At 41.9% G+C, this 72,089-nt stretch overlaps 1 protein-coding gene and 1 pseudogene across 1 annotated transcript; both read right to left on the reverse strand.

Moving 5' to 3' along the window:
- Positions 1-9,344: 9,344 nt before the first annotated feature.
- LOC106828382 (small ribosomal subunit protein uS17m pseudogene) lies at positions 9,345-9,735 on the reverse strand (annotated as a pseudogene).
- A 12,973-nt stretch (positions 9,736-22,708) lies between these two features.
- PROKR1 (prokineticin receptor 1) lies at positions 22,709-36,087 on the reverse strand. Its single transcript, XM_014836746.3, has 3 exons — positions 35,950-36,087; positions 33,348-33,977; positions 22,709-26,031 (listed from the first exon to the last, which is right to left on the reverse strand). Exons 2-3 carry the CDS (start codon positions 33,830-33,832, stop codon positions 25,335-25,337), a joined length of 1,182 nt encoding a protein of 393 aa, XP_014692232.2. The 5' UTR covers positions 33,833-33,977; positions 35,950-36,087; the 3' UTR covers positions 22,709-25,334.
- Positions 36,088-72,089: the final 36,002 nt, after the last annotated feature.

Raw genomic sequence — 72,089 nt, forward strand, 5'->3', positions numbered from 1 at the left:
ATTTCCTTAATGACTTCTTGGTTCCATTTTAAAGCCCTTGGACATGAGGGACCCCGTTTTTTCACATTGCACAGGTCCCAGAAACCTTGAGTGGCTTGAGTCATTGATATCAATGACCTGGAGAAGGTCTGGTCTCCCCAGTCGTTTGCTCTTTGCCCCTCAAATTTCAGTAGCGTATTTATGCAACTGTCCAGAAATATCATTCCTACCTGGACAAGAATTTTCCAAACCAGGTGCCTGTGAGAAACACAGGTGAGACCCTCCTGCCCTGGCTGTTGGCAGGGAGTCAGGCTCATTAATTTCCTCCAGCTGGTTAAAATCTCTCACAGGCTCCCAGGCCAGGCGCCGAGAGAACATTGCCCTGAGCAGCACACTATCTAAAGAGCTTGGTTCTCAGCTGAGCACTGAATCAATTGGAGGCCTTCCCCAAATCCAGCGACGCTGCAGAATTGGCTTCTTTCCCCAGATGCTCTACCCATGGGGCTCTCAGTGCAGTGAACAAACCTTTTCCTACGCAGAGCCCAGGCCAGGTGTGTTGGAATCAACACAGGCCCCTAATTGCACCTCCATCTGATGGGGAGAAGTGTATCTTCCTGACCTTTGGCTCATAATCGCTGTGTTTTGGGATGCATGACCAACCGGCCTTTTCATCTTAGATGCACTGACATCAATTCCAGACAGGTTCTACTCCTATAACACTCCTACAAATGATCAAATATCTATTTGGAATTAATATGCAATATTCAAATTTTAAAGCAAAAGTACAAATCAAAACACTAACTCATTAGATTGGTTAATAGTTATAAGGCCTTATGACACATTGAACCAAAAGACATGCTGTATTGTTCTTCATAATAACATTTCGGTGATACCACAAGCTGACAAACATTGAATATAGACTGTGTCTCAGGCACATGTCACGTTATTCCATTTAATCTATGGTCTGCTCCTGCCAATCACCTCCTTCTCCTCCCACTCTGACTCTCAATACTGAGGATGGGTCCAGGCCCCCAGGGAACGGACATAGCCCAGAAGGCACAAAGTAACCACAGGCTTTGTTCCACTCCAGTTTGAAATACAGCTCTTCATTACGAGAATTAATGCAAATGGACACAGTTTAAATGAAGCCTTGCTACATTACTCAATGGGAAGGAAATGCAAGAAGATTTCAAAAGGAACCTTGCTGGGAGACACAGGAGAGCCATGGGTGGTAATGGTCATCTCATTTCCTGCTAGAAGTTTCTCATCACAGCACACCACTTCTCTGTTTTTCTGCTTTATCAATCAGTAAAATGAGAGCCTCATGCCAGTAAGGCCTATAGGCCAGAAATCACGATTAAATACAATACTCAAAATCAGCTTCAACAAAACTAAGTTCTCACTAAGAGGAGAGTGAAGAAGGTTGCCTTACTGCTCTGGTTTCAGTTCCTCTTCTGTGAAATGAGTTGCTGAACTTCATTTTCTCGAGACCCCTTGGTATCCAGTCCCCTTCCCGCCTGCCTGACCTAAACCTGCACAGGAGACTGTGATTAGTGGCAGGAGGAAAGATGATGCCTGCTTTGGCTCCCGAGCAATAAGTCTTCTGGAAACATTTGTAATAAACCTACTCTCCCCACAGCTGATACTGTGTCCCCCGACGCCCCTGAAAACAAGCTGTCCCCAGGATTGCTCTTCTTACCTGCTTGCAGGAGAGGAAAGAACAATGAACCACGAGTTGCAAGACCTGATTTTTATCCCAAGTCTCAACTATCTGTGTGATCTTTGCCTAAGTTGTTGACCTCCCTGGCATGTTTCCTCACTTGAAAATTGAGGGGATTGGTCCAGGTGATCTCTGAGGTCCCTTCCAACTCTGAAACTTGAAGTAATACGAGTCACGTGGAATAAATGAATTTTCATCATCTAAAGTTCTCAGGATTTGAACTCAACAGTGACCCAGGGTGCAAACCAAATGGCCCCTTGGAAGGAAATGGCTTCCTAGAATTGTTGTTGATAAACACTTAATGTTCATACCAGACTTACATTTCATGCCAGAATTACCTAGTCCCTTATTTAGAATGTGATGCCAATTTCAGCTACAGTTACAATGTTGATTTGAGTATAAAATTTCACTTAAAGCACATTTCTTCGATTTACTGATTTCTGCTCTGCCTGGTAGCTAGGAGACAATGGGTATGTGGTTTTCCTTCCAACAGCCCGGGGTTTTATTAAATTAATAAGCAGAAAATAATAGGTCAATGAATATTTTTGAATAAATGAATAATATGAACAGGTAACATTTTCTAATCAATTTACTTCCTGCCATTTGTGTGGGTTCCACACAGAAGTAACCAAACTCATAGTTATTGTGCCTCATTACAGTGTGGAAACTAGGTTCTGGAGATTCAGCAATGAAGAGATCACAGTCTAGTTTGAAAAGGGAGAACACAGAGTAAGTAATGAAAAGCAACACAGTCATAGGCAGCTTTACTTTAAATTGCTGCCATAAATTTGGTTATGTTTTAACGGAAATTTCACACTTTCCTAGCAAATACACAGTGACTAAGACATTCTTTCCTGTGTGTGTGACGGCGTAGGGCCCGGGCACCCCTGCACGGCTGTGTGCCTATGGGCGCTCGGTGGCCCAGAGTGGAACATTGGATGTATGTATGGGAACTTTTTCTATGAGAAACTATGGAGAAGAACCACAGAAGTCAGCATCTTGCGAGAGGGGTTGCATCATTTTGCATTCCCACTAGCAATGTATGAGGGCTACAGCCTCTCCACATTCTTGCTAATGTAGAGTATTGCCAATATTTTTCAGCCGTTCCAGTTGGTGGGAATTGGCATCTTCTGATTTTATTTTGCATTTTCCTAATGTCTGATGATGTTGAAAACCTTTTCGTGTGCTTACTGGCCACTCATATATTTTCTTTTGTGAAGTATCTCTTCAAGTCATTTACCATTCTTTATTGGGTCTTTCGTCATTTTATTGTTAATTTTTAGGAGTTCGTTACATATTTTGCATGCAAATCCTTGTCAGATATATATATTACAAGTATTTTCTCCCATTCCATGGCTTGCCTATTTATTTCCTTAATAGTCTTTCAAATGTGCAGAAATATTTTATTTTGATGAATTCAGTTCGTCAAGTTTTTATTTTATATTATGCTTTTTTTTTAAAGATTTTTTTTATCTTTTTCCTTTTTCTCCCCAAAGCCCCCCAGTACATAGTTGTATATTCTTCGTTGTGGGTCCTTCTAGTTGTGGCATGTGGGAAGCTGCCTCAGCGTGGTTTGATGAGCAGTGCCATGTCCGCGCCCAGGATTCGAACCAACGAAACACTGGGCCGCCTGCAGCGGAGCACGCGAACTTAACCACTCGGCCACGGGGCCAGCCCCTTATATTATGCTTTTAGTGTTCTAATAAATCTGTTGCTGCCCCAAGATTTTGAGGATATTCTCCTTTGTTTTCTTCTAGAGGCCCTATGGCTCTTGCTTATGTATTTTTAAAATTTTTATTGCAGTAATACTGGATTATAACATTATATAGCTTTCAGATGTACATCGTAATATATTTCGAATTGCTTATATTTTTAAGTCTTTGATCCATCTGAAATTAATTTTGGTGTACAGAGAGACACAAGAATTGATGTTCATTTTTTGCCATTCAGGTATACAGCTGTTCCAATCACCATTTGCTCAAAATTTTTTTTTTTCCATACTGAATTGTCTTGATGCTTTCGTCAAAAATCAGTTGACATATAATATGTTACATGTTGTGTATGGGTCTGTTTCTGTACCTATTCTTCTGTTCCCTTGATCAATTTGTCTATTCTTATTGTCAATACCACACCATCTTGATTACTATAGCTTTATAGTATGTTTTGAAATCAAGTAGTATATGTCCTCCAACTTTATTCTTCTTTTTTAAGATTTCCAAATCCTTTGCATTTCATATAAACCTTGGTATCAGTTGTCAATTTGCACAGAAAAGAGCCTACTGGGATTTTAATTTGGATTTCATTGAATCTATAGAAAAATTTGGGAAGAATACATATCTTAACAAAATTTAGTCTTCCAAACCGCGAACAATAGGAGGATGATTGGATGGTCTTCACTCTCTCTCAACAGAGTTTTGTAGTTTCAGATATGGCGGTCTTTCACCTCTTTCCTTCCCGGGTGTCTGATGGGTTTCGAAGCTAGTGTAAATAGTATTGTTTGAAAATTTTATTTTCCTATTGCTTGTTGCTGTTATGTAGGAATGTAATTGATTTTTGTATATCAGCTCATCTTGCAACCTTGCTAAAATGACTCATTAGTTTTAATATATTGTGGATTGCTTGAGGTTTTCTAGAAACAAAATCATGTCATCACAAAAAGAGGATAGTTTATTTCTTTTCCAATTTTTATACCACTTTTTACAGTTGCTCCTGTCTTATTAAATTAGTAGGACTTCCAGTATAATATTGAATAGAAGTGATAAGAGCAGATAGCCACCTTGTGATTCAGATTTTAAGAGAAAAACATTTAATATTTTATTATTAATTATAATTAGCTGTAGGTTTTTCATAGATATCCTTTATCAGGTTGCAGATGCTCCCTTCTATCACTAGTTTGTTCAATATTTTTTTATCAAGTATTGATGTTGGATTTTGTTCAATGTTTTACCTGAATTTTTTGAGACGATTATGTGACTTTGATTATTTATTCTGTTAATGTGGTGAATTACATTGATTGATTTTCAAGTCTGTTGCCAACTTTGCACTCCTGGGAGAAACTTCAGTATTATGATGTATTCTATCTATTAATACATATAAATTGCATTTCTTATATTTTCTTATATTCAATTTTCTTAGATTTTATTAAGGAATTTTTCATCTAAATTAATGGAGATTTTGGTTTGTACTTCTCTTTTATTGTAATATTTCTGTCAGGTTTCAGTTCAGTGTTACGCTAGCCTTATAAAACTATTTGGGATACGTTCCCTCCTCTGTTTTCTGAGTTTGTGTGAGATTGGTACTATTTCTACCTTAAATGTCGGAGAGAATGCACCACCGCAGCCGTCTGGGCCCAGAGGTTTTGTTGCTGCTGCTGCTACCGTGATTGTTGTGCTGGGGAGATGGAGGGGTGGGTATTGCAAACTCAATTTTTAAAATAGATATAAAGTTCAGATTTTCCATTTCTTTTGTGTCAACTTTGCTAAGTTGTCTTTCTAGATATTTGTCCACTTTATCTGAATTTCAAATTTTAATACTATAAAATTTTTTATAATATTCTCCCTTGTTATCTTTTCAATAGCTGTAGAATCTTTACTGATGTCCCATATTTCAACTCTGATGTTAGTAATTAGCATTTTTCTTTTTTTGATTGGTTTTGCCAGGGACATATCAATTTTATTAATCTTTCCAAGGAAAAACAATTATCAATTTTTCTCAAATTTTTATCTATTTTCTATTTTTAAATTTCTGTTCTTATCTTTATTATTTCCCTTTTTCTACCTCTTTTGGATTTAATTTACTTTTTTATTTCTTATAACTTAATATGGAAGCTGAGGTCCTTAACTTTAAACCTTTTTATTTTCAAATATAAGCATTTAAAGCTATGAATTTCCCCCTAAGAACTCTTTAGCTGCATTCCATAAATACTGACAGGCTATGCTTCATTATCATTCAGTTCAAAATATTTTTGAATTTCTCTTATAGTTTATTCTTTGAATCACTGGGTTATTTAGAAATGTGCTGCTTAATTTCCAAATTTGGGGGAATGTTTTTAGCTGTATTATTGATATTGATTTATAATTTAATAACATTTTCAGAGAACATACTCTGTATAATGTCAGTACTTTGAAATGTATTGGGACTCATTTAATGGCCAAGCATCTATCTAGTCTATCTTGGTGAATTACCTAAATGTGTATCTTGCAGTTGGTAGGCATATAAGTTTTTAAAATATATTGCCATTATGTTGTTCCTAATCATCTCTTATGATTTTTAAAATATCTACTCTATTTATAGTTATACCATGTTTTCTTAATACTATTTATTTCTGCCTTCTCTTCTTGTTTCCTTTATCAATTTTGCCAGAGATTGGTCTCTCTTACTAGTCTTTTTAAAGAGCAGACTTTATTGGTTTCATTGATCATCTATATTTTATTGCTGTTGTTTTCCATATTATTAATTTCTGATTATCTTAATTTTGATTTGCTAGGTTATTCCTTGCCTTCTCCCATAATAACCTAAGTCCTATGTGGGAAGGGAGGGGAGCTTATCTCTTTAAATAAACATTTGAATAAATGAATTCACGAATGAATGAATGAATGTGTACAGCTTCCAACGTAACTGCACACCTGGCGTATGTTGGCCCCTAGACCCACCTGTTTCATCCCTGCTTCCTCCCTTTCAGTAGCATTTAATGGATCCTCTTCCTCCGCTCAGTCTCCCTTTGCTAGATTGTTCCAGAACTTAATCATTGGCGCTCTGCTCTTCCTACACCTACTTTCGAGGCAACCTCATGCAAGCCAACCACATTAAATATTGTCTAGACGTTGATGACTCAAACATTTCTATCTCCACTCCTAAACTTTCTTGTGATCTCCAGAGTTGTGTATCCAAATGAGTTCTCAACTTCTTCATCCTAACTTCACTTAAACTTAACATTTCCAAATACTCAATTTACCACTTTCCCAAAACGTGATCCTCCCCAGATGTGATTCTATCGCATGAAGTGTCATCGTTCGCTCAGTTTTTCAGGAAAAGTCCTGGAGGCATCCTTGACAACTATCTCCTCCTATACCACATCCAATACTGATAAAGTCCTGTCAGCTTTTTATTCAAACTATGAGTCCATCCACCTCTCCCCATCTCTACCATTACCTCCCTTGCCTATGACACATCTATATCTCACCTGGACTATCACTTCCCATCTGGTCGCCCCCTTCCACCCCTGTCCACCATGGTCTATGCTACACACAGCACTGGGAGTCATCATTTTAAAAAGCAATTCATGTTAGTTACTCCCTTGCCTCACATACACTTAGAATAAAATCCAAAGTCCTTCCAAGGCATGTAAGGTTCTGTGTAATTTGGTTTCCAGCTACCCAGTTCCTGTCAACCATGTTCTCCATTCTATTCACCCTGCACCATTCACCTGGGCCTTCTTGCTGTTCCTTAAACACTCCAGTCTTTTTCCCATTTCAGAGCTTTTGCACTTGCTGCTTCTTCAACCTGGAATGTTCTGTCCCAGATGTTCCCACAGCTTGTTCCTTTCACTTTATTGGGGTAGCTGGTCATGTGCCACCTCCTCAAAGAAAACATCCTTGACCACCAATCTAAAACAGCCATCCCTCCCTGCTCAGTCAGCCTTTCTTACTTTTTTCATGTTCTGCATCACATAGTCATTTGTTTCCTCGTTTATTCCCTGTCAATCCCCATCAGAATACGAGCTCCATGAAGTTGAAGCTTTGTCCGATTGTTCACCTCTGGATCCTTAATGTCTAGAGTACTGCCTGCCACATAGTAGGTCTGGAATGAATATTTGTTGAATGAATTAATGACTTTTAACCTCCACTGCAACTCTCTCTAAAGGAGAATAAAATTTTTCTAAAAGTTTACTACCAGTTAGTTATGCAAGCTTAAGCAAATTCCTAGGACAAAATTTTCTTTTCTATAAAACATAAAGTTCAGATTAACTGCTAAGATCTCCTCCAGCTCAAATGTGGTTTGACTATAAGCCTTGAAAATTCTGTAAAGATGCTCTTCAGTTGAGGTGTTTTTGAATGGGAGCATCCATAGCAAGTGGGCAGCAAGGGTGGAACCCAGGTTTGGGGAGACTCTGCAATGACTGCTGAAATGAGACCCACAGCCATTGGGTAGCCGGTTCCCTGCAGTTCATGGTGGACCAGGAGTGGTCCTGGCCAGGGCCATGCCCAGGTGTTCTTGGGCTAACAGGTAGATAATGATAAGAAGCCAACCTTCGTAGGTATCTATTGTTCTGAATTACAGAAGAATCAAGAGTTAAGCCTTCTGACACATATTATTGCAAGATTTTCTCTTTCATAGTTAGGACATTTACAACCCCAAATTATAAAATCTCAGCGGATAAAATTTCCAAATAATTTCTCCCCCTCCACCCCACCCCTGGCGCATCCTGCTAGAACACTCATGTTCTCCTCTCAATTTGCTTTATTTGATCCTGGCCTTGACTGGGTTACCACTGGTGCCATTTCCCCCAACTCACCCTCTAGATTTCATTTCATTGCTTTCTCTTATACACATAGTCTCACAGCCTGGTTGTATTTATTCTTGAGAGGAAATATCTATCATGATACTCAAAAATTCCGGATAATTTTACCCTCTTTATGAAAACTAATGTATTAGAGCAAGGAGCCTCCCTCAGGTATTATCCTGCTGTGAGGGAAAATAAGAAACTCTAATTGCTCTTCAAAGTACTGATGACAGCTTCATGGGTAAGAAGATGGGGAAGATGAAGAATTACAACTTTCTGAGCTCTCTCAGGCTTTAATGACAAGTGGAGGCTGGAGTGGTCCCTTTGCTCTTGGCCATTGAGATCACAAAGAAAATCTGCCCAACTTTATCAAATCAGGTCTCCTGAGGCTGCACAGAGTCAGGGTGAAGTAGAGGTGCTGTGTCCTGAATGTTTGTGTCCTCCCCAAAATTCATATGTTGAAACCTAATGCCCAATGTGATGGTACGAGGAGGTGAGGCCTTTGGGAGGTGCTTAGGTCAAGAGGCAAGAGCCCTCACGATGGGATCAGTGTTCTTATAAAAAAGACCCCAGAGATATCTCGTGCCTCCTCAGCCAGATGAGGACACAGCTAGAAGATGCTGTCTATGAACCAGGAATCAGGCTCTCACCAGACATTGAATCTGCCAGCACCTTGATCTTGGACTTCCCAGCCTTTAGAACTGTGAGAAATGAATTTCAGTTGTATATAAACCACGCAGTCTATGGTATTCTGTTATAGCAGCCTGAAGAGACTAAAACAAGTGGGAAGCATATTTGGCCACAATCAAAGAACCCAATCCTATTCCATGTTGTTTCTAACCAGCTGTGCAGCCTCCCTGGACTCCAGGCTTAAATCTCTAAAATAAGGGGCTGAATCTCCAGTTACCACTGACAGATTAGATACTCACATGTGTCTCTGGATCCTTCCTAGTGTCAATAAAAACAACCACAAAGGGATTTTTTAATGAAAAATTTTAACAAGCTCTTTATTCATTTACTTTTAGGTATTTCATAAATACCAGAAGAGAAATTGGACAGTTTGTGATGAAACTTAGAAAAATTTCTTTTTCCATAGAGCAAACTTATAAATCTTTCCCTTTGGCTCCTTCTTCCAATCCTCCTTCACTGTATTGAAGAGACACTGGGTTATTCCAGGTTTTTGGTCAGGTGGGTGGTTTCCAAACCAACTGGACTCTCCAGGTAGGGAGCTCCTGCACAGAGTTTTCCAGTCACTGGATCTATGACTTGTCCAACTTTGAAAATGATCTCAGCCAGTTCATGTTTCACATGCTTCATTCATGGGACAGGTAAAGCTTTGAGAAGCTCAACATCCCCAGCTGTGCACTGCTGAAGAGCATCGTGAGCAAAGTAGGTTTTTTGCTTATTAAAATACTTTAATAAATAGGGATGCGGAACAAGCCTGGCCACTCTCACTTTAGCAGTTTTTTGCATCGCTGTCCCAATCACCTCCCCATGATCCATTTGCATGGACAGATGAATGAGCTATTGACATTATTATGTGGCTTTGGTCACCTCTTGGCTCTGCTCTCCTGGCGTGCGGCCTGTGGAGCCCAATCGCAAAGGGATTTTTAACAAAGAAAAGAAAATGGGACAGAGAAATGTCAATAGAATTTTGAAGATGGGGAGCAGATGGACTTAGCTGTATAAGAAATCAAAATGCCTCAAATCAGTGAGGAGAGCTGAGAAATGGCCATGCTTGCGCCGCTGAACCTCCAAAAGGCTCAGAAATTGGTAGGACTTGGCGTCTTTGGAAGTGAAAGTAAAGATGAGACTGAAAACAAGGGGATGGAAAATCTGTTGAAGGAAAAATTGGCCTCCAGATCATCTCCCAACCTTACAGAGTGGGCTGTCTGTCCCAACTCACCCAGGAGAAGACTGGAAGGCTGTTCTTTGGCGAGGATGAAACACGCACTCTGGATTTGAGGCACAAATCACAGTTGGTGGATGAATGAGTAACACTCATGGGGCACCACTGGAAAACAGGGAGATTACATGAACGTTTACGACCTGCATGTTGAGAATGCCTTCCTTTTTTATGCGGTGGTACAGCTCAGCCTATAACCTCCAGGCAGGATAACAGGAGATTCTTCTCTGTGAATCTGACCAGCCCAAGAGAAAAGAACAGAAACTAGGTTTTGTTCCGAAAGGATATAGCCTAGCCAGGGATCCCAGAGCCATGCCCATAGTAAACAAGCCTTCCCCCTGTGCCTAGAGCTCCAAGACGGCCTGTTAGTGCCCCATTCTTGATTTTGAACGAAGAGTCAAGAATCCCCAGACATTTGAGGGAAGCATCTAATATACCAGATAACCAAAGCAAACAGAAAAATAAGAGTTGACCCTTATTGAGCACATATATGAGCTAGGCACTCTTCTAAGGACATTATGTGTATTTACTCATGTAATCCTCACCACGGCTATTTAACACTATTATTATCTCTACTGAATAGATGAAGAAACTGAGGCATAAAGACATTAGGTAAACTTGCCCAAGGTCACACAGCTAGTAAGTGGGGAAGCTGTTATTTTAACCAGGCAATCTGGCTTGGATCCATGCTGTAACCACTAAGCCAAAATAATAATAATAAATAAATAAAATAAAACACATTTATTAGTAATAGAGACCAATTCAAAGAAAATAGAACTTCCACAGTATCAATAATATCCTCTGAAATATAAGAGAAGAAATTTCATCTAAGAAATAAGAAAAGAATGCTGTAAAAATGCAATATTAAGAGAACCAAAAGAGTCTTTTTAGCAATTAAAAATATGGAAACACAAGTGAAAAACTCAGTGGAATGGAGATTTTCCAGAAAGTAGAGCAAGTTATAGCTTTGTAGCTGGTCACCTGGCTTCCAAACCTGGTCCATCCCTCCACCCCTCAGACTATTCTCAATACAACAGGCAGAGCGCTTAATTTTAAATCCTAATTCAGAGACACATTAATTCCTTGCTTAAAACTCTCCAGCAAACCCCCCTCACATTTAGGATAAAATTCACACACGTACTATGGCCTGTGAGGTCCTCTATGATCTGGTGTGTGGCCTCCTCAGCAATGCCAACTGTGGCCATTTTCCCCTTACTCACTCCAGCCACACTAGCCTCTTGCTGTTCCTCTTATCACCAAGCTTACTCCTACCTCAGGGCCTTTGGACTTGCTGATTCCTCTGTTCATAAAGCTGTTCTTTCATATCTTTGCAGAGCTGGCTTCTTCATTTCAAGTCTCCAAGAAGCCAAGCTGTCCCTGACCTCCCAAACTAAACCACCTCCAATCCCTTTCTGCCTCTTTCCATGAGTTGTCACTTGCTGGCCCTTTACTCTGCTCTACTTTTTTCATAACACTTATCACTGTCAGAAAATGTTTATGCATGTGCTCTTACTTCTTTGTTTCATTGATGGATCTAGGCTATAAGCTCCATGGGGCCTGCAACTTTGTCTCAGTCACTGCTGAATCCCGAGCACTTACATGGCACTGGTACACCGTAAGCATTAAATAGATATTTGTTAAATAAACAGTATTAGGTGGTAAAAACAATGACACCACCTTCAATGACTGTTTTTATAGAATCCCTGGATTTTCAATCTGCAAAGTAATAAAAAGTAAAAGTCTGTACAAAGCAGAGGAAATTGGTTTCATTTTTGTTCCGCTCATAAGCTCTGGAGGGGGTAGCTGCAAATACAATATCAGGGCTGAACAGTGCGGTCTGACATTTCTTCTGTGAGCCCCAGAGGTATCTCCCTTCTGGCAGAGCCGCAGGCACGGATGGGGAGCAGCACAGCGCTCCTATTAGCTAAGTATGTAAACAAGCCAGCCAGCGGCTGCCTCTGCTTATTATCTACATGAATAAAATGCTTCCACTGGGACACACCAAAAGAGAAGCATTCTCAGTTCCAGTGGAGCTAAATTCTCCAGAAAAGTGATTCTTGACCCCGGGCTCAGAGAGAATTCTTTGGAGGAAGAAGAGATCAGTAGTGTTAATCGCCCTTTCCACAGCTGGGCAGGTTTCTCTCAGCTGCAAGCCAGGAAGACAAAGAGGGGGACAGGTTTTCTTTAAACTATGAAGGAATCTTTTCTGAAAAGAGCATTTAGACTGTCAACTCCTGTGGAATATCTCCATTGTAATAAGGGATGGAGAGAGAACAATGAAGAGAAATCCCGTGGTAATCCAAATATCTCATTTTACCACAAATAATCTCACTCCTCAAAAATGCCAAGTTCCCCAAGGAAGGACTTGGCAGGCACCTTCAGCATGACAGTGCAGGGCTGGCAAGTGGACCCTGCAGTTCAAAAGCAGATGGAGGCCAGAGTCGAGGGCCTGGAAGTGAGAAGGCAACAAGACCTACTCTGGAGTTCCCACAAGCTGATTCTAGAAGATGATCTGAGGCAGTGTGGGTGGGACGCCGGGGAGCAGAAACGTAAAGTGTCCAGGGTGGACCCAAGGCAGCAATCCTAAGGAGAGTCTGGTGTCATCTTATAGGTATGGAGTCAGAAGTCCAAAAATCAGTGTCACTGGACTAAAGTCAAGACGTTGGCAGGGCTGGTTCCCAATGGAGGCTCTGAAGAGAGAATCCGTTTCATCGCCTTTTTCAGCTTCTAGTGACCTGGGCTTGTGACTGCTTCTCCGTCTTTATAGTTGACTCCAGTCTCGGTTTCCATGGTCACATCACCACCTTCTCTCTCTCTGCTTCTCACTTACAAGGCCGTGTGTGATTACACTTAGGGCCCGCCTGGGTAACTCAAGATTGTTTCCTCATCTCAAGATCCTTGACTTAATTACATCTGCACAGTCCCTTTTGCTATGTAAGGCAGTCTTCACAGGTTCCAGGGGTTCAGACCTGGGTATCTTTAGAGCCGTTGTTCAGCCCAGCACAGTATATAAAGTAAATTATGTGTATGCATATGTGTATATAATATATATGTATATTATATGTAATATATGTGTATATATGTCAATTATATGTAATATATAAATAGATATAATATGTGTATGTATATGTGTAACATACATATATGTATATATACACATGGTATATATAATATCCACTCATTATTCATTGCTCATTGAGAAGACACCATTACTTGACTGCTCATGCTTCGAACTGAGATTAATTTGGTAATTTGAAATATCTTTAGTGAGACCATGTCCTTGCAGCCAGAAGGGATCCTCTCCCCTTACAACAGACATATCCCAAAGGTGGATTATGAATGATCCCTAAAAATAGGTGTGTACTTTTAGTAGATGCGTGTGTCTATTTCTGCCCAAGATTTACTGACTGAAGATCACATTTTCAAGACCATACACATTAGGGCCAACTGCTTCTTACCTTTCTCTGGATGTAAGAAGGAATTAGGCTTCCCGGGCATAAGTCATTCTGAAGTGGGGTACTGTTGCCCCACCCATTAAAGAATGAAAAACCTCAGACTTTGAGAAATATTAATAAACGACTCTGGGTGGGTGAGAGATGAGGGAATTCTGCGGGAGAAAATGCATGTAGCCTGGTCCTAGACCGAAAGAGGGAAGATTTTCCTCTCTGTCCCATGGTGAGGGACTCGTGGAGAGGCAGACAAGCCCCTACAACGTGCAGGCCAGCTGGAGCCCCCTTGTGGAGGGGCACAGCCTACAGACTCTAGCATCAGTTGATGCAGCCTGTGGAAGTGAGATGCCTAGCTGAAGAGATGAGCAAAAACCAAGAAGAACTTTGTGAAGCCTGGACCTTCCTCGGGGAGCCTCAGTTGTACTCAGAAACAGGATCACGCAGCGAGACTTCCTGCTGAGTTATGGACAAGTGACAATGTAGTGACAATTATGTTAAGCAAATGTAACCTTACTGCACTGTATTGGAGAGGGGGGATGTTCCTACTTGGTTTGGTGATATGTTGCCATGGAAATACTGATTGACCCCTGAGGATATTTTATCTGAAGACCTGACCTCTCCCTAGGGCTCAAAAAGTTCTTTTAAAGGAGGTATAGTTTGTTTTACAAACTGCCATTTTAAGAGTCTTTAGACACTTTTTCTTGGTGTATTCCAAAAATAATGACACTAAAATTGAAATACCTATTCTAATTCAAGGATTCTCTAAGTTTCTGTGTATGCCCTGATGAAGATGACCTTCTTTGTTCCATATTTTTCCAATGCTGTTAAAAAGTAAAATGCATTCATTAGGTTGTTTACTGATGCTCAAACTGTCCGTCCTTGAAATTTGTGGAAGACTTTGGTCAGCCCACTTGCTAACTAAAAAGAGCTGTAGGAATGCATTTTAATGCTTCACACCGAGAGCTCTTCTAACCCTGGCTTTCTGCAAGCTGAATCCCAACAAACCATCTATTAATTTTAGCTTTCTGGTGTAAACATTTGAGAGAGCCCAGTTTTGAAACAGAACCAAGAGTACTGACTTCTCCACTATCCACAGCCTCAGAACTCCCATCTTGGCTGCCAGTTTGGGATCTTTTCTAACTAGCAGTGTGTGGAAGCTGACAGCTTTATTGCATGCACCTGCCATACCTATTGCCTTTTAGCTTTAGGGGCAAAGGTAAACATCCAGAAACTTTGTGTGCTTAGATAGAATTCTCTGTAAAGAATGGAGCTAAATGGTCCTTGTCCTCAAACACACCTTGTACATTAGTAGACATACAGAGGATAAAGGAAAGATCAGACGGGGTAGTTCCATCTAGATATCATTCAGGGGTACCCCTTCCAATTCTTATTCTTGTCACTTTAAATACAAAGGTGAAAGAGACCCCAGAAGCTTACAAAATAGTGTACCCTAGTGACCTCATGCTCAGAAATCAAACCAGCCTGGTTTTGAATGGCAGGCTGACTATTTACTAGAAAAGTGATCCTCAGGAACAATATTACCACCCATCTCATAGGGTTAAGAGGATTAAATAAAATCATGCTGTAAACTACTTAATTCAGTACACAGAGACCCTTGACTAACTAGAATTAATAGTGTAGTACATTATTATTGTACTCCATGTCACAATAGCCAAAAAGAACATTTAAGCAATTCTTATCCATAACAAGGAAAACTTGCCTATGATAAAAAGCATGCACCTTGAGGTTGAGTTAAAAAAAATTCCTCATAGGGTGGTACAGATTAAACTAGAATTGTTCAGATTCAATTTTTGTTAAGGTCCTAATACACTGGAGAATACTGATATCCTGTTTATGTAGTTTGACAACGTAGCCTTTGTTGGAGAGATGAGGATTATGTGGAAGACAAAATGCAGTCAGAGCTGGCTGTTACTGAGTCATTCTGGCTGCCCAGTTAGGTAGGAACGAAACTTCGTAAACAGTGACTTAAATCAGATGGAGGTTGATTTTTATGTCACTTGGGAGAAGTGTAGATTTAGTCAGTCCAGTGCTGGTATGAACACCCCAGCATTATCATGAGCCCGTTATCCTTCCAGCTATCTGGACCACCATCCGTGTGGTGTAAGGCTTGTTTTCATTGTCCAAGATGCTTACATCTGCATTCTAAATAACGGGATTTTGAACAGGAAAGAGAAAAGCACTTAAGGAAGTAAGTTCCATACTTTCATAAGCATCCTCCTAGGTTTTACCGGTAGGTACTTGGTCATCCTTAGCAGCAAGGGAGTCTGTGAAATATAGTGTTTACTCTGAATTAATAATTTGGTTCTCTTACTAAGGAAAAAGAGGGTCCTGGAGAGTGGAAGGAAGCTAAACTTCCTAGCCACACTAAATTCATCCTCTTCTCTGAATATTCTCCATCTCTCCCTCTCACTTTCCATTCCTGGTTCCTTTCTCCTATTTCTCAATGACCACTTACTTTTCTCTGCAGAGTCTACCCTTTCAATTTTCCATCCATTCTAAGACTTCCATTGCTGAGTTTCCATGAGCAGAAAAAGGTGTTAAGCCGGCTGGTCTGTGGTTTATTTCTCTCCCTATACCACATGGATGCTCCCAGGGTGAGAAGGCAGGGGGCCCGGTCTAATCTCCTTGTAAACCTGTTGATCACTGGATCTCCTGGAATCAACTAATGATTTTATATGATAAGAGTCCTTATCTGTAAAATTCTCTTAGCAGGATATTTCTGTTTCAGGATTAATTATGTTAAATATAACTAGAATCTGTGGATTTTTGAGTCATGACCTCTAAAAAATGTCACAAAATCCCTGTGATGATCTATAGAGAAAAAAAAATGGAGAGTGGGTGGGGCAGCCCCCTGTGCCAACAGGCCAGGGGAAGAACTCCGATGGCGTCTGTGTCACCATGCCCGTACTAGGTCACAATAATGGCTGCCGCCAATGTCTCAGTCCCCAGGAGGTGATCCTAGCCACTTCCTGCCTCGCCAAGATGCACCCAGAGCCTGTCGAATCTGTGGATCAGCTGTCACTCTGCTGGACTCAGCTGGGCTATTCCCATTTCCAGAAAGTCACTTAGATCGAAATCTGCTCTATGTGTCTTTATTCACTCTGGGACTATTGGGACCTGGGACCCAGGGCCTGGGTGTGATCTTCTTATGGCAAACGTAGGAAAGCAAGTGGGATTCTCCAATGCCAATTTTCATTCAGAGTTCAAGCTCACTAACCACTTATCTCATCTTCCTTTAACAGTCTCTGGAAGAATGAAGATCTTTTTGAGCACATAGCTGAAAAGGGAGGCCAGCCGTAGGATAATGACTCTACTTCTGGTTTCTGGACAGAGTGGTCATCCTTTATCCAGGAGTTAGTGAGAACACTGGGTGTGGCAAAAGAGAATCTGTCTTGGTGCTGAAATTGAAAGTGAAAGTGGAGAGACTTTCTGCAGGTTAAGTTCTCCAAACCCTGAGATGAGGATTTGGGTAAATTATTCTTAAGTGTGTTCCCAGGAAATACTAAAAGGGAAGAAAGGAAGTGGGACTGCAAATGCCAAGTAGAAGAGGCCAACCAAGGATGCCATCTTGAGTATGTGGAATTGAGAAAAGAAGGAGTCAGTCATGTTAAGGCACTAAAATGGGGCTGGGGGGACGCGAAGAGGAGAGGAGCAAATTCCCCCCTCACCATGAACTCTTGAACTCATTAGATGCCTGAAACGCATCTGCAAGCCTTCTCGAGGAAGATAAGATTATTGGGACCAAGACCTCATTCCTGTCAGGGTCATCTTCTACATTCCTAATTTTAATGGCTTGTTTCAACTGACTCTCACTCCATGACTACTTGTGCCTGGAATTTGTTAAAAGACATTCCTTTTTTTTTCCCCCTTTGCCTTTGTTGGCCACAACTATAAAACCTTTCCTCTTTCTTCAACAGCTGGAACACAATTCAAGTGCTGCTTGAGTCTGTGTTCCCGGGCTGCAGTCCTAACAAACCTTGAGTAAACTTTTTGTTCAAGTCTAAAAAATGAGAAAAAAAAAAAGAATGGAGATGTTTCATAACTTAAATGTTCTCCACCCAATGTGGTGATCTGCAAACCTCATTTAGAGGCCTCATCTTTATTGTGGGGCAGAGACTACGTCTGACATGGAAAGGGAGGACCTGTATGGCCACTGAATTGTCCTAGACAGCCCCTGCTCCATCTGAGCCTCTTGATTTCTTGAAACATGTGATTATTAGTAAAGCTTCATACTGAATAAGAGCTCTAATTTGTGAGTCTAGTTTAACAATCTGATCCTTTGTGATAGTTCAACATGGGTGGTAGCCACATCTTTCTAACTTCCAATTTTCTCCTAAATTCTTCATCGATATTTCTAACTACTTGCTGAATGTATCTAAATATTTTATCAGTACCTCAAAATCAACATATCTAACAATACACTTCTTATCTACCGCCTAAATCAGTTCCTGCTTCTGAATTTCCAATCACTCAGCCACAGGCATCAGCATCATCCCTTCCTGCTCCTCCTTCCTCAACTCCAGGAACACTTTAAAACCTTTGCTCCATTCATCTCTTCCTTTGTATTTTCACTCCCATTTAATTGGTCTTTCTGATTCCAGTCCTTCTGGCCACTAATCCATCCAACATATTGATCTTCTTATAGCACTCGTCTGCATAACACATGATGGGCTTCTGGGGAAATATGGTGGAGGTGATATAGGATCATAAAATCTGATGAAATAAACAACAGTAAGATATAGATAGACATAGATAGATAGATAGATAGACAGAGATATATATATAGATACTCACCTTGGACAGAACTGGCTCTGATACCCAGTGTATTGTTCAAGGTGAGTAAAATGAAAAGAAGCAACAGGAAAACTTTGCAATTATGCAAAAAGTAAAGAGAGAGAGAGGGGAAGGAAGGAAGGAAGAAAATAAGGAAGGGAGGAAGAAAGGAAGGAAGGGAGGAAGGAAGGGGGGAGGAAAAGAATAGAGCCTGCAAAAGAAAAATGAATAATCTACTCTGGAAGAAATAAATTCCATGGGAAACAAAAGGAAATAAATATAACAAATGCTGGAAATCTTAAACACATAAAGAGAATATCAAAACGATGAACCAAGAGATACATATATCAAACAGAATGAAATAAAAAGAGATATTTCAAAGCTAAAGATATTCTACACATCCTACCAAGAGTAAAGCTCTGCTCAAAGGAAACTCATTCCTTTAATCACTGATGAGACACAAGAAAGATTAAAAATAAAAGAAGTGAGTATTCAACTCAAGAAAATATGAAAAGGCCAACAAAATTAAAATGAGGAAAACAGAAACAAAACAATTAACATAACAACAGAAAGTAACAAATGAAAAGAGAGCGAGACAGTCAACTTGATAAGTCAGTCTGCAATGCTTCTTTTATAAGATCCTTCCCTGTGCTTCCCAGCAACCAAAATGCCCTGTCTCCTTAAAACCAGTCATTAAGGGACAAGGGCTGGAGTTGTGTCTTATTCAATTTTGGAACATCATAGCCTAGGACAAGCAATGTGTGTTAAATAATTGCGTGAAAGAGTCCTGAGTCTCCAGGTTATAAAGAGAGACCTTCTCTGGCTGCTTGGATGAAGCTTTGTCACACGAATGAGGATGGGGCCACTGAGAAGGCACAAGGCACAGAGTCAGGGAACCACAGAGCCTACTGAGTTGTCTGTCCAAGAAGAATGCCCATGACCATCTATTGATTTCATTCCATTTAATGCATGTGCTCCTTCCTTCCTGCCATTTGCATTTCTGCCACTGCCACTGCAGGGTGTGCTTGCCTGCACCCCCCCTCTCAGGCAGGGCTTCTTAATCAGTTCAGTGGCCATGAACATGGATGGAAAAAAATTCATTGTTTTTCTCACTGACCTGTAACTAAATTTAAGCATTCCCTCCATTATGCTGTAGGCAACAGATCACTCCAGTATTAGCAGTCCCTGAAACTTCCCCCGAGAGAAACCACAGATATTTTACGTCATACTGCAGTTTGGGGAAAGATCTGAAAACTTCATTCTCACTCATCACTACTTCCAAATTATGGTAGTTATTAGCCTTGATGCTAAATCTTGTTATCTAAGGAATTAAATAAAGATTTATGCAATTGCACCATAAACATTAAAAATATTTTGATAACTGCATTTCAATGTAATTGATTTATTTGGTAATCCTATGTATTTTATTTAATAAATTTGGAAACGTTATTTTGAGAAGGGGCTATCAACTTTGCCAGATGCCAAGTGCCCATGATGCTCACAGGTTCAGGATCCCTGCATTGGGGCCAGCTGTTGAGGGTGAAAAACCTTCTCATAGCAGGAAAAATAAAGGTGGGAGTGTGCTATTCTCAGTTTTTGAGAAAAATCCAGGTAACTTAGGAGATGAATTATCAGTCAGTGATTAGATTTAAGGAGAGAGGCATCTATTTGGTATTCTAGAAAGCATGAGGAAAGTCCAGGAAAATCATGTCAAGTCTGCAGCACAGCGTGATCAAAAGCATGAGTGTGGAGTCAAACTGCTTGGGTTCCAATCTCAGCGCTCCTCCACAACGTTCATTCACTCCTTGTGTGACCTGGAGCAACCTCTGCGAGTTGAGACTCGATCTCCTCACCTGTAAAATGAGAGTGATCCTCGCCCCTGCCTTGGCGGGCTGTTGTGAGGACTGACAGAGATGATCCCTGTAATGTCCTCAGCTCAGCCCCCGACACATGGCAGATGCTGCCCACTGTTAGTATTCAAATCAGCCAGACTTGTTTTCAACAACTTCCTCCTCTCCGTCCTTTCTCTCATTTTTTCCCTTCATTATGAGATGCCTCCCTCGCTCCATCATGCAGACCTGCTTCCGAAGGCTAGACCTGCTTCCTTCTCTCCTCCCTCTGTGCCTGCCAAGACCTACTCTCAGATAAGGCTCTAATATTATTTATGTCTCTGTGTGTTTTTCCGGTTTTGGCTACCTCTTCCAGCTACGACAATCCCATCATTGTGTGAGAAGTCTTTTCCCCGAGGAAAAGTCAATTTCAGTTTCCAGGAGCAGATTAAAGGAATGTTTCTCTTCCATGTGGACTGTTCACCTTCTTGCTCTCTACACTCCACTGTCCAGTTCAAGTCCCACCTCATCCGAAAGCCACCCCCACCTCTTTTATCCTCACTGGCAGCAGCACGAGGTAGCCTTCTGATGCCACTGAACTCTGAACAGACAGGCCTGCCCTCCGGTCTGGAGAGCCAGCCAAGCCTGGCTTCTTCTTCTTTTTTTTTTTTTTCGGTCAGGAAGATTGGCCCTGAGCTAACATCTGTTGCCAATCTTCCTCTTTTTGCTTGAGGAAGATTCACCCTGAGCTAACATCCATGCCAATCTTCCTCTATTTTGTATGTGGGATGCCACCACAGCATGGTTTGATGAGCAGTATGTAGGTCTGCACCCAGGATCCAAAGCTGTGAACCCCAGGCTACCAAAGTGGAGCATGCGAACTTAACCACTTAACCACTATGCCACCAGGCTGGCCCCCAAACATGGCTTCTTTATCACCCTCTCCTGCTTTCCTAGGGCTTGGCAGCTGTCCTCATGGACAAGGGCCTGGTATCTTCCTTTTTTGTTCCTGGGGACCCCCAACTAGTCAAGGTAAAGAAAGAGCAGCTGTAAACATTTTTTAGCAGTTCTTCCCTCAAACCTCCTAGTCTCCATGTCTGTGCTGTGAGTTCCCAGGGGTAGCATGACCTAAACCTGGCTTGCAAAGGAATCAGGAACGTCTCTGCTAAACTCCTTATGTGTCTCCAGAGAAGGCCAGACTGGAGGTGAACAGTCACCTCAAGGATTCTTGGAAATGACCCTTCCTTTTCCAAGATTGATGCTCCCTGCACCGTGAATGCTGTGGTAGAGGTCCAGGGACTGAGCATCGGGAGGCCAGGGGGCTAACGCTGGCTCTCACGGTGACCAGCATGAGATCTCGGACACCTATTCCCCACTCTGGGCTTCAGTTTCATCAACCGTAAAATGAATGATTTGAATGCGATATTCTCACCTTACACTCTAGAAAGGAGACCTGGACTCATTCTTCATGGATACATTCCAAAATGTATCATATTTTTCAAAAAACAGGTCTTATATTTATAGTTTTCCGGCCGTCTCACAAATTCTTTAGCATTCTTTTCCACCAGGAGCATGGAAATTATTTCATATGTGAGGGCTAGCTGTGGTGTCCGCCACATTGCCATGTTTTAATGTCTTTGATTTAAGAAATTATTTTTTAATGATTTTTTTTTTTTGGAAGATCAGCGTTAAGCTAACATCTGCTGTCAATCCTCCTCTTTTTGCTGAGGAAACATGGCCCCGAGCTAACATCTGTGCCCATCTTCCTCTACTTTATATGTGGACGCCTGCCACAGCATGGCTTGCCAAGCGGTGCTATGTCCGCACCTGGGATCCGAACCGGCGAACCCCAGGCCACCAACGTGCGAACCTAACCGCGGCACCACTAGGCTGGCCCTAAGAAATTATTTTTTAAATGTGTACTCATTAGGCAAAAGCTTTGCTGTAAATCTGCCCTTCTTTTTTACTTTAGTTAAGGAAATTGTTTGATTTTACAAAAATCACATCTTTATCCTTTTATGACAATGTGCACATTAAAAGTATGTAGAAAACAGAAAAGAAACGCAAAGCACAGGTGTCACCTTGTCGGGCTTACTACCAGTTTTTGGAGAAGCCATCAGCTGGGCAGGCTACCAATCAGTTCAATGAATTAGCCACCAATCTGAACGTGGCTGGGGCTCATAGGTTCCTCTCCTGGTTCATTCTTCATGTGCAGACATTACTCCTGTTCGGACGTTTAGTCTTAGTTTATGTAACAGGCACAAATGGGTCCTCCGATTTCCAGTCTTGGCACTCAGATGCTAAGAAGTACTAATGGTTTTACCAGAGCAGACTTATAGGAAGAAGGTAGAAATCAGTTAAACCTCTTTATGGTGGAGAGGAGAAGTTTGTAGGCAATAAGAGCACGAATTAGCACTGTTCTCACAGTTCATAGGATCATGGAATCAGAGTCTATTCAGTGCTCACTCAAAAAACCATCGCGTGATAACTAAGAAAAGCGCACAGGGAGAAACTACATGAAAATCATGGTTGATGATGATATATATATTTTTTTATTTCACTTGATAACAACACAATACTTTCATTCACTATAAAATCACAAGCAGACACAATATCTAGAAATATTACAGATAATTAAACGAGTGAAAAGTTGATACATTTTAAGCTAAAAGGCAGAAAGAGCATTGGCCGTCACAAATAAAAAGCTCCTGTTTAATAGTCACCTCTTGTTTAGCATTCCTAATGGAAAAGATGAACGTAATGACAACAAATTATAGAATTTTATTATTTTTTATTCCAAAAACTAACTTTCCTGATTTTAGAATGCAATATATGATTTTACAAAAAATAAGAATTGCCTTCCAAGGCATGGTGGCTTTAGGCTAATAATTTAATTAGTTTTTCTTCTCTAAGACTACTCTGATTAAACTGTAGGGTAAGTCTGCTGGATGGTTAATGGAAAGAAATAAATAAGTTTTTGAAATGCGTCTTCCAGGGAAATAAAGTAACTATAAAAAAAATTAACTTTGCTGCCCAAAACAAAGAGTTGACTATATTTGGAGGGGGAAATGCCATGCAGGTATCACTTAAATAGCATTATAAGTGTGCTGCTATAGACTTATTTAAGAAGGAAAAGACAAGTCCACTCCATAGCTGTACACATTCATGAGAATAAAAACAGGTTGAGAAACAAATATCGCATTGCCCAGATTCATGCTGGCTGGGAACAGGCATAGGAAGATGATCAATACTTCCATGATCACAAAGATGCTCTGATTCCAAAGTTTCTAAAACCCTGAGCTCATCGCCTGACTGGAGACCAATATACCATTTCCTTTTACACTTCTGCCACCAACTGTCACTGCCTTGTACCAACATGTCATTAGGAACATAATGTATATATAACATATTCCTTATATAACATAATGTATATATAACACTGCTCAGAGGCAAGGGAAGAATTCACACAAAGAATAATGAAAGGGAGAGAGGGTGAGGTTCCTGGATACATAGCCAGAGTAACAAGTTTTTCCTTGTCCAGGCACATTACGCACAGTTATTAGTCTATTTTTCTGATTACCTGTGTGGTTGAACTTTCCCACATATTATCTCACTGGCTCTTTACAACCACCTCATCAGCAGCTACCACAGGTATTGTCTTCAACCCTTCCAAGAGGCTTTACCCAGGGCCACACGGGTGACAGAGCCAAAGCTGGATCAGATCTTCTGGTTCCAAAATTCCAAATTCCAAAATCCAAAACACCAAACAAAGGAGGTGGATTAGAAAGTGGGACGAGCTCTCCATAAGCCTGTAGAGTCACAGAATCTCATTGTTGCCGCCCACCCCAGTTTGCATGTCATTTTCTTTTCTGGGTGCCCAGGGCATTACCACCAAAATTCATCACTTGCTGCTGGATTGCATAACTTCATTCACACTAAGAAATAGAAATGTGACGGGTTATCCCTCCCAAGAGCACCTCCATTTTAAGAGAGAATCAAGTCTTAATCCAGAGGAATAATGACTATGATGGGACTCAGGCACCAGTGATAAAGACATTTTCCCCTCAACTCATACCAATAAAGGTGAAAGCTGGTGGAATGGAAAAATGACTGATAGCCACATCCATGAGGTGTTGTGTCTACTTTCAAAACTTCCATGCTTCACAAGGGAAGAGAAGGACTTAAGGGAAAACCTAATTGGTCTAAGCTAGAGTAACTGAGGTGGAAGCAATATCACCCTTAGACCCAGAGAACCTGAGCCCCTGCCCTGAGCCCCACACACATTCAGAGGCCATCCATCTGTACCCTGGGGCAAGAAGTCCATGGAGCCAAGAAGACATAACCATCCTGAGCCCAGGCTTCCCCTTCTTGACTTGCTCCGGGTACCTAGAACCCCATAATTCCCTGTCCAAATGGCTTTCAGGGTCTGTGTGCTTTCTTCCCCACGTCCATCCTCCTGACAATGAGTCTCACCATGTATGGGCACAGCCCTAGGTCTAAGGGGTGGCCATAGGGCAATGTACAGGAAGAAGGTTTGGGCAGAACCTGGCCATGCATACTGGTGTCTGTGTGCACCCATGTAAGGTTCCTCACAAGAAGGGTCAGGACGAGGGATGAGAAGAGAATGATGCAGAAAGAACCCGGAACTTGTTTTGTATTCTTGTTCCAACCCTGCAAATGTTAGGAGCCAATTCAAGCCTAAGAATAATCCTAGAGATGGGCTACAGCAGTGTCTGATGGATGGCTGAAATGGTCCAGAGAGACCGTCATCCTACACACATGTATACTGCAGTCCTAGTTGCCGACTTGGGCCCCCTTCTGGAAACCACCTTATTCCAGAATGTCTGGGCACCAACATTTTTCTTGGTTTAATCTCTATTTCTTCTTGACATTTAAATGTTGTCAACGTATATAAGTTTCACCAGTGCCTACTCTGCACAAATTAGATGTTCAATGAATGTTGGCCACTGGTGATGGTGTCTAGTCACATTGGTTTTAGAAATTTCGAGCTTCTTGCACACAGCGTTCACATAGTGGTCCAATTCCTCTGCCTTCTGCAGCAAACCAAGAGTTCTTAATTGATCATGTGTAGCTAAATACAGTGGTTAGTGTCCCAAGGTCCCGTCTGTGTTTAAACTTTGAAAGGTCCATTGGGTTATTTCAGTCTGATGCAGTCCACCTCTTCGGTGGCAGGCACTCCCGTGGTTTTGAGATCAAGGTCCGCGCTGGACTTACTCCCATTGTAAGAAGCCTTCCAGTGGAGCAGCATAATCTTTTTGAAGTATTTGATGGTGTTGTTCTTGACGGTCACGAAGCACACGGTGTTGATCATGCTGTTGCTCATGGCGATACACTCAACGACGTAGAAGGCCGTGAGGTAGTGCTTCTCCTTGACGAACACCATAGGGAAGAAGTCGCGAACAATGGTGAAGCCATAGAATGGCGCCCAGCACACCACATAGGCGGTGAGGATGCACATGAGCACCAGGACCGTCTTCCGGCGGCATTGCAGCCGCTTCCGGATCTGCTCCGTCTGGAAACCAGGGACCGTCTTGAACCAGAGTTCCCGGGAGATCCTGGCATAGCACAGAGTCATGGTGACCACAGGGCCCACGAATTCGATGCCAAAGATGAAGAGGAAGTAGGACTTGTAGTAGAGCTGCTGGTCCACAGGCCAGATCTGGCCACAGAAGATCTTCTCCTGGCTCTTGACAATGATGAGGACAGTTTCAGTTGTGAAGTAGGCTGAAGGGATGGCAATGAGGATGGACACCATCCACACTAAGACAATCAAGCCAGTGGCTGTTTGATACTTCATCCGGGGTCTCAGCGGGTGGACAATGGCCAGATATCTAGGACAAGAACACAAATACAGTCAACCACTGAGATGAGAAAGTGCTGGATAATGATATTATTTTTGCAACATTACGAGGTGCAACCAAATGGTACGTGTGCAAGAAAAATGCAATGGTATGTGGGCTTCCAAGAAAGGTGGACTTGAATACAAACCCCAGCTCAACCCCTTACGAGGCACTGCAACCTCAGGCAAGTTTTGTTTAATCTCTCTGAATCTTAGTTTTCTTCTCTGCAAAAGTTTTTGATTGTTTTTAAGGATTAAATGTGCTAATGTATACACAATTCTTGGCGCAGTTTTAAACATGGTATATACTCAATACATGGTAACTATTATTATTAATTGTAGTAATAATGCCTCCCATCAGTTTCTAGCCTGGCACTATTCTCAGTTCCTTCTTGTTTTCAGGGCCATTCATCCTAATAAGCTCACAGTTTAGAGGTAAAAGGGCCCAATAATTCCAAAGAGTTATTGGGAGAATTTGCCCTCTCCAGTGGAAGTGGTGGGAAAAGTTTTGTCTTCATTCCACATTTTTGAAAACATTGCTCTGTATGCAAAGGTGGAGGAAAAGCATGGGATCGTTTATCTTATTTTCCAGGTAGAAAAATGGAGCCCTGTGAGAGACGAGTGACTCTCTCAAGGTCATACACAAGGTCATATCATATACCCTTGAAGAAAACATTTAACCCTATGTCACATGGTTGATGTGAAAATCAATTGAGAATATACATGAACATATTTTTTTTAACCACAAAGCAGCAGACAGTATAAGATATTGCTTTTGTTCTTTCCCAAAAAGCCACACTGCTGTGACCACAGTGGGCCAGGAGCGAGGAGAGAGCACTTTCTGGGGGATGTGAGTCATTTGTGTGGTTTGAAAGCCGCCTTTCCAGAGAGCGCACATGCTTGTGCAGCGAGCTCTGTTTTCCTGGAAGACTTTCTGCATCTGGCAGGGGGTAGAAGCTAGAGAAGGAGAAAGATGGGAGGTGAAGTGGGAGGGAATGACTAATCAGCGCTGGAAAAAAACACATTCTCACGTGTCCACAGCTTATCCCAGGTAGGGCCAAGTGCAAATGTGACAGGGGCCTGAAGGAAAGCCAGACCATTTCTGTTTCCTTTGAAACCAATCCCTTTAAGGTCATCTTTCTTGAGATTTTGATTGGAAGAGGAGGTTCATTCTTATTTCTTTTCTGGGCGTATTCTGGCCGTTTCTGTCCCTTCCCCCGCAAGACAGGCAGCCAACTCCACTGAGTATCTTCTGGAGAGTTCACCTGAGTGAGTCTCCTGCTCTTTTCTGGCTCCCAGAAGTTAGATGAAGTTGGGTGGGTTGGGTCCTCCCTCTGGACACCCGGCTGGCTGCTTGACACCCTCCACCACCCGCGGCAATTTGTGGCACTCTTGCCAATCTCCTGAGTGCTGAAGGGTGGCATGCTGCAGGTTGGTGGCCATGCTTTCATCAACACACGTGTATGGGTCCTTCATAAAGACCAGAGTGCTCCCACTGTAATGAGTGCACCAAACTTGCTCTGATTCACATAAAAACTAAGAGTTTAGTGCTTTTGCTTTCACTAGCTCTCTCCCGCCCTATCTACCCCACCATGTTCTGCCGATTACTCTGTCAAAGAATATTTCTATATTCATACTTGTTTACTATATGAATTTTCACTACACAATTCTATTCCTTCTTTTCCCAATAGTAACTTCCGAAGTCTTTATGATGTTTCTTCTTAGAGTGTTTTTTCAGTGAACAAGGAGGAGAGATTGCCGATCTAGGAGTCAGAAGACCAAGACTCTAATCCCAGCTTTGCCACAAACTTGCTATATGAATTTGAGTCATTTTTCCTCGCCCTGTGGGCTCAGTTTCCTCATCTATAACATGGGAATATCACCTGCCTCGCCAACCTCACAGCAATACTGTGAGGCTCCAATGAGATACTGCACATAAACAACAATAAGCTATTAATATACGAGAAACTGTTAGTATCCTAAAACGTATTTCTTCAGAGCTATTCTGTATACACAGCAATTTTCTTTTACCTGTTATTGGCAAATACTGCATTTGCAAATTCTTTAGTACTTTCTATTTTACTGGATCTATTAATCTTTACAACAAAACTAATCTTCAGGGTAATCTGTGACTACCAATCAGACAGTTATTTCCTCCTGGCTGTTTGACATCACCTAACTCCATCCCCAGGGTTAGCACAAGGAGCTGTGAAAGAGGCCTTCCAAATACATTTATGAATAGGCTAATGGCAGAAAACCATTTTAAGGATTGCCACAGCCTTAGCTACGTTAGGACCAGAACTCCAGAACTTTAGTATTAGCAATACTTGCTTATGTTTGTAAAGCAGCTTACAGTTTTCAGAGCATTTTCAAATCCACTTTCTCATTAGATAACCCCAACTCTACTGAATAGGTAAGAGAGCCAAGATGCCCATTTTACAAGATGAGCAAATTGAGGTTCAGAGAAGTTAAATAATCTGCCAAAAGCCACATGGCTAGAAATTGACAAGACTGTGACACAGACCCCCATCTTGCTCCAAATCCAGTGGCCTCTCCAATACATCACTTGCCCCCTCCCTTCCCAACCAGAGCAAGCAGTACCCTTCCTTCTGCCCTCCTGTCATCCTGGCAACTCTTCTCTTTTCTCTCCATCACCGTTGGTTTCTGCCTATTGATGTTCCAAGAAGGAGTTGGGCAACTGGCAGCTCCTTTTCTCTGCTAATGAGTATGCCTTGGCTTGCCCTGTGCATCTATCACTACAATGGCTCAGGTCCACATCCACTTAGAGCCAACATCTCCCAGAGAACAGAGAATAAAGGCTGCTGGACAAAGCAACGTCCAGACAGTAACTGTATGATGATAGTGGGCTGAGTAGTTAAGCAAAGAGCCTTTGGCCTCCCTCTCTGTCCCCAGGACCCAGCCCCAGATCAGACCGTGGAAATAGTAGTCACAGCAGCTCCTAGACTGGTCATGGGATGGGCAGGGAATGCATAACCGCTGACCAATAAGCTCACCAGGGAGCACTGGTGCTTCTGAAGGCTGAGTGCAGTTATGCCTTAGCTGGCCTCATCCAGACCCAAGTAGAGAGCTTCCAAAGGGCAGGCACACTGGACAGTTTCCCCTGGATTCTGGGTGAAAGAAGGGGAGTCCCCAGTGCCCCAGGTGTCCTGGGACCTGAGGGATACCTCAAGGATGGTGTAGGTGTGTCCACATCAAAGAGAAAACCCAGATCTGGGGGGGCAGAGTCTTCTGATGATCTTTTTCAGTTCCCTGCTGCCATAAGGTCTGATCTGTGTGCTTAGATTTTGAGATCTTCTGGAATATGACCGTATCCTTTCTGATCTCTACTCTGCTTATGTTCCTCGCCCTGTCCCACATACCTTTCCAGAGGACCTCATACCTCAAGCAGTCCCACCTCTTGGCTTTTGCAAACACCGTTCTGCCCTCTTAGAAAATCTTTCCTCTTCTTTGCTGATCATCATTGGTTGAAGGCCCGTTGAGAGTCCATCTCCTCCATGAAGCCTCCTTTGACTTCTCAGGTATACGATGATGTCACCCTTTCTGAATTTCATTTAAAATTATCCTTTATGTTATCCTCAAACGTTCTCATAAACTTAGTTCTCCCTCTCCCACCCGCTCACTAGAGGCTAAGCTCCCCAAGAGCAGGGATCAAGTCTTACTTCTTTTATAACCTTTTGCTGTCTGTGAATTCTGGGCACCTGGGATTCAGGGAACCTAGGATTTTAGTAAAACTTCACCCTCAGCACTGAATGAATAGAAATCTAATGAGCCATGGTGACAGTTCTCAAAAAGAGTGCAACCTTGTTTGGAAAACAGGACATAGGTGTGTTTACCCAACCCAGCAGGAGACTGGGAGGCAGCAAGGGCTCGATATTAAAAGGCTGGAAGAGCAGGCAAAGGGGGTTGAGCCATGTTTTGTAGACAATGGAGTTATTAGAGGTTGTGTGAGAAAGAGAGGGTAGACACGTACAAGACAGAAGATTAAACAGGCTGCAGTCTTGCCTTCTTCCCTCAGGCCACAGGGTCCTTCTCTCTGTTCCTAGAATCTTTCGGGTTTGTTCCCGCCTCAGAGCCTCTGACCCTATAACTCCCTTTGTCTGGAATGCTTTTCCCCAGTCTTCACAGGGCCAGCTTTTGTTTTATTTTTTCCCATCCTTCAAGCGGTCAATTCAAATGTCTTCTCCACAGAGACACTTTTCCTGACCACACACCTAGCAGTGTCCACCCTCAGTCACTCTCATGGTTTTCTTGCGTTTGTTTTTTTCTGAGCATTTCTCACACCCTGGAATTACTTTTCTTGTCAGTTTGTCTGACTGCTGGCTCTGTACATCCCGTGGGTATAAGCTCCACGAAGGCAAGGAGCTTTTGTTCCTTATTCACCATTATCCCTAGTGCTTGCACTAGTATCTGTCACATTGTAGTTGCTCTATAAAAATGCATTGTTTGAATGAATGAATGAATGAATGTTTAGGATGAATGGTAGGGGAGTAGGGTTGGCAGAGGGACAGAACCAAGAGACAATGAAGGCAAGAAGACCCAGAGGAGATTGTGATAGTCCAGCCCTGAGTGAACAGTTGGGGGGAGGGAGGAGCATTGCCAGGACCTGGAAATTGAATGAACGCTGGAGAAAGGGAGAGAGCAGCCAGGACGGAGGAGACTTGAGAGCTTAGATGCCTGGGAGCACCATGGAGCCCATAACAGAAACAGAGAAGTCCAAGCAGGTAGAAGATAAGTAGTTCTGTTCTATATCTTGATGGCTGTGTCTCTTAGAAACCTTGTATTTTTTCTTTTAAATCACATCGTAAAAACAATCACTTCGATGAAAACAAAGAGGTTAGTCAATCAGAAATATTCATTAGTTTTTCTGGGGTTTGTTGTTGTTGTTCCTGTAAGGGTTAATTCAAGAATTATAATATCCACCGTTTATTTAGTGCTTACTCTGTTTTAAGCATTGTTCTAAACAATTACATATAGTGTTTCATTTAATCTTCAAAGCAACCCAATACATTAGGTTTTCTTATTATTCCCATTGTACACACAAGAAAACTGAGGCAGGAGAGGTCAAACAACTAACAAAGCCCACAGCTAAGAGGTGATGCAGCGGGAGGTAAAGCCAGGCAGAATAGCCACTAACACCATTCCTACAGAAATTTCATTAAACAAAAACAAAAGTAGGTTTATAACTGCAGCTGTATTTCTTATATCAAGATAAAAGTTAGTTGCCCGAAACTAACCAAATCAAATCTGAAAATCACTGATCAAATCTTGAACAACACACAAGACCAGACAAGAATCAATGAGGCCCTAGGCCACAAGATTGAAATTAGGTGGTGAAAACACATAACAATAAAAAAATCTGAAGCAAAGATCACAAACATCAATAAAGGAGCTTAACGCATCGGAGCAGCCATTAGCTGGCCAAGCCATGGGTGCCCTGTGTCATCGACAGCGCTTTGCTCCGGTACCTGGGTGCAAGTTCCCAGCCACGACCCTACTGTAAACAATAGCAGCCCCATGAGGCAAAGCATGTTCCCCAACTAATCTTTCTTGTTGTATTCGAATTGCTTTATATAAACTCCCCCTGCAAGAGAGATGCTTGTGGTATTTCAGACAAGCTGAATTTGGTATGAAAGCAGGATAGGAGCTTGAAGGAGCTCAGCAAATCGAGATGGATTGATTGACACAGATATTAACTCTTACATGTTCAAAATAACCCAGTGCCCCTTAATTTATCCTGGCTCCATCCGCCTTGAAGCCACTCCCTACTGCAGGTATGACCCCTTTCGACAAGGGGGCCGCTACATGGTAAAATGGACCTCAGTCCCACCCCATAGCAGGCACCTACCTAGCCACTTTCAGGGGCTGGGAGCATGTCCTGTGAAAAGACGTCTCGCTAGAGTGAAACTTAAGGAAGTGATCCTGGATGCTTTGTCCTGTTTCTGTGCTAAGAGAGATGATGGCAGCTTCTACTTTCAGAAAAGGTCAGAGACAAGGTCCCTGGGGTTCTTCCTTGACACCTCTGAAGAGGACTTAGTGGGTAGATGCTCTGCTTGACTGCCCCCTCCTGCTCCTTCTGTATTCACGCAGGGACTATTCCTGAGTGGACAAAACGCCATGGGGCTTTATGACTCCTGAAGAGGACCTTGGTCAAGGAGAAGTGGCCCTCTGCAGGCATGACATCTCTGAGCACTTTCTACGGGTGACAGGCCAAGGGCTGTGTAAGTGGCTAACTCCCTGATACCCTTCCCTGGGGAACGGAAGAGGAGGCTCCACCCCTCAGGGGTTTGAAAGCCAGGCTCCTTCTCAACCCCCTTTCCTCAGTAGTGTTCTGTTTCCAGGTTATCTTATCCTGGCTGTGGCTTCAGAAAGCAGGCCCTACTCACTGTGCTGCCCCCGGAACACTGTGCTGGGGTGTCCTGATTGTGAGGGGCAGCTGAACTCCAGCAGAGCCCTGAGGCCATGGAACAGGGAGAACATCTGTGCTTCAGGCTCTCTGGGTTAAGGAAGAGAGACGCGCTGTTCAGAAGCAAGTATGCTGCGCCCAGATTTGACCCTCAAGGTAAGTGTCTCCAGACGGTAACAAAGTGCTTTGTAATAAGTCCAACTTTGGGCAGAGGAGCTTGCAAAGATTGTCCTGGGGGGAAAAAAACCACCTGACCCTTTAGGACAAGTGATTATACTAAATGAAAAGACTAAATATAACCTAAGAAAGATTTGCAGAGGCCATAGGCCACTCTGGTTTTATTTACCATCACTAAAAACAGGTCAAACTGATGAATGCAATGACAAAAAAGAGTAAGTAAGCATACGCGCCCTTTTTTCTTTCTTTTTTTTCCAAAACAAATCCTTCAATCTTATTTTAAAATCAACTAGGTCAAGGGGGTGTCAGATTTTCGTAGACGAAGTCTTGATGAGATAGAAACCCCCATCAAGATTTCCAAGTTGACTCAAGAGGTACTTGCCTAGACCTTAAACTTGTCCCCCCACCCATCCTCTTACCTGTCTACCTCTAGACCTCGAACAGATACAACACCTCGGAGCATGTCCATAGCAGAGGGACCAAAAGCCTTCCCAATGACCAACTCCAGGGGGCTCTGCTACCTCTGCCTGCCCACAGCTGGAAAAGTAAAACTTTTCTTACTGTTCAGTCAATGGGCCAACTTTTGAGGCCCCATGCATTCACATCTACGAGGAATACAGATATTTCTCATCAATCCACACCTGTGGTAAAAGAAGGAGCAATACCAGTGTCCCTTCCTTTGTTGTCCCCACTGCTCCCTCACTTACCTGTCGATGGCGATGGCCAGCAGGGCATTGGTGGAGACATAGAGAGAGACAGTGCGTAGGTAGTTGATGGAGGCACACAGGACATGGCCATGCTCCCAGGAGAGCTGGCGCACCACATAGTAGTCCATCTCAAAGGGGCAGCAGACAATGGCCACCAGGAAGTCAGAGATGGCCAGGTTGGCGATGAGCAGGTTGGTGAGGTTGCGCAACTTCTTGTAGCGGGCCAAGGCAGCAATGAAGATGAAGTTGCCAATGCCACAGACCAGCATGATGCCCACCAGGGCCATGCCAATGACGATCCTGGCAGCAAAGAAAGTCCGGGAATTGGTCACATCCTCATCTTCATCCAAGGGCATATCATAGTCGCCATAGCTGAAGTTGAAGGGGAACGAAGCAGCTTGGGCTCCATGCGGGTCGAGCACAGAAAGGAAGTTGGTGGAGGAGTTGGTGGCATTCTCATCCATGATCCCCATGGTGATCTCCATCTGGCCAAGTGGTGCTGTGAGCAACAGTGCTGGGAAATCCTCTGGGAGGTTGATGTCTCCCCTCTCTGCTGACACTCAGCTCTCCCTTAATGAGTCAGAGTGTCCCTATCAGCATCCTTAGGGTCCAGTGTCTGAGCTCCTTTGCCTTTAAAAGACATACAAACAGTTGGCTACATATGTGAGTAAACCTGGCCAAATTTAAAACCATCCTGAACCTAAGCAGACGCATTAGCCACCTGCTCAGAGTGAACACTGGGTGATGGAGTGGAAATAAAGGAACCAGTGAGAGAACAAAAATGAATAAAACCGCATACCCACTCACTCAGGGAAGGCTGGACTGCTATAGAGACAATCCGGCCCTAGCTCAGTTTATTTCCAGTCCACTGAAGACTGAGATGTTGCACTTTTTCTCAGGAACCAAAGTTGGAAATGTGGGGAGGCTGAAGAGAACGAAAGTGACCTGCTCCAAAATCCATTTGCTGTCCCAACAGCCTGAGTTTTGTCCTTGTGGAATTGTTCATTGTGTGGCTTAAAAGAAATTATTCTGAATACCATGGAAGAGGGAGAGCTCTCAGACAACCCTAACCACTCTCCATGAGCTGGGCTCTTCCTTCTAGAATCACAGAGCCAATCTAGCAGCTGCCTTCCCCTCTCGTCACTGGGCTTCCTGTTCCCCCATCCAAGTCTTCTGTGACCTTAGAAGCCAGGCACAGAGATTACCAAGGACTATCCCCAGGCAGAGGCTGCAGGGTTAAAGTCACAACCCAATCACTAAGTGGCCTGGAAAGGGGGCTTTGGAGCAAAACCCTTCCTTGGCTGGTTGTCTGTCCTGAGGTAAATAGCTTAAACACTCAGAGTTTCAACATCCTCCAGGCAGGAGATCAATAACGTCTGTACAGCACAGAGCTCCCTGGAGAGGGAGGGTGTTATACCCTAGAACTGCAAGGAATTGCTGTTGAGTGCTCAGGCCTCCTCAGTCCGCTGCAAGGAAGGAGAGGGAAATCCTGACCTAGAGGACTCCACTAGACCACAAAATGGGGCTGGGGGGTGGGACGGGGGGTCAGCTGCACTGCTTAGGACCATGAATCAAGAGAAAACCAGAGTCCCCATGCCCTGCCCTCAGACTCCCAGAGCCTGAAAACATCACACCAGGTTGCTGGGATGCAAGAGGAGAGCTGGGGTCTGGAGAGCACCACAAATGTCAGGAAAACCACAGAGGGAAGGGGAGGATGGAAAATCTGAGGTTCCTGGGAAAGGGAGACACAAGGAAGACACCTAGGACCCCCCAGGAAAGCCTGCTTTCCACGTTGCTCAAAGGTGAGACATCTGGAGCTTGCCTTTGGGGGGTCAGGGTTAAAGTCCCTCTGCAACCCCAATGAGGCTCAGCCCCATTCCTGCCTCTCTCTCCCAACTCCTCACTCCCGTTTTTCTCAGATTTTTTCCTTCCTCTGAGCTATCGGGTCAGTCCCTCTCAGGCTCTGCCCTTTGCCCCTGTCAGGTGTGAGAAGCAGAACCCAGAGCTGAACGGTCAGAGGGGGCCGGGCTTGGAGCCCAGGCAGGTACCGCTGCAGTCTCAAGGGGGGACGGGACCCGAACGACAGTCCGCACTCCTTGCAGGTCCTGGGTGCCTCAGACGCATGCCACCTCTGCAGGAGTACCCTACAAGCATGCTACCTGGAAGGCTCAAAGTCAGGTTTTAAAAACAAAGAGTAATAAAAACTTCTTGGGGGACAGGGGTGAGACGATTTAGGATTCGGGGAAAAGTCCAGCGAGCTTCTCTACTTTATTCTCCCTCTCAAAGAGGAACCCCATGCCCACCCAGTGTCTTCTGGGGCCCCTGCTGTTTAGCGCTCGCCCCCTGGCCAGACCCTGCCGATCGCTGGAAGCCTGTCTTTGCAGCCCCTGCTGATAACCCTCTCCTGCTCCCAACTTTCTCCTCCGAGCCCCTGAGCTACGCCTTAGGACAAAAGGATGGGGTGGCCGCCTGCCCCGAAGAAATGAGCACGAGTGCGAGGCTCTTGAAAAGCCCCCTCGGCGCTCCAAAGCCCCCGCACCCCGGCGGCCGCCGGCGCCGCGTGGGGTCCACCGAGCATCTCCCGGGAGGGCGCGCGCCGTACCTGCGGGATCCTGGCGCCCAGCAGACCACGTCCGGGGTTCTTTATTCCGGGCCTGGGGACACAAGCTGCTTCTCCTAGAGGCCCGCAGGAAGAGGACAGGTCCCCTCGCGCCTCCCTTAGCGGGGCTCTCTCCTGGCTCGGGCGGGAGTTGCGCTGGCTCCGCCGCTGCAGATCCTAGGAACGGCGGCTCCGCGGCGAGGCCACCCCGGCCCGGGCCCGCCCTGCACCCGCTGTCTCCGCCCCCGGTGGCCTCGGGGCGCCCACGGCACGGGCGGCTGGCTTGGAGAGGCGTGCTGGGGCCGCGACGGCGAGGCTCCCGGGGGCACCGGGGTCCGGGCTCGAAGTGGGGGCACGTCGGGGTCGCCTGGGCACGCGGCGCGGCTGGAGACCTGGAGTGTCGGGGACGCCGAGGCGGTAGCTCGCAGCGAGGACACTTGAGAGGGAGCCGGGCCAGGCGGGCGGCGCGCGTTCCCCGGGCTCAGGCTCCGGAACGGCCGCCGGGGCGGGAAGCAGGGCGCTCGCGCTGGGCGCGGGCTCAGCGCGGACTCCGCGCTGGAGGGAGCCACCCCGCACAGCTGCGCCCGCCCCCGGGCGCGGGACTAATCGACCGGCTCACCTGGGCAGCCCCAGGGCCACCGCCAGAGTGGGCGGATATGGCACGCTTGGCTGCGGAGATTTCAAAGAACAGCGAGGAGCCTCCCCTCCTGCCCATATCACCGCCCTCGCAGGACGCGCTGTGACCGACCCAAACCTGGTTCCCTCGGGCGAGCCCAACTGCACACCAGGGCCAGCTTCCCTGTCAGCCGCTTGTACCTCGGTGTAAAAGAGGCTCAGAGAATGGCTTTGCAGAAAGCAATGAAGTAGGGGCCAGGGGCCAGTGTGGATGCCGGAGAGAGGAAGGCGTCTGTGCCCCCTGAGGGATATCTGTTCAGAAGAAGGCCAGGATGACCAGAGCTCACTTACAGAGCTGATGCCCCTCGAAAGTCTGTAGATTTCTCAAAGAGTTAAATATAGAATTACTCTATGATCCAGCAATTCTACTTCAAAAAAATTGAAAGCAGGGATTCAGATATTTGTACCATGATGTTCATAGCAGCATTATTCACAATAGCCAAAAGGCATGCATCAACTGATGAATGGATTTCTAAAACTGTGTGGCGTATGTACATTCGACTATGTCTTATCCTTAAAAAAAGGAATGGAAGTGCTGGCCTGGTGGTGTAGTGGTTAAGTTTGTTCACTCTGCTTCAGTGGCGTGGGGTTGGGTGGTTTGGATCCCAGGTGCAGACATGTACACTGTTCATCAAGCCATGCTGTGGCAGGGTCCCACATACAAAATAGAGGAAGATTGGCCTGGATGTTAGCTCAGAAACAATCTGCCTCAACCAAAAAGAGGAGGATTGGCAAGAGATGTTAGCCCAGGGCCAATCTTCTTCAACAGCAACAAAAAATAATGAAGTATAACAAGTGTTGGTGAGGATACGGAGAAATTGGAACTCCTGCACTGTCAGTAGGGATGCAAAATGATACAGCCACTGTGGAAAGCAGTATGGCAGTTCCTCAAAAAATTAAAAAATAGAATTACTATATGATCCAGGAATTTCACTTCTGGGCGTGTACCCAAAATAGTTGAAAGCGGCATCTCAAAGAGATATTTGTACACCCATGTTCACAGCAGCATTATTCACAGTAGCCAAAAGGTGGAAGCAACCCAAATATCCATTGACAGATAAATGGATAAATAAAATGTGTTATATTCATACAATGATACAATGGAATATTATTCAGCCTTAAAAAGGAAGGAAATTCTGACATATGCTACAATATGGATGAACCTTGATGACATTGTGCTAAGTAAAATAAGCCAGTCACAAAAAAGACAGATACTGTATAATTTCACTTAAATGAGGTACCTAGGGTTGTCAGAATCATAGAGACAGAAAGTAGAAGGGTGGTTGCCAGGGGCTGGAAAGATAAGGGAAAGAGGGATTGCTGTTTAATGGGTGCAGAGTTTCAGTTCTGCAAAATGGAAAGAGTTCTGGAAATGGATGGTGGTGATGGTTGCACAGCAATATGAATGTACTCAATCACTGAACTGTACACTTAAAAATGGTTAAGACTGTAATATTATGTGTATTTTACCACAATAAAAAAATAGGGGAAACAAGGAATGAAGTATTGATACATGCTACAATATGGGTGAATCTGGAAAACGTCATATTAAGTGAAATAAGCCAGACATAAAAGGACAAATATTATACGATTCTGAATATATGAGGTACCTAGAATAGGCAAACTCATAGAGTCAGAAAGTAGAATGAGGTGTACCCGGTGAGGGGGTATGGGGAGTTATTGTTTAATAGATGCAGAGTCTCTGTTTGGAATGATGAAAAAGTTCTGGAAATGGATAGTGATAACGGTTGCACAACATTGTGAATGCACGTAATGTCATTGAATTGTACACTTAAAATGGTTACGATGAGCTATAGAATAGTTCAGACCTCCTTAGCAAGGATTAGTTCAAGGCCAATCCCAGTTTGGCCTCCCATTGTCCTTAATGGAAAGGGGGCTACCCGGGATGTGGACCTTTAGTCCACTTTGCCACTATCAAACTGTGTGACTTTAGTCAAGTCATGTAACCTTTCTGGGGCTCCATTTCCTCATTACAAAATGAGTGAGGAAGTCACTGCCAGGTTCCAGCACTTCATGCAGTATCTTCCCCTGGCCCATATCCTTCACTGGACGCCTTCTCCTGTCATTTGCACAAAACTCCTGTCATTTGCAAAAATGTCACAGCCCTTTCACATCTCTGAGCCTCAACTCCTCTGGGACATGGAGCGCAATAATGGTTAAGAGCATGGCATATGGAATCAGCTGCCTCCTTTCTAGCTGTGTGACCTTGGGCAGTATGGTAACCAAAGCCGAGCTTTCCCATTTGTAAATTACGGATTACAGTAGCGCCTACTGCATATGGTTGCTGTGAGGATTAAATCAGGTAAGGCAGCTCAAGTCCTTGCACAATGCCTGGTGCTTAGCAGGCACCTGAAAAATGCTAGTTCTTATAGTCGCTCTGTGATTCTTTCCACGTCTCGCTCCAGGAGATCTTAACCAACATTTGAGAACTTGTTCATGTGTCATTCTTCCAGGAAGTGTTCCTTGATCCCCTCAATGCTTTTAACATCTTCCCTTATCACTTGGTGCCTCTCTTTACATGCACCTCTGTGTACCACTTAGCTTTCCATCTTGCACTGTTGCCTGAGGAAGGGCGATGTCTCATTCATTTTTTAATCCTTTCCTGCCATGTTTCTCAGACTTGCCTGATGATAAGAATTATCTGGGATACTAGTTAAACACACTGATTCCTTGGTCCCACCCTAAACCCAAGGAAGGAGCCTAGAAATCTGTACGTTTAACCAGCACCCTTGTGGTTTCTTATTATCAAATAAATTTAGGGGTCTCGGGACCTAGAACAGAGCCTGGCACAAGATAGAGAAGGGTTGATTTGTCATTCCACGTGGGACATGTGCTCACTCCACATAGCAAATGTCTTCCTGACTCTATCTCCACTCAAAAACCAAAAACAAAGCAGAAAGTGCATTGGTTATCTATTGCTGTATAACAAATTACCCCAAAACATAGTGCCTTATAGTAACAGACGTGTATAATCTCACAGAGCTTCTGAGCTTCAGGAATCTGGGAGTGGCTTAACTAGATTGCTGCAGGCTCAGGGTCCGTCACAAGATTGGAATCCAGCTGTCAGCCAGGGCTGCAGAATCAGCTAAAGGATCAACTCGGGGAGGATCCATTGCCAACCTCACTCACCACATTGTTGTCAGGTCTTGGTTTTTCACTGCTGTTGCTGGAGACTTCAGTTCCTCATTGTGTGGCCTTAACTATAGGCTGCCTGAGTGACTTCACAACGTGGTAGCTGATTTCCCCCACTGCCTCTGTTTCATGCTATTCATCACAAAAAAACAACAATGTGGGAGGGGACCACTCAAGTGTGTGAATTATTGAGGACTGATTTGGAGGCCATCTTGGATGCTGGCTACCAGCAGAACTTAGAATTTTCCTTCTTCCCCTTCAAAGACCAGACAATGAATAGTACTTGAGGCTAACAGTGAAGTTAGCCACAATGAAAAGGTTTTTGACTTTCAGAGTAGGAAGGGCCTAGATGATTTCTGGAGTTGGAGTCAGGAGGGCATAATTGGGATGATTTATTGGTCAGGACCCTGATGGAGGAAATGGAGAAATGGACATAGATTCAGTCCGACAGGTTTATGCACTGCAGATCCTGTTGGGGACTCCTTTGAAGGACTTGATACCTACATATCAGTTTCTGCCAAAGGCTCCAGGAGATGCCTGTTTCATTCGAGAAGAAGACATCCATCTCTGGCCCAATTTTAATATCTGATCTCTATAGCAGATTTAAACCAGGGCTGCTTTGGCTTCCAGCAAAATCTGGAACTAAAAAAGTTAAAAAACAAAAAACAAAAAAAGGAAGGAAGGAAGGAAAGGAAAGAAATTAAAAACAAAATCTGGAATTCTAATGACATAATTTTTTTTCAAACTTGTAGCCCCAAGGACATCAACATGCTAGAAACTTCTGTGATTAGGATCTGCTGCCACAAGGCGCAGAGGTGTCTTGCCTCGTCCTATCTACAAGAAAGCCACTATATCTGAGAGAATTTGCCATCCCAGGGAGCCCTCACCAAACAAGATCAAAAGAACTCCTTTGGAAAACAATTTCTTTGGAGATGTCCCTCACCGCTAAATAATGTTCTTGGGCTATTTTGAATTTTTTTCTTTCCTATTCCACTGGCAGGAATCATCCCAAAGCCCCTTTGAATTCTCACTTCTTCATCATTTTATTCTAAAATTATGTTCTGGGGTCAGCCCCATGGCCGAGTGGTTAAGTTCACGCTCTCTGCTTTGGCGGCCCAGGGTTTCACCGGTTCGGATCCTAGGCACGGACATGGCACCGCTTGTCAGGCCGTGCTGAGGCGGCATCCCACATGCCACAACTAGAAGGACCTACAACTAAAATATACAACTATGTACTGGGGGACTTCGGGGAGAAGAATTAAAAAAAGAAGAAGAAGAAGAAGATTGGCAATAGTTGTTAGCTCAGGTGCCAATCTTCAAAAAAAAAAAAAAAACAATTATGTTCCTTGCTTTAGATGGAAGTTTTTAACCTCTTGGAGCTTTTATCAGCCATGCAACTCCTGTGATGCTCTAGCAAATAACATGTAGAAACTCAGCTCAAGGAGGCTCAGAGTTCGTTCAGTGAGCACTCATGTTGAGAAAGGAGGGAACAGATGTTCAAGCGGGATGGCCACTAGCTCAAGGAAACAGAGCAAGCTGATTTCAGAGCCCAGATTGGAATCCAATGCTCCTGACTTCTAGCCCAGCCCTCCATGTCTGGCCGGCCACACCCACATGTATTGCTACCTCTTCTCAATTTGACCCTTTCCATGCTTCTTGGCCCCAGGGCCCAGCCACAATTCCTCCTGTCTGGCAAATTTACTAAATCAGCTTATTTTCTGCTTTCATCAGATTTGTTCTCTTGGCACACACTCTCATTCAGTGCCATGAAAAAAATCAAGGATTCCTGGAAGATACCCAGAGCTGGCTCAGAATTCATCCTGCCTCCTTTTCCAATTACCTCTCCAGCATTCAAGCCAGCAATGCTTGATCTGCTTCCCAAAGCCCACTCAGCAGGTCATTTGGACTGCTCTCCGCCATTTCTCTCCACTTCCCCAAGTCCCTCGGGAGATGCGAAAGAAGACTCAGACAGGTACAGAGACGTGCCCTCATTCCTGGTGGAAGCCCAAACACTTCAAAGATGTCAATTCTTTCATTAATTTCATGCATTCCTAACAAACTCTTAATAGTTGGCCAGACTATTCCCCTGTTTATCTGAAAGAATAAACAGATAATAGAATAAAAGAATTTTTTGAAAAAGACGCATAAGAGGAAATTTGACATATTGATATCAAAATACTATGCAGGTTTAAGAAGACAGCAGCGGGGGCGGCCCCGTGGCCGAGTGGTTAAGTTCACGTGCTCCGCTTCGGCGGCCAAGGGTTTCGCCGGTTTGGATCCTGGGCACAGACATGCCACCGCTCATGAAGCCATACTGAGGCAGCATCCCACATGCCACAACTAGAAGGATGCACAACTTAAAAAATATGCAACTATGTACCAGGGGGCTTTGGGGAGAAAAAGGAAAAATAGAATCTTTTAAAAAAAGAAAATGAAGAAGAAGAAGAAGAAGACAGCAGGTAATGAGTTTGAGCATAAAGTGTGCTCAGTGTTGAGATCTGGGTATATCTCAGCATGAAGTCTGATAACTCCATGGAAGCACCAATCGGGAATATTTTACGTGGGGGTGAGGGAGGGAAGAGGTGTGGACCAAGATGAAGCTGACTCGTGGTTTCTGCCTCAGATTAGTCTTCCTGACTAAGCCCCAGGTGACAGGGCTCAAGGCAGTGGGACTCTGGGAAACAGGACACAGGTAGTGCTGTTCTGGGGCCTCCTGGTACAGAGTGGAGCAGAAAGGCCTTTCCTCCTTGTCTGAGAAACGTGACCCGGTTCTAGCGCAGCGAGGGCCACGTGGAACGCCACGGCGCCATGGTGCCTTGCAGGCTCAGCTTCTGAAGCCCTGAGATAGGTCCCTTCCCCTGACACACTGCACTTTCAGGGCAAGTGGCATAGCCAGGTCCCCAGATGCCTTTATGGCAGGATCTCTTGAGGGGTTGGGCAGAAGGGGAAGAATGTGAGAGGATTATTCAAGAACCTGAATGATAAATCCCCTAGAGCCTCCCACAGATAAGGGACTGGAATTTTCTGCATTATGCAGATGATGCCAGCAGTCAGTTATATCGTGATGTAGGCTTGTTGTACCCAGAGGCATAGGGAAGTGGCATCTATATCACGAGTCCAACGTTTAAAGACAGCGATTTGGTTATTCACAGCCCTTGTCCTACTAATATTCTGTGATATAGATTGTCCACTATTATAGTTTCTTCTAAGGAAAAAAATTGAAAAAATAAATATTCATTACACTATTAAAAGTAATAAAATGTTAGGAAAACCCCAAATCCATCAAAATTGGACTAAGTATCTATTAGTTTCATAGGGCTGCCGTACCAAAGTACCATGAACGACAGGGGTTAAAACAAGAGAGATTTATTCTCTTACAGTTCTGGAGGCTGACGTCTGAAATCAAGGTGTCAGCAGGGCCGTGCTCCCTCTGAGTCCCTGCTTAGAATCCTTCCTTGCCTCTTCCTAGCTTCTGGTGGTAGCTGTCAATCCTTGACTTGCAGCTGCACCATTCCAGTCTCTGCCTCTGCCATCACATGGCCTTCTCTTGCTGTGTCTCTGTCTTCATACTGGTTTTCCTCTTGTAAGAACACTAGCCATATCGGATTAGGACTCGCCCTAATGACTTCGTCTTAACTCGATTACATCTGCAAAGACCCTATTTCCAAATAAGGTTACATTCATGGGTACTGGGGGTTAAGATTTCAACATATCTTTTTTGTGGGGGATACTATTTAACCCATAACAAATATATTATGATACATTTATGTGTGATGGAATACCATGTTGTTATCAAAAATGGAGCTGTGAAATGAATCTATGCTGTTAGAAGTCAGGATAGAAGGACAATGGTTACCCTTGGGGAAGGGAGATTACTGGAAAGAGCCATTTAGAGGGCTTCTGGGATGCTAGTGATGTGGGGTCAGTGAGCCGAGCAGTAGAAAGAAAGATTTCTTGGACTCTCAAGATCTGGCAGTAGTGCTCTTTTATTTAGAGAATAGTGTGGAATTGCATGGGGATAGGACCCATGGGCAGTCAGAGCTGCTGCTGCCGGCACAGAGACAGGATCCATGGGCAGTCAGGCTGCTGTGTGGGGACAGGGCCCACGGGCAGACGAGAAGCAGGCTCTGAGGACTGGAATTTTGCTTGCCCTTTTGAGAGACATTTGCATTTGTGAAGGAAGGGGGGATGACCTTGTAGGGACCTGAAATTGGCCACCCCAGGATATGTCTCTTTGGCAACGGGATTGTTTGGGGCTGATTGCTTTTGATAAACTGGGACAGGGAAGGAGGCTCTGGGGAATGGAACTTGCCTTTGTTGGGACACATTTACATTTGTAAGGTAAATCTCTATCTGTAAAAGGTGCCCCCTCTCTGTACCAGGAAGAAGAAGAGAGAGAACCTTATCCCTAGAAACTCTTAATGGGGAAGGCAAGAACTTAAGTTGGTTGCTGTCTGGCAATCTCATGTAACTGATTTAGGGTGGTGGCTTCTAACGTTTACTTAATCCGATTTGATTCTTGTCTAAAAGTCATGAGGTCACCCAATGACCAGACCCCACTTGCACTGATACCATTTTAACTTTTTTTTCATGTTCTTTCCTCTGTCTTGTGAAGAGATGACTCACGTACCCATGCCTTATAAAATTAGCCCTAACCCTCAACTCGGGGCAGCAGCAGGAGCTCTGACTGCCCGTGGGTCCTGTCCCCACACACCAGCTCTGCCTGCCCATGGGCCCTGTCCCCATGCCAGTGGGGGCAGCAGAAGTGGCGGCAGCAGCAGCTTTGACTGCCCATGGGTTCTGTCCCCATGCTATTCCACACTATTCTCTAAATAAAAGAGCACTACTGCCAGATCTTGAGAGTCCAAGAAATCTTTCTTTCGACTCCTCGGCTCACCGACCCCGCATCAAGGAGACAGGATAACAAGTCTCAAATCCACCTCCCCAAAAATTCGGATTAGGGTTATTTATGGGGTAAAGCGGCAGGGTGGTCTAAAGTGTGGGGATAGATGATTGGAGCTAAGCTGGATGATAGATGATTTTCACAAGTATAGTCAAACTTCATGGCTCTTCATAGGACAGATGGTCACAAAATGGTGGCATTAGCATGGTCTGAGGGTGGAGGGCCCCTCATGTCAAAGGGTCACCTATCGGGCATTCACACAGGCCGAGTTGATGAGTCAGTGGTCTTAACTGGCTTGAACTGGACAAGGAGTGGACTCTCAGTTCCTAAAAACAACTTAAGCACTCGTTACCATGGTAACCCAAGTGTCAGAGATGTTATCTATAGGGTAGGGCTTCAGTAATGCATTATCTACTTTTGCAAACAGACAACTGAGCCTATAGTTAAAGCAAGTTGGCCCCCAGTTTCAAACTCATATTACACTTTAAAATGCGTAATTAATCTTTTGCAAGTTTTACTGAATAAGTTACAAAACTGTCTTATATTCACACAGTTTTCAAGTTTTGCGTGGGAGTTGGGGGTTGAGTCGGGGGTGATGTGATATACACAGCAAAGCCCGGAAGCACTTTTATCACTGGCCAAAAGCCAGACTGGAGAGATCCAGCTGTCCTAATGAACCAATTACAATGTTAATTAAGCTAAAGAGGAAGTGGGGGAGGAGGATGAGAGGAGTGGGAATATTGAGACGAAGGACGAGGACTCTCTGAGAAGCAGGTAGAGGAGAACAGCAGCCCGGCTCGGTAAGAAGGGTTGAGTAAGAGCTGAAGCTGCTCAGGCAGAAATGCTACTTGGTACGGCAGCACCTTCTCTCTGACGCCTTGGCCTCCTCCTCAGCTTCTTCCCATTGACATCGCCTCATTCGTGCTCAGGTGTGTGTCCAGCGCTCGTGCTCACCTGCACGTGCTCGCTCGCTCACTCCCTCTCTCTCACACCCCCGTATCAAAAACTATTCTTAAGAACAAGGATATATGCATATACATATAGTATTTAATTAGGCATAGTCCATGAAGTATATATTTTCAAGGCTTTCAGTTTCGTCTGTGATCACAAAAGTAACGCTGTAAAAAAAAATTCAAACCATATTAAGTATAGAAAACAAAAATTCTCACACTTACCTTTATCCTTAATCTCATTATTCGCAGTTTGGTATAGATATTTTCCTAAATATAGAATGTCTTAAAATAACTTATACAGAATTGATTAATGTGGTATTAGCACATGTTAATGTACATTTTAACAAAGAGAGAGGATAGACTATAAAGTCACAAATGTTCAAAATACCTACCTCAGTGCCAGAACATTAATTTAACATTCTAATGGTGTACATGGTTTGTAAGAATACTCTCTATGTATATGTATCGAAGAAACCAGGTAGAAGACTAAATAATTCGTGCTTTGGTAGAATTCCAAGCTCAGGTTGTTTTCCCTGGGAAGATTGTCTTTTGGAACCCATGAAGACAAGACAATAACACAGCTATTCTGCATCTCAGTCATACTCAGGCAGGACATGGGTGGGCCTTGGGCCTGAAGAAGGAAGGAACTTCTTGGGGTATGTGGCAAGGAGGCATGGCAAGGCCATATGGAAGATCCAGTGGTGGAAGTGAACTACCTTGGTCTTTTAGAGGCAAGATGATTGTGTGGCCAGATCCTTCCTCCACTGTTCTGACTATGATGGGGGCACCTGTGAGAAAAGCCATGGCAGTGTGTTGAAGCCCCAGACTCTAGGCAGCAGGCCTCAGGGTCACCTCTAGCCAGGAAAGCAACCAGAACTGCCCCTTTGTGCTCAATACAGGGGAGAAATGCACTCTAATATTGGAGGCAACAGCAGAGAAGAGAGGTGTCTTCTAGGGAGAGTCTCTTGGTTTCATGGTTTAAGCAGTGACAGCCACAGAGTTCAGCTACACATCCTGGAGGAACCAGATGAGGTAACAACTCGGAGTCCTCCAGCCTCAAGGGGGCGCATCTGAGTTCTGATTCTATTAGCTAGATAGAGCACACAGAACTGTGCTTTGGATACAAGAGTTTCTTGGAGGTTCCGGGATTTATTCCTGGAGTGTAATACAAACCCAGGAAGGAAATTCTCATAAGGGGTTGACTTGTAGGCTCAGTGATATTCATTCTGAATAGTAAAAGGAATATAACCTCATTTTGTACAAATCAGGGAGATCATACATACACACTTTTATTAAACAAAAGTATATATATATATTTTTTTTTGAGGAAGATTAGCCCTGAGGAAACTGCTGCCAATCCTCCTCTTTTTGCTGAGGAAGACTGGCCCTGAGCTAACATCCATGCCCATCTTCCTCCACTTTATACGTGGGACGGCTACCACAGCATGGCTTGCCAAGTGGCGCCATGTCTGGGATCCCAATGGGTGAACCCTGGGCCACTGAAGCGGAACATGCGAACCTAACTGCTGCGTCACCAGGCCAGCCCCTAAACAAAAGTATATCTTATGTTCTGTTCTGCAGTTTGCTTTATTCACTCATCAATGTGACATCTTTCCATGCCATTATACATATGATAGATTTGCCTCATCCTTTTCAGTTGCTATATTGTGTTCCACTGTGTGGATATACCACAATTTCTTGATATAATCCCCTTTTGATAGATATTTACATTGTTTCCAGTTTTTCACTATAACAAACTCTGCCTCCACATCTCACCTTCTCTAACACGAGCTATTACCAGTGGTTTTACAAAGGGCATTTTCAATTTATTGTGGTGATGAAGCTGTGAGCCTCAGGGTTGATCCTCTACAGTAAAATTTTAGTAACTGGATAGCGAGTGGGAGAGGTGTGTGGGGTGCAGACTGATCCTTCCTCAAACCCCAGAAACTGGTAAATGAGTCAGCTTCCTGCTGAATAGAGCGCCCTGCGCTATCCTCTAACCTCACAGGCTTCCCTGCAGTGTCTCCCCGTTCTGCCACGCTGCTGGATGAGGCTGGGAAGGGCATAGCCTGTACAAAGCACCCAGAAAAGATGGCGTGTGGAGGCTGAAGCCCTGAACATGTGCCTTGTGCCAAGCTGATGATCTTCTTGTGGCCTAACTTCAGCCAGAGGAAGGGGCATCTTTTTGTAGTTCACACAAAGGCATGCTAAGCGCTAGCAGTGGTCTAGATTCTGTCTACTGGATCAATCCTTAGTCCTGAAAAGTCTCTGCTTTATCAGTTCACCATGCCAGTTGATGAGTATTTGCATCCAATTTTGTATTCCCCCATTCTACGTTCAGTTGGGTGAAAAGGCTCCAGCACGATGCCAGAAGCATAAAGTTCTGGGTTCAAATTTCTACTTTGCGGTTATCTGTGTGGTGATGTACAACTTGCTTACCTTCTCTGGGATTCAGCTGGGTGAAAATCAATAAATAAAACATAGAATAAAGGGCAAAAACCACATGATCAGCTCAATTGATGCAGAAAAAAATCTGAAAAAATCCAACACTGTTTCATAATAAAAGTGCTCACCGAACTAGGAACAGAGGAAATTTCCTCAACCTTATTAAGGATATCTATGAAAGAGCCAAAGCTAGTATCACATTTAGGTAAAAATCTGAAGTTTTCACCCAAAGATCAGGGACAAGACAAAGATGTCTATTCACATTTCTAGTCAACATTGTACTGGAGATTCTAGCCAGACCAATCAGGAAAGAAAAAAACAATCCCAAAATAAAATTAAGGAAACAACTCCATTTACAACAGCATCAGAAAGATAAAATGCTTAGAAGTAAATTTAATCAAGGTAATGCAATACTTGTACGCTAAAGTTTTTTAAAACATTAGTTTTTCAAAACTAAAAACATTGTTGAAAGAAATTTTAAAAGACTCAAGTAAATGGAAAGATGGCCCATGTTAATAGATTAGAAGACAATATTATTAAGACGGCAATAATCCCCAAAGTAGTCTACAGATTCAACACAATCCCTATCAAATTCCAACTGCCGTTAGTAATGTGCCATTATTGCAGCAAAGGCTGGCTAACACAGCATGTGGCCGAGAGAACTGAAATACATGTTCACTCATAAACTTGTCCATGAATGTTCAGACCAGCATGATTCATACTAGCCAAGAACATCCCAATGTCCATCACCGATGAAAGGATAACACAAAATGTGGTATGTCCATACAACGGAGTATTAGTCAGCCATAAAAAGAAATGAAATAAACTTCTCTTGCTGAAAGAGAAAAACTTTGCTACAACATGAATAAACCTTGAAAACATTATGCTGAGTGACACAAAAGGCCACATACTGTATAATTCCATTGTTATGAAATAGCCAAAATAGATAAATCCAGAGAGACAGAAAGCAGAGCGGCGGTTGCCAGAGGGTGGGGGTAGGGGAAATGAGCAGTGACTGCTTAATGGTTACCAGGTTTTCTTTGGGGATGATGAAAATGTTTTGGAACTTGATATAATTAGTGGTTGCACAACACTGTGCAACATTATATTGTTGCTGTCCCCAGCACTATACCTACCATTTTTATGGGTCTTCATATTCCTGTTTCTCCTGTGAAAAAGAAGCATTTCCAGCTTTAACTATATTCCATTCTAGCAACTGCCTCAAGAAGACAGGAAATGATTGTACTGAGGTCCTCTGGCTATGGGCCAAATTCCATTCAATTCACTTCAAATGCTTTTAAATGCCTCTTTCCCCAGCTAAAGCAGAAACTAACAACACGTTTAACCATTTGTTATTCTCTTTCTTGTAGCCCTACTTCTAGGAAAATGAACTCAGGTTCGACCACAAATGCCAAGCCCTGTCCAGAGCCTGGGGTAAGGGTTTGGTCACAGGGCATGACCAGCATTTTCGTGAGGCACAAAGGCTTGTTCAGTGGAGGCTTTGTGAAAAGGACTGAGACCCAGTTCAGGTCAGCAATTTGAATAATCAGTAAGAAAAAGTCTCAGCAAAAGTAGTTAGTAGATTTTTAAAAAATCTCCTGTAACCTTTTGTTCATTCAGTTTCACCCTGCCTACCCTATAGACTTTTCAGATCAAAAGAAAAAACAAACAACCACCACCAGCATTAAATGGCTCTCACTGAGCCAGGAGTGTTCACAGTCACAATTTTACCTGTGCACAGTGGCTTTACCGGAGGTGCACAAGTTATTTCTGGAAACGGAGGAGACTGGCTCCCAAGGGGAGGATCCAGGTCCTTCTACAGTGTTCTCTTCCTCCGTGACCCGGTCACTCTCTGGGGCCCAACACCATGCTCTGCCAAGGAAGGGAGCAAAGTTTCATTGAATACCTACTATATGTAAACACTGTATACACGTTATCCACTTGATCCTCACAACAACTTGATGAGATAGGTCCTATCGTTAGTTCCACTTTACACTGAAAAAAGAAAAAAAGGAGTAATGTCCTAAAGTCACCTGGTGGTAAATGGCAGAGCCAGAAGTCAAACTCTTGTTTCCAGAACTTGAAATTGATGCCCTTTCCATTCTGGTGAGGCAAAGGAAGCACTGATTTGGAGAAGAATAGGGCAAGATACAGGACTGAACATGGCCTCCCAACCCGAAGGTTTCTTTGGGGGGATTAAGAGGCTTCCTGAGGTTTTATTTTTTTTAACCTCTATAAACATAATTCTAAATATGAGCTGTGCATCGGAAGCGCCTGAGGAACATCTTCATTATACACAAGCCTGGATTACACCCCTGGGAAGTTCTGGTTAGCAAGAGAATAAGGTATGTTAAGGTTTTATTGTAATTCCCAGAAAAGATACCAAATAAAAATAGTCAGAGAATTAATTAAGCTTAAAAGAAATGTATTGAATAAAAGAGATACACCTTAATTAGTTTGGAGCCATGTTATTGGCTCTTAAAGACGTCAGAAAATCTCAGTAGGTGCCATTTTGTTTTCTTGTTTGTGATCCTTCAATCAGACGAGGTCGTCTGGGTCTCCATCAACAGCGGTATTCAAAGAGCTATTCTTTTTTTCTGTCCTCAATTCAGTTCATACTTTTTAATGCCTGCTATTTGAAAGGCTGCATTTTTTTAAAGTCACATCAGGAAGAAAAGGGTAATTCAAGAATAAATTTAATAAACGTTTATTGACTGCTTGATGTATGCAAAGCCCCATGCCAGGCAATGCAGGTCTTAAAGAAGAAAAGGGGAGAGAAAGGTAGAGAGGGCATTTCAGGAAAAGGGAATTGCTTATCTAACAGTGCACAAAAGCAAGGTGATTGTTCAGAGAATTTCTGCTAGATTTTGATTATTACAAATATGATCAATACTTTTTGACTGTATGTATATGTTTTGTAAAAAGAGCAAAGAAACAAATGAATGAACAAACCCAAGACCAAGCTCTTTCTAAGCCTTAGGGCCTGTGCAGTAGATTGTATTGTTTGTTGGTAATCAGTTTTTCATACTTGTCTATAGGTAGGCTTTGCTAACTCCATTAGCCCCATCCCTCCTCAGCTGCGTTAGGGCTGGGTCTGATGACTTGCTTTGGCCAATGGAATGTGAATGAATATACTCCATATAACCACTTGCATGGTTTGGCTAGGCCTTCTGAGCTCCTGCTTTCCACTTGAGACCATGTCCTAGGGGTGGTGCTACTGATACCAGCTCAACACAAGGTTGACATAAGGGAAACTATATTATAGAAAAGAAACCATATTGTAACTTTAAATAACCTCTGTATTAACTAGCCTAGACATGCTCTGTAGATTTTATCACCCTTCCCAGCTGTGATAAGATGATAACTTTGTTCTTTTGAGTTCTCTAGGAATGTGATGACCCTGGGGCGGAGAGCCTATGCTGATAGCCATCATCAATGACAGCTGAAAGATCAGGGTATAGGGCCGTTCTGGTTTCTGATGCATATCCAGTAAAACAAAAATACTATCAGGAACTAAGACCAAATGTCTGCCCCCACGTGGAGACTAGCTGCCTCTCCAATCGAGAAACCAGCCCCATAGATAACTGGCCTGTAGTCTTTGTTCTGTAAGATGGTTCTTTCGGACATTAGTTGGCCATCTTCCCCTCTTGCTAGCAAGCTGTAATAAAAACCCTTTCTCTCCTACCACCTTGCCTCCTGACTATTGGCATGTCTTGTGGCGAGCAGATGATCCCTCCTTGCGCAGTAAGACTACTTTAGTCTTGTTCCCCAAATGAGAAGACAGAGAGCAGACCTGGATCTTTCCCACATACTGGAGCCAACTCCAGCCTAGCCCAGAAGCATTAAGCAGAGCCACAGCCATAGACCCATGACCAAAACATAAATGTTTGTAGTCCAAGCTACAAGTTTAGAGGTTGTTAGTAATGCACCATTATTGCAGCAAAGGCTGACTAATACAGCCTGTAACGGTTTACAAGGGCCAGAATCATGAAAGGCTGGAATACCCAGACATACTCCTGGAGAAACCATCTAGCTCAGTGCTTGTATTAGTTTTCTAGGGATGCTGTAACAAGGTACTACAAACTGAGTGGATTGAAAAATAGAAATTTATTGTCTTACAGTTTTGGAGACTAGAAATCCAAGATCAAAGTGTAGTTTAGAGTTGCTTCCTGCTGAGAGCTGTGAGGAAGAATCTGTTCCATGTCTCTTCCCACATCTGGTGGTTTGCTGGCAATCTTTGACACTCCTTGGTTTATAGAAGCATTACCCCAATTTCCCCCTTCATATGCCTTTCTCCCTGTGTGTTTGTCTGTATCCAAATTTTTTAATAAGCATGAAATCTTTTAATAAGGACATCAGTCTTATTCGATTAGGGGCCCACTCTACTCCAGTGTTACTTCATCTAACTAACTAATTATATCTGCAATGACCCTATTTCCAAATAAAGGCATATTCTGAGGTCCTGGGAATTAGGACTTCAACATATGAATTTGGGGGGACACAGTTCAATCCTTAACAATGCTTTTTATACTTGTGCTCCTTGTACCAGGGGACGCCTAGAAACCAAACATCATTATGGCTTACCTTCCCCATCTTGGGCCACTGGCCTCTAATGTGCTGATTCTCCCTTTGAGAGGAGTGGGCTGTTCATGGTATGGTATGTGTTTGAGCCTTAGGTCTACACACTTTGTGAGTTCTGGAACCAAGATGAAAATTCAGGTATCTTGATATTAGAACATTTTCCCTATTCCAATCTGCCTTTTTAGTGGTCAGTGATTCAGGGAGCAGCCAAAGGAAACAAAATAAAGTAAATAACCAGTTAGTTCTAGGAAAACAAAAAACAATCCTCCACATTCAAATCACCCATAAACCTCATCCACCGTTATCAAGGCAAAGTGTCAATGGGCATGAAATCTCTGAAGGAAACAAACCGATCAGTGGTAGAGGCTAGCTTTAGCAATCAAAAAAGGGACAGAAATACGGTCGTACAGGAGATTTTTAAAATATGAAAGTAAAGTTTCATAAACTTGATGAAATGTATCATTTTATGGAAATTACAAAAATTGACTCAAGAAGAGATAGAAATAGCAGTAATTATAGATATATGAAAAGGTAGCTAATGGTTTCCTCCTATAAAATGTACCAAACTCAGACTTATGCAAAAGCCCATTGAACTGTTGAGAAACAGATGATGAAAATTTCCCCAAATATTTGCCCATCACCCTTATGAACAAAGATCGAAAACCTTTAATAAATATTAGCAGAATTGGACACAGCAAGAGAATCATGACCAGGATTTATTCCAGTAATACAAGTACAGTTCAACATTAGAAATAATTATGTAATTCATCACATTAATAGGTGAATGGTGAAGACGTATACTCACTAGATACTAATTCTTTTTTTTTTTTGAGGAAGATTAGCTCTGAGCTAACATCTGCTGCCAATCCTCCTCTTTTTGCTGAGGAAGACTGGCCCTGAGCTAACATCCATGCCCATCTTCCTCTACGTTATATGTGGGACGCCTACCACAGCATGGCTTGCTGAGCAGTGCCATGTCCACACCCAGGATCCCAACCGGTGAACCCTGGGCTACCAAGCAGAACGTGCACACTTAACCGCTGCGCCACTGGGCCGGCCCCGATGCTAAAAATTTTGATAAATTAAAAAACATTCTCTTTTTAAAATTCTTTATAAGCTATGAATAAAAGTAAACAACTAGAAATCTCTTGTACAGAAGAAAACAGACCCAGTAATCGGTAAAATTTCATGTCACATATTCTAAATGTTAACATCTCAGCAAAGAATTACTTAATATTTTACTCCTCTGGATGAAGGCTGAGATCTCTTTATAGGTCTTCAGTGTTTTGCTCCCATGGAAAAAATGCTATGGTACCTTCTCAAATACTTTCCTGGATAAATATCATGTGTGTTATCAATGACCTTTTTTAATGGACCTTAAAGTTTCTAAATTATGACACAAATGCCACTTTCATCTTCTTATGTCCCCTACTGGAGGTCATGAGATCCCTGTCTTCCTTGCTTACCATAAAGTAATTCTTGAAGAGCTCTTAGGTTATGCTTACATTGGAAAAAAACAGACCCTGTGATTTTAATGTGTAAAGGACTGAACTACTGTGTTTGTTTCCTTCATTTCTTCCTCTATACAATTCTTTAGATAAAGGACAAAAGTTTTGTTTCAAAATTTTAATGGTGTAATTTTTTTTTTCTATAATGGCAGCAAGTCCCATAATCCATGGTGAAACATTAGAAGCAATCCCATTAAAATTAGGAACAAGATAAGGATACTGGCTGTCACTTCCACTGTTCAACACTGTCTTGGGAGTTCTAGCTAATTTAACGCAACAGGAAAAATAAACAAAAAGCAAATATTGAAGACAAACACAGCTGCCATAGTTTGCAGATGATATCATTGTTTAACTGGAAAATCTCTTAAAACATATTGAAATAAATACTAAAACTAATTTAAGACAGTCCATTAAATTGGCCCCATAAAAGATCAGCACAGGAGGGGCTGGCCCAATGGTCTAGTGCTTAAGTTTGGTGCACTCTGCTTTAACAGCCCAGGTTCATTTTCTGGGCACAGACCTACACCACCTGTTGATGGCCATGCTGTGATGGTGTCCCACATACAAAATAGACAAAGATTGGCACAGATGTTAGCTCAGGGCAAATCTTCTTCAGCAAAAAAAAAAAAAAAAATTAAGTTGTTTCCTTATTCACAACAACAGCAATAATCAATTAGAAAATGCAAAGGAAAAAATATATTCCATTCACAAAGCCAACAATAATTATTAAGTACTTAAAAATAAAAGTGATGAGAAATATGCAAGACCTTATTAAGAAAATTGTAATACTAAATAACATAAAAGAAGAACCAAATAGATGAATGAGCTGGTATGTTTCTGGATGAGGCTGAATTTTGTAAATATGTTAACAGTCCTGAAATTAAATTATAAATTTAGTGCATTCCAATTAAAATCTAAATAGAATTCCTTATTGAATTTGACAAACTGATTCTAAAATTCATCTGCAAGAATAGCCATGGCAGTTTTAAAAAAGAACAAGGAGGGTTGTGGTAGGCAGCTTCTAAAATGACTCCCAATGATCCTTATCTCATGGTATTCATGCCCTTTACAGTCCCCTCCCCTTAAACATGGGCTAGTCCCACCGTCTCACTTTCCATTAAATACAATATGGAAAAAGTGATGATCTGTCACTTCTGAGATGAGATTGAAAAAGACTGTGCTGCATCTTGGGCACCCTCTCTTTCTCTCTCATTTGATCCGGAGCCAGGGTGTGTGGCCTGCCACCAGCCACATGAGAGAGCTTGGAAGTGGGTCCTCCCCAGCTGAGCACCGAGATAACCACAGCCCCATATGACACTTCGATTGCAGTCTTGTGAGAGATCCTAACCCAGATGCCCCAGCTAAGCTATGCTCAGGTTTCTGGCCATAGAAATTGAGTGAGAAATAAGTGTTTGTTGTTTTGGGTTATTTTTATGCAGCAATCAATAATTAGTACACCCATAAACATTCAATTCCTTTAACCACCACCATCTCAACCTCATTCAGCTTCCACTGAAACTTAAAACAGAGAACAGATGAGTCATGGGGCTCTGCACATTCAAGATCCCATAAGAGTTAGGCTCCTCAGCACTCCTCTCTTACTCCCAGCTAACCATGTTGAGGAGTTTTGTGTGGAAAAGCAGATGTATTCGTCAAATGGATGACCTAGGGGCTGTCTTACCCTCCCAGGGCAATCATTAACTTCCTGTGTTCACAACCCCTCGGGGTATGGCCTTCAGTCTCATGGGCTCAGCAGCCTGATTTTTGTGGCCAAACGAAAACTGATCTTTCTCTTTAGAATGGACTCATTAGTCAAGCATGTGAGACTGAAGAATAAAATCACATTTCCATTTACAAATTGGAAAGAGAACTCTAACTCTCATGGGATCTTGAATATACAGATCCCCATGAATCATCTGTTCTTTCTGAGTAAGTTTCTTGGGCAGCAATGGAAGCTGAATAAGGTTGGGGAGTTGGTTAAAGGAATCAAATTAAACATTAATTCTATTAATTATCGATTGCTACATAAAAATTACCCGAACTTGGCAGCTTAAAACAACAACTTTGAAACTTTGAAGTGCTTCAGAACCTAAAATGCTTGCTATAGCATCTGGCAGCTCTCAGCTAACAGCAACTGTTATACTCATCCATCATCTGTGTTCTCACCAGTGCTTAGGTACAAGAGGAGGGGCATGGAGTCTTGGACAGAACACGAGCCTTGGAATCAGACAAACTTAAGTTCAAGTTCCTGTGCTTCCATTTATTATCTGTGCTTTCAACCTCCACTGCAGGAAGGGGAGCAGCACTTTCTTTCCATCAGAGGTACTTGAGACAGTACGTGGATGTGCAGTAGAGGGATTTGAAATCATCTAGAGAAATCCAAGAATTATCAACACGAGTGCACTTTAACAAAGCTGGATGGCCAAAACATTTTAGAACCAGGAATTGCAAACTCAAATGTCTGTCTGGAAGGCACTGTAAACAGGTGAAGCTGTAAGAGGCTGATAAAAGTAGACGTCCGTGCCATCTAACTCCTACAGATCTTCCAGCGTGGGTAGAAGTCTTCAGTGCTTCTGTTCCAGCTGGCTGCTTGGTAAACCAAGCAGTTGTGCCACGGCCCATTATGCTGTGACCTGCAAGATGCTCCAAGCTTCCCAGCCACCATCTGACAGGATCCCTGGGAAACATGGAAAATGACAGGATAGCAGTGTGGGAACAGCGGCTGAGCTGTTCTGCTATAGAGAATAGAGAGTGGTCTGAATGCCTGTGCTGCAGGGGTTTCATCATTTTTGATCTCCGTATTTATTTTAATATTTGTGTGTTGTAGGGAATAATTACGTTACTTAAAACAGGGTTTTTTGATGACCAGTCTGGACATGGAATTACACCATGGAGAGGTGTGTGAAAGTGAAAGAGATGTGTTATGCTCACAGGTCCTAGAAGAGGGAGGCACGGGATGCCACACAGGGGACCACTTGGGAGGAGCACTAAGGCAGCTGAGGAGCCAAGAGAGAATGAGGACCTATGGGCAAGGGCCTTTATTGGGGATTGGGGTGAAGCATACAAGCAAAAGGTGTGAAAGGATTTCCTTGGTGAGACTGAATGCCACTAAGTCACAATCAGCGGAGGGTGAGAAGGGGAACTTGTGGCAGGGACCAGCCTTCTCACACTGGTGCATCTGGTCTGCCTGTGGGGATGTTGAGGCATCAGGAATACAATTTTGTAGGTTTTGTTTCATTTTGTTTTGTTTGCAATAAAACCTCTTGATAGCCATAAACTTAGAGAAAGAAAGTACTAATTTTCATTTTTTTAGGGAAACTGATGATAAATGTCCACGATAGGGGCCATAGTGATATCTGTCCCCAGGAAAACAAGAAGATACAGATCCGCTGGAGAAGCACCAGCATCTGCTACAGGAGTTAGAAGTTGTTTGAAGAAGGCTGTGTCCAATTTGCCATGTCTAACTGCAGAAGGTGCATTTACTTATTACTCTCTGAAGTATAACTTTTCATTTAGATCAAATGACCATTCTTCTAAGTTCATTTAACTCTGCTTTAATTCAAAGATTTTTGGTGTGTGCAAACAAATGAAGCAATAGCTATTAGTGTATTGGCTCTATTTATAAAAAATTTTATATAAACAGGGGCTGGCCCCGTGGCCGAGTGGTTAAGTTTGCGCGCTCTGATGCAGGCTGCCCAGTGTTTTGTTGGTTTGAACCCTGGGCGCGGACATGGCACTGCTCATCAAACCACGCTGAGGCAGCGTCCCACATGCCACAACTAGAAGGACCCACAACGAAGAATATACAACTATGTACCGGGGGGCTTTGGGGAGAAAAAGGAAAAAATTTTTTTAAAAAAAACTTCTTTTAAAAATTTTTATATAAACATTTTATATTGGTGTCATCAAATGATTATAATTGAAAGTCAGTTGAGTTGATTCCAATAATGATTTGATCACTTTTTTCCAACACTCATGGCATCATAGTAAAGCTTTCAGAAGTTCATTTTGGCAAAGGCAAACATTTGACATTATAGTAAATGCTACTATAAATTCAAGTAATAAATTCAACATTGATGATAAAATCCTTTGGGGGGGGTGTATGTTGATAATCTGAATTTCAGTGGAGCACAGTATTGTGGTAAAAACTGTTTTTTTAAATTAAGAAACTTATGAAGCAGATTTCTATTTCTAGAATTAGTTTTGTTGCAGACATAATTCATAAGTATACTCAGACATTCCATAGTCCACGAAACCACATAGAAGCTGCAGTTGTCAACATTTATAAATATTGTAAATATACATAGAACAACATAACTATAAAAAATTTTTTAAATTAACACATTATTAAATACAAAAAACCTTTAGTGAGGCAGAATGTGCTCTCTCTATGTATTTTCTGCTATCAGTCAGATTTTGGAAATGATTGTGCCTTTGAAGAACAACTTTATAAGTTAGAGTGTCTTACAATTATATTAAAATTTTTTAATAGGTCCTCTAAATTTTGGTTGGATTTTGAGCATAAACAATTTAAAATCTTCAATTAAAATATTCAATGACTATAATGACAAAACAACTTAATTTTGAAAGCTTTCAGAAAATTACAATTATTGAAAACAAAGCTTGTAAACAGAAACACTGAAATTTATCCCTATAAAAGCTAGAGGATCTGAACAAATTAAATGAGAGAGTTTCAACTGAGATTCTAAAAGCACAAGCTTTGAAATATCTCTACTTGTGAAAAGAATTTCTTTTTTTTAATTATGGTAAAATACATATAATATTTACCATCTTAACCATTTTTAAGTGTGCGGTTCAGAAATATTAAGTGTATTCACATTGTTTTTTAACCAATCTTCAGAACTTTTTTATCTTACAAAATTGAAACTGTATACTCAGAAAACAATTGCCCAATTTCCCCCCTCCCCAGCCCCTGGCAACTACCCTTCTACTTTCTGTCTTATGGATTTGACTACTGTACTATCTCATATAAGCAGAATTACACAGTATTTGTCTTTTGGGGAATGGCCTGTTTCATTTAGCATAACTTCCTCAAGGTTATCCATGTTGTACCATATGTGAGGATTTCCTTCTGTTTTAAGGTTGAATAATATTCTGTTGTATGTATATACCACATTTTGTTTTTCTATTCATCTATCGATGGACATTTGGGTTGCTTCCACCTTTTGGCTATTGTGAATAGTGGTGCTGTGTACGTGGGCGTACAAATACCTCTTTGAGATCCTGCTCTCAACTCTTTTGAAGGTATACCCAGAAGTGGAATTGCTGGATCATATGGTGATTTTGTTTTTAATTCTTTGAGAAACCACCATACCCTTTTTCCACAGTAGTTGGAAGTAGTATTTTACATTCCTGTCAACAGTGTACAAGTGTTCCAATTTCTCCATATCCTCACCAACACTTGTTATTTTCTGGGTTTTGTTGTGGTTGTTTGCCTGTTTTTTGAAAGCAGCCATCCTAATGGGTGTGAGGTTGTATCTCATTGTAGTTTGATTTGTATTTCCCTAATGAGTAGTGATGTTGAGCATCTCTTCACGTGCTTGTGGGCCATTTGTATAGCTTCTTTAGAGAAATGTCTATTCAAGTCCTTTGTACTTTTTTTTTTGGTGAGGAAGCCCTGAGCTAACATCTGTGCCAATCTTCCTCTATTTTGTACTTGGGATACCTCCACAGTGTGGCTGATGAGTGGAGTAGATCTGCACCCAGGATCCAAACCCATGAACCTGGACTGCTGAAGAAGAGTGCGCAGAACTTTAACCACTTGGTCACGGGGCCAGCCCCACTTTATACATTTTTTAATCAGATTATTTATTTTGTTGCTGTTGTTGTTGTAGAATTTTAGAGGTTCTTTATATATTCTGGTTATTAATCCCTTATTAGATATATGATTTGCCAATATTTTCTCCCATTCCATGTGTTGCCTTTTCTCTTTTGATTGTGTCCTTTGATGCACAGAAGTTTTTAATTTTGATGTAGCCCAATTTATCTATTTTTACTCTTGTTTCCTGTTTCCTGTGTTTTGGTGCCATGTCCAAGGAACCATTGCCAAATCCAAAGTCATGACACTTTGCCCCATGTTTTCTTCTAAGAGTATTATAGTTGTAGGTGTTTTGTTTAGGTCTTTGATCCATTTTGAATTAATTTTTATATAGAGTCTAAGGTGAGGGTTCAATTTCATTCTTTTGCCTGTGGATATGCAGTTTTCCCCACAGCATTTGTTGAAAAGACTGTCCTTCCCCATTGAATGTTCTTGGCACTGTTGTTGAGAATTATTTGACCATAAATGTGAGTTTATCTCTGGCCTCTCTATTCTATTCCATTGGTCTATATATCTGTCTTTGTACCATCACCACACTGTTTTGATTACTGTTGCTTTGTAGTAAGTTTTGAAATGAGAAAGTTTGAAACCTCCAACTTTGTTCTCCTTTTTCAAGATTTTTTTTGGCTATTCGGGATTCCTTTAGATTCTGTATGAATTTTAGGATGGATTTTTCTATTTCTGCAAAAAATGCCATTGGGATTTTGATAGAGATTGCATTAAATCTGTAGATCACTTTTGGTAGTATGGACATCTTAACAGTATTAAATCTTTCAATCCATGAACATGGGATTTTTTCCATTTATTTGTGTCTTCTTTAATTTATTTCAGCAACATTTTGTGGGTTGTAGTGTACAAATCTTCTATCTCCTTGGTTAAGTTTATTGCAAAGTATTTTATTCTTTTTGATGCTATTGTAAGTGGAATTGTTTTTTAATTTCCTTTTCAGATTCTTCATTAATAGTGTGTAGAAATGCAGTTGATTTTTGTCTGTTAATTTTGTATCCTGGAACTTTGTTGAATTTATTTATTAGTTTTAACAGTTATTTTTTTGTGAATCTTTAATGTTTTCTACATATAAGATCATGTCATCTGCAAACAAAATTTTACTTCTTCCTTTCCAGTTTGGATGCCTTTTATTTCTTTTTCTTTTCCGCTTGCTGCAGCTAGGACTTCCAGCACCATGCTGAATAGAAATGGCAAAAGTGGTCATCCATGCCTTGTTTCAGATCTCAGGAAACACTTTCAGACTTTCATCATTGAGTATGGTGTCAGCTGTGGTCTTTTTGTATTTGACCTTTATTGTGTTGAGATTGTTTTCTTCTATTCCTAGTTTGTTGAGTGTTTTGTTCATGAAAGGGTGTTGAATTTTTTCAAAATTTTTTCTGCAGCTGTGTTCATCAGGGGTATTGGTCTGTAGTTTTCTTGTAGTGTCTTTGTCTAGCTTTCGTATCAGAGTAATGCTGGTCTCATAAATGAATTTGGAAGTATTCCCTCTTTTTTGACATTTTGGGAGAGTTTGACGAGGATTGGTGTTAGTTCTTTAATTGTTTGGTAAGATTTTTCAGTGAAGCCCTCTTGTTCTGGGCTTTTCTTTGTTGGGAGGCTTTTCATTACTGACTTAATCTCCTCACTAGTTATATGTCTGCTCAGATTTCCTATTTCTTCACGAGTGACTCTTGCTTGGTAGGTTTTGTGTCTCTAGGAATTGGTCCATTTCATCTAGGTTATCCAGTTTGTTCGTGTATAATTGTTCATAGTATTCACTTATAATGCTTTTTGTTTCTGTAAAATCAGTTGTAACGTCTTCTCTCTCTCTAGTTAGTCACTTTTTTCTTAGTTGAGTCTTCTCTCTTTTTTCTTAATCTAGCTAAAGGTTTGTCAGTTTTGTTGACTTTTTCAAAGAGCAAACTTTGGGGTTTTTTGATCTTCTTTGTTGTTTTACTATTCTCTATTTCATTTATCTCTGGTCTGATTTTATTATTTCCTTCCTTCTGCTACTTTTGAGTTTCGTGTGTTCCTCTTTTCTAGTTCCTTAAGATGTAAAGTTAGATTGTTGATTTGAGATCTTTTTTCTTTTTTAATATGTTAATAGCTATAATTTTTCCTCTTAGCCCTGCTTTTGCTGAGTCCCATAAGTATGTTGCATTTTTTCTTTTCATTTGTCTCAAGATATTTTTTCTTTTTTTTTTTTAAAGATTGGCCCTGAGCTAACATCTATTGCCAATCTTCTTTTCTGTTTTCTTTTTCTTCTTCTCCCCAAAGCCCCCCAGTATGTAGTTGTATTTCTAGTTGTATGTCCTTCTAGTTCTGCTATGTGGGACGCTGCCTCAGCACAGCTTGATGAGCAGTGCTAGGTCCACACCCAGGATCCAAACCAGCAAAACCCTGGGCTACTGAAGGGAAGTGCGTGAACTTAACCACTCAGCCATGGGGCTGGCCCCTCAAGATATTTTCTAATTTCTCCTTTAACCTTTGGTTGTTTGAAAGTGCATTGTTTAATTTCCACATATTTATAGATTTTCTCAGTTTTCCTTTTGCTGTTAACTTCTAGTTTCATTTCATTGTGATTGGAAAAGATGTTTTATATGATTTCAATCTCTTTAAATTTATTAAGACTTTTTTTATGGCCCAACATACCATCTATTCTGGAGGATGTTCCATGCATACCTGAGAAAAATGTGCATTCTACTATTGTCAGGTGGAGTGTTCTGTATATGTCTGTTAGGTCCAATTGGTCTATAGTGTTGTTCAGGTCCTTTGCTTCCTTATTGATCTTCCATCAAGTTGTACCCACTACTGAAAGCAGGGTATTGAAGTCTCCTATTATTATTGTAGACTTGTCTATTTCTCCTTCAATTCTATTAATTTTGCTTCTTATATTTAGATGCTCTGATGTTTGGTGCTTATATATTTACAATTGTGATATCTTCTTGGTGAATTGACCCTTTTATCATTATACAACATCCTTCTTTGTCTTTTTTAAGAGTCTTTGATTTAAAGTCTATTTTATCTGATATTAATTTAGCCACCCTGCTCTCTTTTGGTTACTATTTGCATGGAATATCTCTTTCCATCCTTTTACTTTCAAACTATGCCTGTCCTTAGATCTAAAGTGAGTATCTTATAGACAATATATAGTTGGATCCTGTTTTTTTAAATCCATTCAGCCAATCTATGTCTTTTGATTAGGGCATTTAACCCATTTACATTTAACATGATTACTGATAGGGAAGGACTTAACTATTGCCATTTTTTAATTGTTTTCTGTATGTCTTGTAGCTTTTGGTTTCTCAGAGCAGACTCTTTGGATGGAGCTTCTATTTCTAATTGAATAACTTTATATCCTATACTAGAATGGAATAAAATTGAGTAAGTCAACAAGTTTTTACAGAATCTGAAACACTTTGCTGAAAGGCTCCAAAGGCTGATAAATAAAGACAAAATATATTTGATGAGTTTGTCTTCCAAAAACATTTGTTAAAGAAAGATACTCTGAATAGTGTAAAGTACCTCTGAAAATATTTGTATTGACATATTGCTCCATTTCAATACAAAACAAAATAGATTTGAAAATGGCCTCCATTTGGCATAATTGGCTTTAAGCTTCCTGGGTAACTCAGTATCTAAAGATAGAGTATTTTCTCCATTAACAACATCATATTCTTAAGCGACAGATGAAGGTATAAACAATTGCAAATTGATTAACCATAATGGCAATTTTGAAGAAGACTGCAGGTGATTTTATGAAAAAATTTTTTAAAGATACTAAAAAAAATATTCTTCAGTAAAATATTAGTGTCACAGAATAACACAGGAATATGGCTAATAAATTGATTAAAGTACAAGAATATATAACAAAATAAATATTCTGCTTATGCTGTTTTTAATATTTAAAAAAGCTGCAATGGAATTTAAAATTTTGATTTATTTTACACACATATGTATTTCAGTTTTTTAGATTTTTAGTTTTAAAAAATAGTTTTGAGTAAAATTATTTTGCAGATCTGCCAATACAATAAAATCAATTTGTTGCTTAATAAATAAATATTTTAAAAATCACTTAATTCTAAAATAATTTTAGCGTCCTCTTTCACTTTCAGAAGTATCCCAGTGTGGTGATAAGTTATATGGTCATCCTGGCTATACATAACATATCTGAAGATCCTGTGCCCCCACCACAAGCTTCTGAGGCTTATGGGCTTGTCCTTACTTATCCTTAGTCTAAGTTTGGAAGAGTCCTTAGAGATGGAGTCCACTTTTCATTTACAGATAAGGTTGCCTCCTTAAAGCTAGCTCAGTTCTCGGAGGTAGCATCTTCCACTGACAAGAGAGGATTGGAGAAATTCCAAGGTAGGTACCAACCAAAGAAAGAAACTCAGCATGTTCTGGAGTGGCCAAACTGATGCTGATAAGGAAGAAAAATTTTCTCTTAAGAAACTGATTCTCTTTGAAGGATTTGAGAAAAACATGCTGGGGCTTTCAAAAAAAAAAAAGGCAATCTGCAAAGCCAACAAACCAGGGGAAAGAAGGATCATAAAGAAGACTTTGGATATATAAGAAAATAACAGCAATTTCATGGATCCAGTGCCTGCCATGGCATGTGCCGAGCACTTGCTGGGCTCATTACGTACATGGTCTTGCCTCATCCTTTCAATGCATCTATGTGATGTGTATTGTTATCCCCGTTTTACAGATGAAAACCTCAAGCTCACCCTGGTGTGAGGGCTCTTTGCTGCTGCACCACCCAGTCTTCCCCAGCAGAGGGGGATGGAGAGCAATAAGGAAAGGAAGGAAAACAGTAGGTGAAGAAAGGCAAGAACATGAAGTCTACAACTTGAGAAAACTATTTGTTCTCGTGAGCCAGCATGAACAAAGATCTTAACAGAATATGACAAATCTAGGGGATGAAAATAAACAGGTTTTGAAGGTTCTTGAGAGCAGAAGTCAGCTAGAGCTGTCATTCATTCAACCAAAAGTAAACATGCTCTCTTTTGGGTGATGCTGTGCAGAGAGTCAAAGCTAGGAATTAATTACGGAGCAGCTGCAACTACCAGCCATCCTTCAGGAGTCGGCTGTGAAGTGGAACGTACAAATAACACAGGTAATCAGATCCACGGGTTGCTGGGAATGATGCAAACACATTATTCTCCCCAAATTAAAGCACTCTATTCATGTCCAGAGCTTGAAAATTCATTTCTCGGTAAAGGTCAAGAAAAGCAAACATTGCTTGAATTTAATTATTAAGCCAGCTGTCAGTCACTGGCAGTGACAGAGACAGGAAGCAGGAAATCGGCTGAAATTAGCATGACAGGCTCCTTGCATCTTTAATCAAGAACTCCTCTTTCAGAAATACTTTATTTATCACTGAAATAATGATGCCAAGTTGGCATCTACTTTATTCCCTTTCTGATTTATCTCATTCTTTTAAATACCAAGTCTAACAAACAAGACTTTAGTTCGCTAAGACAATGGATTCCAGTAGGGCTGATAATTGTTTTAATCTGTCATTGCCTACATGCTAAAGCAGTGCTCTGAAGCAACATCAAAGCCTGAGATAAAAATCGGAACTTTTGGCCTTTGTTTTGTTTACAAGTTGAGGTGTGGGAGAGTTGGTCCAAGCATCAGGCAAACCAGTTCTGTCCTGAAACCACCACTCCTACCTAGGGGCAGCTTCCAAAGGTGGAGAGGACTTGGGGTAGGTTGGAAGAGAGTACTTGAACTATTCATGTCGAGCATATGAGGAGACGGCCTAACTCACCTGCCATCCCCTCCTAGATTCACCACTGCTACGAATCTTTCCTCCGTAACTTTGGAGAATTCACTTAAACTGTCTAATTCACCAACTGCAAAATGGGACTAGCGCACTCAAAAAGGGAGGGACTGGTGCTGGTCTGAAGGTGATGGTGGTGCTTACGGGTGATTTTTATGTTCTTCTTTCTGCTTACCTGTTTTCTCTGATTTTTCGGAAATGAAATTTTAAGTGTGTTATAAAATGTCAATATTCTTTGGTCACCACAAGTTCCTGAAGATTAAGTTATTGCCTAGCTATTGATGAATGTTCTTCTGTATTTTGATGGTTCTTTACACATGGGGTCATAAGAGAGGAAGCGATTCATTATTGACTCAAATTATAGTCAACATTCTTCCACAGCCCACGTTGCTTCTCAATAAATTCTAAAGCTTCTTCGAGTGGTAAAATTAAATGATAATGATACCTTTAGTACTTTCATCCAATACATGTTCTCCAGTCATCATCATGAAACAGAAATGCTTTCTGAGGTTGATGTCTGACATATATAATGAGTTACATAGAAAAGTTTAGAAATATTAGCTAACCTATCATCAATTCGAGAAACTACTTTGCTTGAAGGGAATGATTAAGCACATTTTCAATAGTTCTCGGCACACTGATGGCCACAGAGAAGAAATGACTTTTTGAGTTAGATCGAACTAGATGAAAATGATATAACTTCAAAAATGGAAACAAAGATTCAAATTCACATAACACCAAAAAAGTCCTTATTTTTTTTTTTCTGCTTTTTCCCCCCAAACCCCCACAGTATACAGTTGTATATTTTTTCAGTTGTGGGTCCTTCTAGCTGTGGCATGTGGGACGCCACCTCAACATGGCCTGGATGAGTGGTGCTGTGTCCGCTCCCAGGATCCGAACCAGTGAAATCCTGGGCTGCCAAAGCGGAGCACGCGAGCTTAACCACTCGGCCATGGGGCCAGCCCCAGCAGTCCTTATTTTTAAGTTTAGTACCTCTTATACACATATCAGCACATATATAATAACACATATTTCATTAATATGCATGCAAGGTCTTCTTTATGTTCATTTGAAGTTGTTTAGCTTTTAACAATTTGAGTGTTATTAATGGTTATGATAGAAATGTTTATACGGTTTCTCCTGTTATGAGTTTATCTTTCTCTCAGCTGATATAGACAGATTCTGTCGGCTACAGCGTAAGTCACTTTCTTTTCTAGAGTATTCATTTTCTCAAAGTCATAAAATCTAAATTGAATTCATGGGAACAAACATTTACTGAGAACCAGCTATGTATACAGTACGGGACTAAGTATTATGTGTACTCACAGATTTGTATTTATTTAGTGCCTTGTAATAATTAGAGCCACTAGTTGTTTTTTCTCACTTCTAAATGCAGTAGGTTAAAGCTATACCATCACCCCCCCCCCATCCAGGGTTTTGCTTTCCAGAGTTTCAGTTACCTGTGGTGAACTGCAGTCTGAAAATATTAAATAAACAATTTATAAGTTTAAATTGCATGCCATTCTGCATAGTGTGATGAAATCTCATGCCATCCCACTCCATCCTCCACAGGAAGTGAATCATCCCTTTATCTGGTGTATCCACACATTATATTGCTACCTGTCCCTTAGTCACTCAACAGCTGTCTCTGTTATTGGGTGACTGTCACGGTATCGCAGTGCTTGTATTGAAGTGACCATTATTTTACTTAATAATGGCCCCAAAGTGCAAGAGTAGTGATGCTGGCAATTCGGACATGCCACGGAGAAGCCGTAAATTGCTTCCTTTAAGTGAAAAGGTAAAAGTTCTAACTTAATAAGAAAAAAATAGTATGCTGAGGTTGCTAAGATCCACGGTAAGAATGGATCTTCTATCTGTGAAATCTAAGAAAGAAAAAGAAATTTGTGCTAGTTTTGCTGTGATACCTCAAATACGTATGTATCCAAAAAAATATAGTGTATGTGGGGTTTGTTACTATCCTCGGTTTCAAGCATCCACTGGGGGTCTTGGATAGTATCCCCGTGGGTAAGAGGGGACTACTGTTCCTAAATCTCTAATAAGAAGCCAAATAGATGCTGGCGAAGCACTCCACACACTGGGGTCTGAAGAGCTGCCACAGCCTTTTCCTTTAAGAAGCCCCCCATATATTTGAGCTTAGGAAGCACTGAAGTGGCACCTGGACACCAGAATAAACTTGGAGACACATTACTCTGCAAAATGCCAGAAGTTCATGTCACAGTGTTACGTCAGCTATTTTAAAAGACAAACACTAATTTTTCAACATTTCTACTTCAGTCTGCTTCCTTAATTACTGATGTTTGGAAAAAACAGAAAACAAAGATTGTAATTTACAACAAATATTTCCTTAATTAAATGAAAACTGTAGTGTTGGTTACATAGCCTAATCATAGTTTACCCTTCAGTGTAATAATTAAAAGTTTTTTCTTTTTGCTGGATGCAGCAGACGTCAATTCTGGCTAGCTAAAGGAAAATTAAAAAAAGGATGCTGGGGTACTTCCATCTAAGGAAAGGTTGACCCACCAAGAAACCGAGACAGCTTGGAAGCTTGAGCAGTGGAGGTTTGGGGACCTGCTCTCTGGAGCACTGCAGACGCCTCCCCTCTGTCCTTGTCCAGTACAAATTCCCTGGAAGGAGCACCTGATGGCCTGGTTGGGGGCTCACCCTGGATCAGTTGCTGGGGTCAGAGAGGTAGGATCATGGAGCCGGAGCATGGTCCCCGTGGCCCACTCCTGGGCCTGTTCTCAGACACAGCCTCCACTAAGGAAGCTTCAAAAGATCTTGAAAACGAACTGAGGGTGGCTGTCACCGTCATGATGGTGTGTGGAGTGGAGAGTCGGGGAATTTCACTAACTTTACACTGTCATTCTAATAGGAGTGACATTTCTGTTTTGTTAAAACAAAATGTCTTAGGCTTATGATTTTTACTGGTTTAGGAGGACTATAGATAGGGTGCCAGTTTGAAAAAGAAAGTTTGGGGGGAACAAACATATATTCTTGATTAGGGAATTTTTACATAAATATCTGGACTGCTAATTCCACACACTTGTTTATTTCACGGACCAGTAAACCCACTAAATCATAAAAGCTCATCTCTTTATCAGGTGGCATGGTTAATACTTAGGCCTGGGTGCCTAGCACCATCTTGAGATGTCAACTGTGAAGCAGAAATAACAAGCGCTGTATCTAAGAAGAAAATAACAAGCAGATTGATCTGTGGCTATTAATTAGACGCATCAAGCAATGTGATTTTATCTCCTGTCAATTAGCACTTAGTTACCAACACCGTCAAAGGAAGGTAAATTTCCCCAGCATTTTACTGGGCAAGAGTGCTGGGCACAGTTTGCTTAATCTTAGTTTTGGAACAATAAATTTCTCTTTCAAAACAAAGAGGATGAATTCCAACACTATCCTGTCATTAAGCCAGCATTAACTCGATTAGGGAATATTCTGGACCTTCCCCTTGAGCATCGGGGTGAGGTAAGGGTTGTTTGGAGTCATAATTAGCTCATGTCCTTCAACATAATTAGCTCCATGTCCTCATTTCCTTATCCAGTGGGCAGTAAGTACCATTAGGTAAAAACCAACCTTTTCACTTTGCCCTGCTATAAAACACAAAATCTCAACAATCCCAGGTGTTCACCTGCGGACCTAAGGATGCTGACAGTGGAGGAATCCAAGCACCAAGACATCTGGGAGCACCCAGATCATTCGGTCTTTATGACAGATGCCGAACACCATAGAATTCTAAGAGATGGCCAGGAGAAGGTGAGAGGATTCCTTCCGGGATAAGGGGTGAAGATGCAGCACTTGGCTGGTTCATCCCGTCTTTGTACTGTTCCTCCATCTCCAGCTTTCCCAAACTCTCCACCCAACATTGCTTTACAGGGTTATATTGGTAACTGCCTGGAATTTGGAGGGAACTGGGGAAGTTCAACTATTAAATTTTTTTCTAAGACCCCTCTCTCCTTCAGATTTGGACTAGGGCATTCATTGCTTAACACCCATGGTGTAGGGTATGCCTTGAATCTATAAAATCTCCTAAATTTCTGCCAGTTAAATGATTTTTATTTTAATTTATGTTTTGGCAAAACCCCAGGGGTCATGGGCATAGGGGGATTAGTCGTGGTCACTACAATAGCTCTCATTGACAGAAATGTTATTGAGCGCATCAGAAATAATGCAAGCATGGTTTACCAGGTCTCTGAGGGTTTTATCTTGAGACTGAACTGTCTTTTTCACTGCCAGCCTTGACTGCTATCCCTAGCAATGAGACACAAGCCTCACTGAATACATTCTTATTGTAAGAGTCAGGCAATACCTTAGTATGTAGATTAAATTTGACAGTCCACCCTTACTCCCCTCCCCGTCCCACGTCCATTCCCATTCTCATAGGTAAGTACTGTTAACAGTTATCTGCATCCTGGTCTTTTCTATTGATATGTAAATAAATATACATAAGTACTTCTTCTTTGAATAAATGGAATCATACTGGATTTTCATTTAATAATTTCCTTTTTTTAAAAGCAGCATTTCTTGGTGATCTTTCCATAAGCTACATAAGTCAATCTCCTTCTTCTTAATGGCTGCATAATGCTCCACAGTCTGGCTGCCACACAATTTATTTAACCATTTAACTATTCAAGGAGATTTAGGCCCTTTCCTTTTTTTTTTTTCTTTCTTCTCTCCTTACAGACAGAGCTCTGATGGACTTCTTGGTATATTCATCTTTATAATTGAACACAAATCTTTCTTTTTTTTTTCCTGCTTTATTTCCCCAACCGCGCCCCCCACCGGTACATAGTTGTATATCTTAGTTGTGGGTCCTTCTAGTTGTGGCATGTGGGATGCAGCCTCAACATGGCCTGATGAGCGGTGCCATGTCCGCGCCCGGGATCCGAACCAGCGAAACCCTGGGCCGACACAGCGGAGCGCTCAAACTTAACCACTCGGCCACAGGGCCAGCCCCTGAACACAAATGTTTCTTTAGGACAGTTTCTTAAAATAGGAACAGCTGAGTCAAAGGGCATGCACTTTAAATATTTATAGCTATGGCTAAATTGTCTTCTAGAAAGGCTTGATCAATTAACTCTTGTTATCACTAAAAGTTATCAATAGATTTAAAAACTTGATGGTCAAGAACCATTGCATCATTTTCATTTGTACCTATGTATTAGTGGGGCTGAACACATTTTCACATGACACATTGACGAGCCATTGATCTTCTATGAATTGCCTGATGGTGTCTCTTGTCCATTTTTTTTACATTGTTTGTAGCAGCTTTCTCTGTGTATACATTACATATGCTGCAAATATTTTCTCTCAGTCTGTTGCCCTATTAAAGCAAACAAAAACCCCAAGAGTTTCTTAATTCTTGAGTGAAATATGTCCATTTTTTTCTTTATAGATTCTGAGTTGTGAGTTTTGCTAAGAAACAACATTAGTTTAGGGAAATAGCTTACATTTCCTTCCAATATTTTATTTTCCCCTATGTTTGTTCTTTAATCCATCTGAATTTTATTTTTCAGAATCCAAGGCAAGAGTATAATTTCATTATTTTTCAACTTTCCCCAATTGGTTTAAAATTGCACTTCAATCATAAATTAAATTCATATCTATACCTGGATCTGTTTCTGGAGTCTCTATTCTGTTTTATTCATCTATTTGTCTTTTCCTGCATCAATACCATTTTTAAAAAAGCATTATAGCTCTATTGTTTTGTATAGACATTTTGACGAGGTACTCAAATCTCCTGGTTGTTCTTGTTCAAAATGTATTAATTTGCCTAGTGCATTTTTTCTTCAAGATGAATTTTAGAATTGCAAACTTGTAAAAACTTTAGATTGTAAAACTTTATAAAGAATCCATTTGAGATTTTAATTGGGATAGCACTAAATTTATAGATTAATTTAGAGAGAATTTATATCATTCTTTTTTCCACTTTATTGAGGTATGATTAACAAGAATTGTATATATTTAAGGTATACAATGTGATATGTTGATATATGTATACATTGTGAAACGATTGCCACCATCAAGCTAATTAAGATGTATTTCAACATTGCATTTTCTATCTAGAAATATGGTGCACATTTCCATTTGTCGTCTCTCCTGTCCTTTAAAATTTTTAATACATACTTGTAGATACCCAGTATCTAGTACTGTCCTAGCAGCAGATCTTTGAATATCTTCCATTTCTTCTACAGCTATTGATCTATTCAGATTTTTAAAATATATTTTAAAGTAAATTTAATTGAATTATATTTTTATAGAAAGTCATACATTTATCTAGATT

The sequence above is a fragment of the Equus asinus genome, chromosome 6, assembly GCF_041296235.1.
Source record: "Equus asinus isolate D_3611 breed Donkey chromosome 6, EquAss-T2T_v2, whole genome shotgun sequence".
NCBI lineage: Eukaryota > Metazoa > Chordata > Mammalia > Perissodactyla > Equidae > Equus > Equus asinus.

Excerpts from the sequence above, each read along its gene's own strand:
- PROKR1 (XM_014836746.3), bottom strand. The coding sequence starts at position 33,832 with ATGGAGATCACCATGGGGATCATGGATGAGAATGCCACCAACTCCTCC. Across the intron at positions 26,032-33,347 it reads CTGGCCATCGCCATCGACAG|ATATCTGGCCATTGTCCACC; the intron begins GTAAGTGAGGGA and ends TTCTTGTCCTAG.